At 45.6% G+C, this 72,089-nt stretch overlaps 2 long non-coding RNA genes across 6 annotated transcripts; one reads left to right on the top strand and one right to left on the bottom strand.

Moving 5' to 3' along the window:
* The first annotated feature begins 25,370 nt into the window (after positions 1-25,370).
* LOC116271868 lies at positions 25,371-38,805 on the top strand. Of its 5 annotated transcripts, XR_004180628.1 has the most exons (5): positions 25,371-25,771; positions 26,043-26,573; positions 32,611-32,726; positions 35,225-35,257; positions 37,581-38,805. It is a non-coding gene; the product is annotated as an uncharacterized LOC116271868 (long non-coding RNA). The 5 variants fall into 5 exon arrangements; XR_004180629.1 differs by lacking the exon at positions 25,371-25,771 and having other exon boundaries at positions 25,778-26,573; positions 38,259-38,805; XR_004180627.1 differs by lacking the exon at positions 25,371-25,771 and having other exon boundaries at positions 25,778-26,573; positions 37,612-38,805.
* LOC110742189 lies at positions 37,107-42,739 on the bottom strand. The gene is made up of 2 exons (XR_004180631.1): positions 42,690-42,739; positions 37,107-39,181 (listed from the first exon to the last, which is right to left on the bottom strand). It is a non-coding gene; the product is annotated as an uncharacterized LOC110742189 (long non-coding RNA).
* Positions 42,740-72,089: the final 29,350 nt, after the last annotated feature.

Below are 72,089 nucleotides of genomic sequence, written 5' to 3'. Positions count from 1 at the left end.
GCTGATAAAGACGTACCTGAGACTGGGTAATTTATAAAGAAAAAGAGGTTAATGGACTCACAGTTCTACATGTCTGGGGCAGCCTCACAATCACGGTGGAAGATGAAAGGCATATTTTACATGGTGGCAGGCAAAAGAGAATGAGAGCCAAGCAAAAGGGTAAATCCCTTATAGAACCATCAGGTCTCATTAGACTTATTCACTTCCACAAGAACAGTATGGGGAAACTGCTCCCATAATTCAGTGATCTCTCACTGGGTCACTCCCACAACGCATGGGAATTATGGGAGCTACAATTCAAAATTCAAGATGAGATTTGGGTAGGGACACAGCAAAACCATACCAAATACTCTTCACTAAATTACATTATTTTATTTCCATGGGTTTTATGTGAAATGTGTGTGCATGTGTAGTGCTGTGAAATTTTATTCCCTGTATAGATTCCTATCACTATCACTATAGCCAAGCATACACCTCTGCACATGCCTGGCTACAGTGATGGTTATAGGAATAGGAAAAGCCAATTTGTGAAAGAATATCTCAAAGGGAAAATGTAATGTTTCCTAATGTACAAGTTGTTGTCTCCAGAGCAGTTAAGGGGAACTATAACCTAACATCTATGTGCTTCTAGGACAAGAGGCACCAAACAACCATGAGGTTGCAGGGCAGAGAGTAGGCTGAACTCAGGATGAATGCTGCATGGGCTGCAAGCTTGCTTTATTTTCATTTCTCCACTCTCTTCCTCTATGATTAATTTCATGAAGATTACAGGGACTGTTTCAGAGCTGGTAATGAAAGTATCTGCATTGAGCTATCAAGACTCTAAACTCCAGTCTCAACAGACAGCACAAGTGGCTGGCTGTGGGCTTTAGTCTCTGGATTCTCCCTACTGCTGCTTTAAAGAGAAAAAAGCCACTCATAGCTTCCTGGAGAGCCTCGTTCCACCTCATCATGGTCCCTGGGGACACTGACTATAGGCTCCAATGGGTAGAAACAGCATCTGTTTTGGACATTTCTGCATCCTACTGTGCAGTAGGGCTCCTGGTTTCCAAGTAGCATTCCAGCCATGCCTGCTAGCTTTGTAGTGCTCTGCTGCTCCACTCTTTGTGCTATCAGGACATTTATGGAAACTCCAATGCAGCTACAGCATCAGGCATCCTTTTTCCACCCACACACTATTTCTTTCCCCTGGGTCCAGGAACAGGGAAAGCAAAAACCAGAGAGGGCTCAGAGCAAGACCAAAGTACTACCTTTCTAGAAGCAAGGGGCCCCAGAGGCCTGGATATTAGTTGGTACTGTTACCAGAAAAGGGTCCTTATCCACACCCTAAGAGAGGATTCTTGAACCTCACGCAAGAAAGAATTCAGGGCAAGTTCATAAAGTGAAAGCAAGTTTATTAAGAAAGTAAATGAATAAAAGAATAGCTACTCCATAGGTAGAGCAGCAGTGTGGGCTGCTCAGCTGATTATACTTATAGATACTTCTGGATTGATATCGTTTGGCTCTGTGTCTCCACTCAAATCTCATCTTGAATTGTAGTTTCCATAATCCCTATGCATTGAGGGAGGGACCTGGTGGGAGGTGATTGAATCATGGGGGCGGTCTCACCCATGCTGTTGCCATGATAGTGAGTGAGTTCTCAAGAGATCTGATGCTTTTATAAGGCAGTTTTCCCTGCTTTCTCTTGCACCTGCTCTCTTGCCTGCCACCATGTAAGACATGCCTGCCTCCTTTTAAGCCATGATTATAAGTTTCCTGAGGCCTCCCCAGCCTCGCGGAACTTTGAGTCAATTAAACCTATTTCCTTTATAAATTGCCCAGTCTTGGGAAATTCTTCATAGCAATGTGAGAATAGTCTAATACATTGATTATATACTAAACAAGGGGTGGATTATTCATGAGTTTTTTGGGAAAGGGGTAGGCAACTCACAGAACTAAGGGCTCCTCCTTTTTTTAGATCACATAGGGTAACTTCCTGACATTGCCATGGCATTTGTAAACTGTCATAGCACTGGTGGGAGTGTCTTATAGCATGCCAATGCATAATAATTAGCATATAATGAGCAGTGAGGAAGACCAGAGGTCACCTTCATCACCATCTTGGTTTTGCCAGGTCTTGGCCAGCTTCTTACTCGATCCTGTTTTATCATCTGGGTCCTTGTGATCTGTATCCTGTGTTGACCTCTCATCTCATCCTATAACTTAGAATGCTTAACTTCCTAGAAATGCAGCCCAGTAGGTCTCAGCCTCATTTTACGCAGCCCCTATTCAAGATGGAGTCACTCTGGTTCAAATGCCTCTGACAGTGTTTTCATAAAGGAGAGGTCATTCCTGGATCTTTCCATGCAAGGAGGACCAGAAAGATCCATTATAATTTATTACATAATACCTTTGGGTGTGTGTATTAGTCCATTTTCATACCGCTAAGAAGAAAATACCTGAGACTGGGTAGTTTATAAAGAAAAAGAGGTCTAATGAACTCACAGTTCTGCATGGCTGGGAAGGCCTCACAGTCATGGCAGAAGATGAAGGAGGAGCAAAGGCATGTCTTACATGGTGGCAGGCAAGAGAGCATGTCCAGGGGGACTGCCCTTTATAACACCATCATGGTTTTATAATGAGGGGATGGCACATTTTCACTTTTTTTTTTTCTTTTCTTTTCTTTTTTTTTTTTTGAGACAGGGTCTGTCTGTCACCCAGGTTAGAGTACAGTGGTGCCATCTCTGCTCACTGTAACCTTCGCCTCCTAGACTCAAACCATCCCCCCACCTCAGTCTCTGGAATGGCTGGGACTACAGGCACATGCCACTATACCTGACATATTTTTAGTATTTTTGGTAGAGAAGGGATTTTGCCATGTTGCTCAGGCTAGTCTTCAACTCCTGGGCTCAAGCAATCTGCCCGCCTCGGCCTCCCAAAGTGCTAGGATTACAGGCACTGTAATCCAGTGCCGCTGGACTCAGCTTTCTATCGTTTTGACTGTGTTAAAATACACATAGCAGTTGCATAGTGTCCTCATCTTTTCGTTTCCTCCTCCCCCAAGCCCTGGCATCATTGTTCTATTTTCTGTTTTGATGATTTTGACTATTCCAAGTATTTTCACGAAAGAGAAGTACTTTTATCTGAGGAATTTGAGCACTTTCAAATTATTAGGCCCAGAAATGCATTAAAACAAGATGGCAACCGTGTCCTAGTCCCCGCTTTGAGCTATGCATACATCTATTGAAATTGCTTGCCATTGTCACACATAACTAAGTTAACCTAATAATGCCACACTGGACACCACAACCCACACCCTATGGCTTAACGAGAGACAGCCAATCACGAATCAGTATTATTTCTGTAAACAGCAAGAATTTCTGACAAACAATTTTATATCAATCCACTCCCCGTGAAACTGCTTCTCTATAAAAAGTGTAAAAATTAGCTGGGCGTGGTAGTGTGCACCTGTAGTCCCAGCTACTTGGGGAGCTGAGGCAAGAGGATCGCATGAGCCTAGGAGGTCAAGGCTGGAGTGAGCCGTGTTCACGCCACTGCACTCCAGCCTGGGCGACAAAGTGAGACCCTGTCTTAAACAAACACATCCACTTGCAACAGCTGCTAATCAGAGCGTCTAAGTGTATATTCAGGGCAACTTGAATCTATTCTTCCAGGTTGCAAGCCTCAAGCTTGGCTCAAATAAACTCTCTATTTATATTAATTTTGCCTCAGCTTCTTCCTTTTAGGTTGACCACCTCAAATAAGCAGAACCACACTCTAGTTGTCCTTTTGTGCCTGGCTTATTTCACTTAGCATCACAGCCTCAAGTTTCATCTGCATTGTAGCCTGTGTTAGAATTTCCTTCCCTTTGAAGGCTGAATGATTCAATCAATAACAATTTGAAACAAAAGCTTTCAGGCAGGGCTTAATATTCCAAGAAGAAGACAATTTTAAATACGTGGGCAATTTGAAAGACACTCTAAAACTGGCAAGGAAGCACTTTCTGGTAACCGCAATTGCCAATTAACTTGATGTTGAAATCACATAGACAAAGAAAAAGGTGAGTGAAGAGAGGGCCAGAATGCTTTTGTTCCTCTTAATTGTCTTATTGTACACTGGAAAAGTTGCTTGGTTTGCAAAGACGGGTGTTTGGAGGAATCTACAGCGCTTAGAATTACCCCTGGGTGAGCTAGCTGTTTCACGGGAGGATCTTCTGACTCAGCTTGGCCACTTTTCAAATGTGGAAAATAATCAGCTCTCAGAAAGGCAGTTTACAGCAGTGAGTGCTATGGTTTGGCTGTTGGGGAAGCCAGGATCCTCTTCTGTCTGCCTCCTGGGTTTCTGATGTTTCCTTGGAGTATCTTCCTGCTTCCCCAGGATCTAAGGAACAGAAACATCAGTCACAGCTCTCATTTCACTGCAAATGTTTTTCTCTGCATGCGTCTCTACTGGAATACTTAAAACCTGGCAGATAGGTTTTTTTAGAGGTTATCTTGTTGGATACAGAAAGACTTGAATGCATCTAGCTCAGAGACCTCTCAAAAAAAAAAAAAAAGAAAGAAAGAAAGAAAGAAAATAAAAAGGGAAAAAGAAAAAAAAAGAGAGAGAGAAAGAAAAGAAAAGATTGGGCGTGGGGCTTTAGGGAGGCAACCGGCTCTGCAGAGCTACCTGGGGAGTTTTCAGAACAAAGCAGATGCAATGTCAATGGAATCCAATCTCCCCATCCTTTCCCTTGCAGGTCCCCAGGGGAGGAGGCTTTGGGAAAAGGCAGACCTCACGACTCCTCTTTCAAACTGTCCCTTTGAAGACCTGCCCTGGATCTGTCTACAGAAGCCTCACCCCAAGCAGAAGGAGAGCCTGGTTAAATTTTTGTTTTGTTTGCTTTTTGCAGACAGGTGGGTCCTACCTGAGGTTACCAACAATGAGATCCTTCGGGTGATAGGGTATGGGGCCGGGTCTCCCACCCTCAGCAAGGCAGGTCACTGCAAGGCTTGGGAGGTCCCCTAAGGGGATTTAAACAAACTTGGAATCTTGTGCCTCCTACTGTTAAGGACAGGGATCCCGAGACCGAGACCGTATAGGGTAACTTCCTGACGTTGCATGACATTTGTAAACTGTCATGGCACTGGTAGGAGTGTAGCAGTGAGGACGACCAGAGGTCCCTCTTATGGCCATCTTGGTTTTGGTGGGTTTTGGCTGGCTTCTTTACTGCAACCTGTTTTATCAGCAAGGTCTTTATGACCTGCATTTTTTGCTGACCTGCTATCTCATCCTGTGACTTAGAATCCCTCAGTCATCTGGAAATGCAGCCCAGTAGGTTTTAGCCTCATTTTACCCAGCTCCTATTTAAGATGGAGTTGTTCTGGTTCACACACCTCTTATACTACTGTTAGGGTAGGTAGCGTGCAGGTATGAACAGGGTAGGAGACGGGCTCCCCCTGCTCCCCGCCCCACACACACCAGAAATGTCAGAAGGCCATCAGGTGATGGTCAGGCGGTTGATAAACCGTCTCTCTAAAATAATAATTGGTCACAGTCAGCACCAGGGAAAGGCCGTCTCCCAGTAAATAGAAAACACCTAAAACTGGTGGTCAGCAGCTTCCCAATACGATCTCAGCAGGTGAGTGAGTGGGCTCAAGCATGCGCACTAAGAGGCAAAACGGCGGAGTTTAACTGGTCTACAACCTTCTAGGAATACGCGACTGGTAAGGGCAGAACGCCTCAAGTGAGCACGCGTACAACGCCAGTAAACACACTGCGCATGCTCCCCTCCCGAGCGCCGGCAGGCCCCTGTGCCTGCGGACAGCCGACACCAAAGGAAGACTCAGGGGAGAAGGGACACAAGACTCCAGTCTAAAGGTCAACGCATAAAACCCCACGTCTAAAGGTCAAACCATGCACTTGACTCTGAACTTGCCCACTTGACCGTCTTCCAAGTATACTTTCCTTTCTTTCGATCGTTCTAAAGCTTTCTAACAAACTTTCACTCCTGCTCTCAAACTTGCCTCAGTCTCTCCTTCTGCCTTATGCCCCTCAGTCAAATTGTTTCTCCTGAGGAGGCAGGAATTGAGGTTGCTGCAGCCCGGTGTGGCTTCACCGCCGGTAACACCACTACTCCAGTGCTTCCCAGGTGCCTGCTCTCCACAACTCTCCAGATGGCTGGGAAATGGGGCACCCAGGAAAGCAAGCAGTTCCCAGAGGAGGAAGGGTCTCTGCTGGGCAGGTGTGCACAGGCGGGCTCCTGGCGCCCACCTGCTGCCTGAGTCTCAGCCTCAGAGGAGCTCAGAGGATAGATGAGATGCAGCCACTGCTGGGAACTGGGAGAAACGCAGTCCCAGACAGGAGCAGCAGACGGTATCCCATGTCCTTCAGGGTTTGACCTGGATACCACAAAGCCCTCCAAAAAATGGCATGGTGAATAAAGGGTGTCCATAGAAAACTGCCAGTGAAGACACTCGGAAACCACTGCCCGTCCTGGGCCTTCTTCCTGGCTCCAGGTCCCAGCAGGATGCCGGCCAGCGGCCATGGAGGGATGGGTGTGGTATCTCTGAGACTGTGTGGTTTTAGTTTTCTGTTTCAATTGTTGCAAGATGCACATAACATACAGTTTACCATTTTAGCCACTTTGTACAATTTGATGGCATTTAGTGCATTCGCAACATTGAATTCGTGTTTAGTGCACAATGGTGTTGTGCAATGATCATGCCAATCAATGATCAAACACTTGTTTGTTTGTCTTTTTTGAGACAGAGTCTCACTCTATCACCCAGGCTGGAGTGCAGTGGCACCACCTCGTTTCACTGCAACCTCCGCCTCCCAGGTTCAAGTGATTCTCGTGCCTCAGCCTCCCAAGTAGCTGGGATTACAGGCGCCCGTCACCAAGTTCGGCTAATTTTTGTATTTTTAGTAGAGACGGGATTTCACCATGTTGACCAGGCTGGTCTTGAACTCCTGGCCTCAAGTGATCCACCCGCCTTGGCCTCCCAAAGTGCTGGGATGACAGGCACGAGTCACCATGCCTAATGAAACACTTTTATTACCTGCAAAGAAATTACACCCAATAGTTATCAGCCCCTCACCCTGCAATCCTCTCCCCACCTGAAGCTTCCAGCAAATACCACTCTGCTATCTGTCTCTCTGCCTATTCTGGACCTTTCATATAAATCGAATCATACAATATGAGACCTTTGTGTCTGTCTTTTTAAACTTAGCATCATGTTTCCAAGTTCATTCAGTTGCAGCATGTATGAGAGCTCCAGTCTTTTTTATTGTGCAATCATAGTCTGTCGTATGTGTGAGCTACATTTATGTAAATGCATTCATGCTCCAGTGAATGTTTAAGTTGTTTCTACTTTTTGGCTCTTGTGCATGAAGCTGCTCTTCATTTATTTATTTGTTCATTTGTTTTGAGACGGGGTCTTGCTCTGTCACACAGGCTGGAGTGCAGTGGCATGATCTCAGCTCACTGCAACCTCTGCCTCCCTGGCTCAAGCAGTTCTTTCATCTCAGCCTCCTGAGTAGCTGTGACTACAGGTGTGCACCACCCTTGGCTAATTTTTGTATTTTTTGTACAGACTGAGTTTCACCATGTTGCCCAGGCTAGTCTCAAATTCCTAGGCTCAAGTGATCTCCTCACCTTGGCCTCCCAAAGTGCTGGGATTACAGGCATGAGCCACACTGCCCGACCCATGGTGCTGCTATGAATATGATGTGTACATATCTGTTAGAGTCTCAATTCTTTTTAAAATTGTTTTTATTTTTAGTGATGGGGGTCTTAGTGTGTTGACCAGGCAGGCTGGTCTCAAACTCCTGGTCTCAAGTGACCCTCCCATCTTGGCCTCCCAAAGTGTTAAGATTACAGGTGTGAGCCATTATGCCCAGCCCCTATTTTTTTTTTTTTTTTTTTGAGATGGAGTCTCACTCTGTTGCCCAGGCTAGAGTGCAGTGGCACGGTCTCAGCTCACTGCAACCTCTGCCTCCCAGATTCAAGTGATTCTCATGCCTCAGTCTCCTGAGTAGCTGGGATTACACGTTTAGTTTTAGTAGAGACAGGGTTTCACCATGTTGGCCAGGCTGGTCTTGAACTCTTGACCTCAGGTGATCCACGCGTCTCAGCCTGCCAAAATGCTGGGATTACAGATGTGAGCCACTGTGCCTGGCCTCCAATTATTTTCTGTATTTACCCAGGAGTGGAATTGCTGGTCATGCGGTTGAGACTGTTTTATGTTGGCTGTGCATCAGCTTTCAACCTCCATCCCATCCCGGAATAGAGGTCCTGGTGGTTTCATAATTATATCTGACCTTATCAGACCCACTTTTGTTCTTTTGGCTGATTGGTACTTTTTTTTTTTTTTTGAGACGGAGTCTCGCTCTGTCGCCCAGGTGGGAGTGCAGTGGCCGGATCTCAGCTCACTGCAAGCTCCGCCTCCCGGGTTTACGCCATTCTCCTGCCTCAGCCTCCCGAGTAGCTGGGACTACAGGCGCCGCCACCTCGCCCGGCTAGTTTTTTGTATTTTTTAGTAGAGACGGGGTTTCACCGTGTTCGCCAGGATGGTCTCGATCTCCTGACCTCGTGATCCGCCCGTCTCGGCCTCCCAAAGTGCTGGGATTACAGGCTTGAGCCACCGCGCCCGGCCGGTACTCTTTTTTATATGTCTTTCGTCACATTTTCTTGACACATATCTGGGAATGCTTGACTGTGTGGGGTTGGTTGTGTGGAGTGCTCAAAGTGAGAAGAAAGAAGGAAGGAATGAACGGAAGATGGGAGGGAGGAAAGATAGAAGGAAGCAAGAGAAAGGAAGAGGGGAAGGAGAAGGAGGAGAAGAGGAAGAGGAAGATGAGGAGGGAGAAGGAGATGAAGGAGGAGGAGAAAAAGGAGGAGGAAAAATAGGAGGAGAAGGAGGAGAAAAAGAAAAAAATGGAAGGAGAAGGAGGAGAAAGAGAAGGAACAATAGGAGGAGAAGGAGGAGGAGGAATAGAAAGAGGAGGAGAAAAAGAAAGAAAACTTGGAGGGAGGAGGAGAAAAAGGAGGGAGGAAGAAGGAGCTGGAGGAGGAGGAAGGAAGGGTATTCACACCCTGAGAACTCTTTTACATTATCCACACAGATTTCTGTGCAGTTATATGATTAATTCAAGGCTCTAATATAATGTAGCAAAAAAAAAAAAAAAAAATTCAACAAAATAGAGGGCACTCCTGGACACATTTAAGTTTCACAGGTTGGTGTGGGTTTGTGTCTTTTCAGCAGCATGTGAAGGTGTTAGATGGTTTTTTTAAAAGGAGGAAGAGAGTGGGAAGGAGAGTGGGGAGATCTTGCAGCCCAAGAGATGTCTGACATGACCTGGAAGTTACCACTGCACCTGCACCATGGGGAGACTGTTCCGGGTCATTGTTTACCCGTTGTTTAGTCTTTGATGGCTGTCTATGGAGGCGTTCCCAAGTTCGGGCAGGGGGCCCGGCTGTCAGGTCAGGAGGACTCTGAACTAAGTCTTGAATGTTTCCAGGTGCACCCCATGAAAAGGGTCTGTCTCAGGACTCCTACAGCTGAGGGAATTTACAAATTCTGCTTCCCATCTTGGTCTGCTAGGTCCAGTCCCCTCACCTGGATGCATTCCTATACCCATACTTGGTGGCTGTGGTCCAATTTTATTCTAAAAGTTTTCACTAGGAACACATGCTCCAACCCTCATCCAAGACTAGAACCTTCCCAGCATGTTCCCAGGGCATCTGCTCAGAGATTTTACCTCTTGGGGAGAGAAAGGATGAGATTCTAGAGTGTGTGCTTTATTTATTTAATTTTTTTCTCTAAAGTGAATTGGAAAACGAAAGAATGAATCTCCTCAAACTTCAGTATGGCATGGAATTGGACTATGACAAGAGAATCCGGTGGAATTATAGAGACGTTTTGGCGTTAAGAAATGCTGTGTACCTATGGTTTGACAGAGAGTAGTGGATTCCCTGATATTAGCCTGTGTGACCTGAAATAAAGCTACAGGTGTCCCATAGCTGAGTAGGATGCGGGATGTCTTAGTGGGGACCACTGAAGGAAATTCTTAGGTGGCAGAGAGTCAGATAGTGGCAGATCAGAAGATTTGGATAGAACCAGGAAACAGACACATTTAAAAAAATTGCAGTAAGAATACCTAACATGAGATCCTCTCAAGTTTTTAAGTAAGGAATACAGTATTATTATTACTTGTTAACTCTTTAAAACATTCAAATAGTTTTTGGTGAGCAGGTGGTATTTGGTTACATGGATAAGTTGTTTAATGGAGATTTCTGAGGTTTTGGTGCACCTGTCATCCGAGCAGTGTACACTGTACCCAATGTGTCCTCTTTGATCCCTCACCCCCCTCCCACCCTTCCCCCTGAGTCCCCAGAGTCCATTATGCCATTCCTGTGCCTTTGCATCCTCATAGCTTAGCTTCTGTTTATAAGTGAGAGCATACGATGTTTGGTTTTCCATTCCTGAATGATTTCACTTAGAATAATAGTCTCCAATTCCATCCAGGTTGCTGCAATTGCCATTATTTCATTCCTTTTTATGGATGAGTAGTACAGAATACAGTATTATTAACTACAGGCACAGTGTTGTAGACAGCAGATCAGAGCTTATTCGTCATGTGTAACTGAAGCTTTATATCCACAGAACAACTCCCTACTACCCCTCCTTGGAGCACCTGGCAACCACCATTCATCCTCTGCTTCTATGAGTTTGATGAGTTTAGACTCTGCGTATAAGTGAGACATGACAGTATTTGTCTTTCTGTGCCTGACTGATTCTGCTTAGCATAATGTGCTCCAGGTTCATCTGTGTTGTTGCCAATGATTGGTTCCCTTTCTTTCTTAAAGCTGAATAGTATTCCACTGTATATATACCTGACATTTTCTTTACCCATTCTTCCACCCACGGACACTTGGTCTCCATGCCCAGGCTATAGTGAATGATGCTGCAGTGAACATGGAGGTGCAGATGCCTGTTTGAGATCTTGATTTTATTTCATTTGGACCAATACAAGTAGGGTTGCTGGGTCACATGGTAGATTTATTTTTAATTTTTTGAGGAACAGGAAATGGGCATTTTTTAAAACCACATCTGGAAGAGGGGAGGAGCCTTGAGTTAATTTCCAGCACCTTCCTGTATGTTCTTTTCTGGTAGTTGTGCATAGTGTATCATACGTAAGTTAACTGCTTTGCACACTGTATAGTTGAATCTTCCCTTACCTTTGGAAACAACTTGGTCTCAAAAAGCTTATCTGTGTTGTCTTTGAAATAAGATTTGGGTACAGTCTGTACAGTTAAACCATGTGAATTCAGTGACTTGCAGCTAATGCTTTTGGTGTCCTTATAAAAGGAGGAAACAGAGGCTTGATCCTGACCTAGCTCTTGATATGGTTTCACTCTGTGTTCCCACCCAAATCTCATGTTGAATTGTAATTCACAATGGTGGGAGGTAATTGGATCATGGGGGTGGATTTCTTCCTTGGTGTTCTCGTAGTGAGTGAGTTCTCACAAGATCTGGTTGTTTAAAAATGCGTGACACTTCCTGCTTTGTGCACTCTCGCTCTCTCCTGCTGGGCATGTGAAGATTGTGCCTGCTTCCTCTTCGCCTTCCACCATGATTGTGAGTTGTCTGAGGCCTCCCCACCCATGCCTCCCGTACAGCCTGTGAAACTGTGAGCCAATTAAACCTCTTTTCTCCAGAAATTACTCCGTCTCAGGTATGTCTTCATAGCAGTGTGAGAATGGACACATACAGCTCTATCAAGTCAGAGAGTCCCAACTTCAGGCATTCCTGTCTGGGGACAAACCCTGACCATATTAGTCTGCTAGGTCCCACAGTGCTCAGAAATTTATTTCCTCACAGTTCTGCAGGCTGGAAGTCCAAGAACAGGATGCTGTTAAGATTGGGGTCTGGTGAGGACTCTTTTCCTGGCTGGCAGACGACCACCTTCTTGCTGTATCCTCACATGGCCTTTCCTTTGTCCTAAAGCAGAAAGGCAGCGGTGGAGACAGAAAGAGAGAGAAGGAGAGAAAGAGAGAGAATGAAGGAACTGTGGTTGTCCAGGGTTGGCAGGAGAAGGAATGGGGAATTGTTTAGCGGGTGTAGAGTTTCAGTTATGCAAGACATATAAGCTCTGATCTACTGTACAGAATCATGCCTATAGTTAACAATACCGTATTGTGTACTTAAGTATTTAAGAGAGTAAATCTCATATTAAGGGCTCTTATCACAATGAGAGAGAGAGAGAGAGAGAGAGAGAGAGAGAGATCTGTCTTCATCTTCTTATGAGGACACCAGTCCTATAGGATGAGGGCACCACTCTTACGAGCTCATTGGGTCTTTATTATATGCCAATAGACTCTATCTCCAAATACAGCCACATTAGGGTTAGGGTTTCCCCATGTGAATTTTGAAGGAACATGGTTCAGTCCATAACACCTGCTTCAGCCTGGAACAATGTGTTCTCTTTCCTTTGGCTGATGGTCTTGATGGAGTAGGAAGAACTTCATCGTCATCCTGTACAGCACCTGCAGACGCTGGGACTTCTCTAGTGGGATGCAGCTTGTTTCCAAAGTAAGTAAGTGAAAGTCGGGGCACAGTGGCTCATGCCCATAACCTTAGCTCTCTGGGAGGCTGAGGACAGAGGATTCCTTGAGCCTAGGAGTTTAAGACCAGTTTGGACAATATAGTGAGACCCTGTCTTTACCAAAAATTTGAAACTAGCCAGGTACAGGGGTGCATGCCTGTGGTCCCAGCTACTTGGGAAGCTGGGAGGTGGGAGGATTACTTGAGACTGGGTGTTTGAGGTTACAGTGAGTTATGATCGTGCCACTACACTGCAGCCTGAGCAACAGACGGAGACCCTGTCCCCCAATCCCCCCCCAAAAAAAGTAAGTGGAAACTGGCCGGGTGCGTGGCTCACGCCTGTAATCCCAGCACTTTGGGAGGCCGAAACGGGTGGATCACAAGGTCAGGAGATGGAGACCATTCTGGCTAACATGGTGAAACCCCATCTCTACTAATTAGCCGGGCGTGGTGGCGGGTGCCTGTAGTCCCAGCTACTCGGGAGGCTGAGGCAGGAGAATGGCATGAACCCTGGAGGCAGAGCTTGCAGTGAGCCGAGATCACGCCACTGCACTCCAGCGTGGGTGACAGAGCGAGACTCCGTCTTAAAAAAAAAAAAAAAAGTAAGTGAAAACTTCAGGGACATGCTGGGACAGGTTTGAAAACTCATGGTTTTCTCCCCTGGTCACCCAGCACTGGAAGCTCTATATGCTTGAGGTACTTTCAGGTGTTTCTGACCATATGATAAGTAGAGCTATCTTTTCACCCCATTGATTGTTTGCTACTTCTAGCTGGGATATAATTGGTGTGCCACTTACCTGCACTTTTTTCATGATGAGGCCAATGTTATTATCTTATAAATAAGTATGAATCTTAATTTATAAACTTTCTGCTAATTCTATATTACCCTTCCCTTCTACGTCCATCGGGTTTCTGCGTCATCTTCTAGGAAACACAGGAAAGATTGTAAAGTCAATAAGATTTAAACATCTTTCAAATTCCCAATAGCTTCACAGAAATATTTGTTTGCAAAAATTTCCCCAAAGAGGTGCACAGATAAATCTTTTAAGATGAAGCCATGTGAAAATATAAAGGAAGGGCTGAGTGCAGTGGCTCACGCCTGTAATCCCAGAACTTTGAGAGGCCAAAGTGGGCGCATCACTTGAGATCAGGAGCTTGAGACCAGCCTAGCCAACATGGTGAAACCCCATCTCTACTAAAAATACAAAAATTAGCCAGGTGTGGTGGCACATGCCTGTAATCCCATCTACTCGGGAGGTTGAAGCAGAATTGCTTGAACTCAGGAGGCAGAGGATGCAGTGAGCTGAGATTGCACCACTGTACTCCAGCCTGGGAAAGAGAGTGAGACTCTGTCTCAAAAAAGAAACAAATATATAAAGGAAGACTGCTATCTGTTTGTCTGTGGAGTATTGGACGATGCAGGGATGGGGAGGATAGGATTGTCTCTGCTCTCAACTTTCTTTATAAATTAAACTTTTTTTGGAGATGAGGTAGCCTTGACTTCCTGGGCTGAAGCAATCCTCCCAGCTTAGCCTCCTGAGTTCCTGGGACCACAGGTGTGCTCCACCATGCCCAGTTTTTTAATTTTTGTAAGGATGGGGTGGTGCTGTGTTGCCCCAGTGGTCTTGAACTCCTGGGCTCTAGTGATCCTTTTCCCTTGGCCTCCCAAAATGCTGGGATTACATGCATGAGCTACTGTGCCTGGCCCTGGCTCTTAACTTTTGGGGTACCTGAAGTGATGCCTACCGTAGGCTTTGAGAGTTAGGAGAAGACTAACTTTTTCTCTATGGAGAGAAAATTTATAGAACTTGAAACTCACCATTTTGTTATTTTTATTATTTATGTATTTATTTTTGAGACAGAGTCTCACTCCATCGCCCAAGCTGAGTGCAGTGGTGCAATCTTGGCTCACTGCAACCTCTGCCTCCTGGGTTCAAGCAATTCTCCTGCCTCAGCCTCCTGAGTACCTGGAATTACAGGCGCCCACCACCATGCCCGGCTAGTTTTTGTATTTTTAGTAGATACGGGGTTTCACGATGTTGGTCAGGCTGGTCTCGAACTCCTGACCTCAGGTGATCCACCCACCTTGGACTCCCAAAGTGCTGGGATTACAGGTGTGAGCCACAGCGCCCAGCGAAATTCACCATTTCAAAATGTACAACTCAGTGAGATTTAGTATGTTCACAACCACATCTCTATCTAGTTCCGGAACATCTTCATTGTTCCAGAACGAGACCCTGTACGCACTAGCAGTCACTTCCCATTCTGCCTCCCCAGCCTCTAATGACCATGTATTTTCTGTCTCTGTGGATTTGCCTATTTTGGACACTTGATAGAAATGGCATGATTTAGCACATGGTCTTTTGTGTGTGGCTTGTTTCGCTGAGCGTGGCGTTACTCAGGTGCACCTACACTGGAACCTGTGTGCGAGCCACATTCCTCCCTAGGGCTGCATCATGTTCCCTTGTGTGGATGGACCACGTTGTGTTTGTCTTCATCTACTCATGGTCATTTGGGTTGATTCGACTTGAGATGTTTTTTAACCTATGACTCGGGACACCTGGACTAGGTTATTCATGATTGCTTCCAGATCTGCGATCTTAGATTTAAATAAATAGCAGTGTGCCATTTGGATCATATGTGCTAGTACTGTGTGAAGCATATCAATAGATAGGAAGAAGAAGTTTAAAGAAGAGAAGATACAGACGGGCTGTGAAAAGTACCTGGGAAGAAATTGAAACTGCAACAGGGAAATAATGACAAAGTTTTTGGTGTGCAATGGATTATAAAAGGCGCTATACAACGGAGAGAATGTGTCCTAATTGTGTTCAGAGGATGAGAAGGTACCCAGGTGTGAGTCTGGCGTTAAATCTTCAACCCACTACTTCATCATTATTTTATTAAAACAAAACTTCAATGCATTTCAAATCATTGTCTTTTCCACATTAGGTAAAATTACATGCTATTTTTCATTTGAAGTATTTTTGGTTTCTGGTGGAGTTAATGCTCTTATGGGTATTTCTAACTTTGTTTATTTATTTATTTATTTGAGACAGGGTCTTTCTGTGTCACCCAGGCTGGAGTGCAGTGGCGTGGTCTCAAGTAGCTGGGATGAAAAGCACACACCACCATGTCCAGCTAATTTTTTATTTTTATTTTTATTTTTTGAGATAAGAGTCTTACTCTGTTGCCCAGGCTGGAGTGCAGTGCTGCAATCTTGGCTCACTGCAACCTCCACTTCTCGGGGTCAAGAAATTCTCCTCCTTCAGCTACCTGAGTAGCTGGGATTACAAGCATCTACCACCAAGTTCGGCTAATTTTTGTATTTTTCATAGAGACAGGGTTTTACCATGTTAGCCAGGTTGGTCTCGAACTCCTGGCTTCAAGTGATCTGCCCACCTCGGCCTCCCAAAGTGCTGGGAATACAGGCATGAGCCACTGTGCCTGACCAATTTTTTAAAAATTTAAGTTAAATTAAAATGATTTAATTTTTAATTTTTTAAACGTTTATTTTAGACTCAGGGGTGCATGTGCAGGCTTCTGACCTGGGCATATCGCATGATGCTGAGGTTTGGGCTCCTAATGGACCTGTCACCCAGGTAGTGAGCCTAGTACCTGATAAGTACCTTCCAGCCCTTGTCACCTTCCCTTCCTCTCCCCTATAGCAGTCCCCAGAGTCTATTGTTCCCATCTTTATGTCCATGGGTACCCAATGTTTAGCTCCCACTTGTAAATGAGAAGATGTGTTATTTGACTTTCTGTTCCTGCCTTAATTTCCTTAGGATGATGGCCTCCAACTCCATCCATGTTACTGCAAAGGACATGATTTTGTTCTTTTTATGGCTGTGTAGTATTCCTTGGTGTAGATGTACCATATTTTCTTTATCCAGTCTGCCACGGATGGGCACCTGGATTGATTCCATGTCTTTGCTATTGTGAATAGTGCTGTGATGAACATATATGTCCATGTGTGTTTTTGGTAGAATGATTTATTTTCCTTTGGGTAGAAACTATTGTTCATTTTTAACAACTTTATTGAGATATAGCTTACATACGATATCATTTACCCATTTAATGCATGCAATTCAGTGTTTTGCAGTATATTCAGAGTTGTGCAACCATCACCACTATCAGTTTTAGAGCATTTGATTTCTTTTTTTTTTTTTTTTTTTTTTTTTTTGGAGATAGAGTCTTGCTCCGTCGCCAGGCCGGACTGCAGTGGCACGATATCAGCTCACTGCAGTCTCCACCTCCCGGGTTCCAGCAATTCTCCTGCCTCAGCCTCCTGGGTAGCTGAGATTAAGGCATGCATCACCACGCCCAGCTAATTTTTGTATTTTTAGTAGAGATGGGATTTCACCATGTAGCCCATACTGGTCTCGAACTCCTGACCTCAGGTGATCGCCTGCCTAGGCCTCCCAAAGTACTGGGATTACAGGCGTGAGCCACTGCGCCCCGCAGAGCACTTGATTTCTTCAGTAAGACACTTTGTACCCTTTAGCTATAACCACCTTAACACCCCCTGCCCCCATCCCTAAGCAACCACGAATCTACTTTCCATCTTTATAGACTTCCTTGTTTTGAATTATCCTATACATGGGATCACACAGAACACAGCGTTTTATGACTGACTTCCGTCACTTAGCAAATGCCTTCAAGGTTCACTCATGTGGCAGCCTGTGTCAGAGTTTCAGTCCTTTTTAGGGCTGAAGAATATTCCATGATATGGATGGACCACATTAAGTTTACACATTCATTTGCTGACAGGCCATTTGAGGTTGTTACCACCTTTAGGCTACTATGAACAATGCTGCTGTGAATGTGTGTTTCAGAGTTTACGTGAACACGTTTTCATTTCTCTTGGAAATATACTTCGGAGTGGAAACCCACCATGTTTTAGCTGTAAAATATCAGACTTGTCTTAATGTCTCCAAACTTTTGTGTCCATATTTATAAAATGCAGTAGTACTTTCCTGGTAGGATTTGGGTGACAATTATATGATTGTCGTTTGCAAAGAAGTTAAGAAGTGGATGGCACATCACGAGTGCTTCAACAGTCACAGCTATGGCTATTATTTGTAAAAATAAATTTGCAGAAAGGGAAAGCCCGTATAATGAAGGGGATAGAGAAATGCTTGAAAGCACAGAAGAGTTTACCATGGATTCACATTCCTTTGTTGAGGGTTGAATTGTATGCTCAACTAAGATATGTTGAAACCTGAAGCCCCAGTACCTGTAAATGGGGCCTTATTTGGAAATCGGGTCTTCACAGATGTACTGAAGGATGTGTGTGATGTAGGTAATGCAGATGTAGGTTAAGGATCTGAAGATGAGCTCATCCTGGATTAGGATGGGCCCTGAGTCCCCTGACAAGTATCCTTTTAAGAGACAGAAGAGGAGACAGGCACAGAGAAGGAGGCTGCATGGGAAGGCAGGGACTGGAGTGATGTGGCCACAAGCCCAGGGACACCGGGAGCCCCCAGGAGCTGGAGAGGCAGGAAGGATCCTCCACTTGAGCCTCTCAAAGGAACCAAACACAATTGCAATTGATTGAATAGTGATCCCCCCAAAATACGTTCAATTCCTAACCCCTTTAAATTTACAGAACCTGTGAATGGGATCTCATTTGGAAATAGAGTCTTTGCAGTTATTAGTTAAGGATTCCAAAATGAGCTCATCCTGGGTTAGGGAGGGTCCTGCATCCAATGACAGGTATCCTTCTAAGAGACAAAAGAGGAGACACAGACATAGAGGAGAAGGCTGAGTGGAGATGGAGGCAGAGACTGGAGCGATGCGGCCAGAAGCCCAGGGATGCCTGGAGTCCCCAGAGGCTGGGAAAGGCAGGAAGGAGCCTCCCCTGGAGCCTCCGGAGGGAGCGCAGCCCCGACATTCCTTGATTTCAGACTCCTGGCCTCCAGGACCAGGAGACGATAAACTCTGGTTGTTTTAAGCTGCTCAGGTTGTGATACTGTATTACGGCAGCCTCGGGAAAGTCACTTGGGGTAAACACATTTGACACCTAAGAAGTGCTTCTTGCTGGGCGCAGTGGCTCACACCTATAATTCCAGCACTTTGGGAAGTTGAAGTGGGAGGATTTCTTTAGCCCAGGAGTTTGAGACCATCCTGGGCAAGACAGCGAGATCCCGTCTCTACAAAAAATAAAACAATTAGCTGGGGCTGGGCACAGTGGCATACACCTGTAATCCCAGCACTTTGGGAGACCGAAGTGGGCGGATCACCTGAGGTCAGGAGTTCAAGACCAGCCTGGACAACATGGTGAAACCCCGTCTCTACTAAAAATACTAAAATTAGCCGGGTGTGTTGGTACACGCCTGTAATCCCAGCTACTTGGAAGGCTGAGGTGGGAGAATCGCTTCAACCCAGGAGATGAAGTTTGCAGTGAGCCGAGATCACGCCACTGCACTCCACATTCCAGCCTGGGCGACAGAAAGAGACTCTGTCTCAAATAAATAAATAAATGAATAAATAAATAATAAAAATTATCTGGGGCTGGGCGCAGTGTCTCACACCTGTAATCCCAGCACTTTGGGAGGCCGAGGTGGATGGATCACTTGAGGCCAGGAGTTCGAGACCAGCCTGGCCAATATGGCGAACCCCCCCCCACCCCCACCATCTCTACTAATAATACAAAAATTAGCTGGGTGTGGTAGTGCACACCTGTAATCCGAGCTACTTGGGAGACTGAGGCATGAGAATCTCTTGAGCCCTGGAGGCGGAGGTTGCAATGAGCCAAGATTGTACCACTGCACTCCAGCCTGGGCGACGAGAGCAAAACTCCACCTTAAAAAAAAATAAAATAAAAAAGATAAAAGGTCTGGCCCAGATAGAATTCATGGGGTGTTTCCTTCCTTCTTCCTTTACAAAAAGAACATCAAAACAGTAGCAAGATGCCACCAGTGTTTCCTATCGTCTGGGGTACCCCATTGGAGCTCTGACTTAGTTTATTTGGACTGCTATGACAAAATACTATACAATGAATGACTTTTAACCCATTTCCTGTTTAGAAAAAAAAAGGTACAGCTTGCTGCCTGCACTCATTTAATTTCACATAAACACGCTCGCTCCTTGAGGCTGAAGGAAATCTAATTGATTTTCAACGTGAAAATAAAATACAAAACTTGTTCTTGGAGTTATTTCTAAACAGAACTTGTGTCTCATCCTAATGTAAAATCATATACATTTCTGTTACATTGGGTTTAGAGACAAGAGTATTCTCGGGGCAAACGGGAAAGGGGTTAAACAAAAGACATGTATTGCTCACAGCTCTGGAGTCCAGAATCAAGGTGTGGCACACTCAGTGTCTGATGAAGGCTTCCTGGTTCACAGACTTGGCACCTTCTCGCCGTGTCCTCACATGGTGGAAAAGGCGAAGGAGCTCTCTGAGGTCCCTTTTATAAGGGCACTAGTGCCATTCATGAGGCTCCTGACTTCATCACATTCCAAAGGCCTCACCTCCTAACACCATCACCTTGGGGGTTCAATTTTGATTTGGGGGTAACATAAATCTTGTCTTTAGCAAGCTCTATCAATGCAAGTCATTGTTTGACTACGTATTTCATCAAAATCACTTTGCCCCAATGTTGTACAACTAAGGTCATTTTCTTCTTCTCAAAAAAGGTTTTTTAATTTTTTTTCTTTTTGGTCTCCCTAAAATGGTAACTACTGGTGTAGTTGCGGATCATGAGTTTTTGGGAAGTGGGCAAGCTACAAAATACAAATCACTAAGTACCAGAAGCAAAGCCTGAACTTTATCATTTTTAGTTGCCTTTTCACATGGGAGACTGTTGTACATCATTTGCAGGCATGAGTTTTGCGTGAAACTGTGAACCCAACTGCCTACTTAAAAGTAAGAATTGTTAAAGGATACTAAGTTACAGTTAGAGAGTGGGAATAAGTTCTAGTGTTCTATAGCACTGTAGGATGACTCTAGGCAACAATAATATGCAGTTTCAAGTAGCCGAGAGGATATTAAATGTTGCCAACACAAAGAAATGGTACATGTGTGAGATGATGAATATGCCAATTACCCTGCTGTGACCACTATACATTATATATATATTGAAATATCACTGTGTATCCCAGGAATGTGGGGAATGTGGACAGTTATTATATATCAATGGAAACAACAAAATTCTTTAAAAAGGATTTGGCAGGATGGATTTTTATTTATTTATTTATTGAGATGGAGTTTCTGTTGCCAAGGCTGGAGTGCAGTGGCACCATCTCGGCTCACTGCAACCTCCACCTCCCAGGTTCAAGCAATTCTCCTGCCTCAGCTCCCGAGTAGCTGGGATTACAGGCACAGGCCACCACACCTGGCTGATTTTTGTATTTTTAGTACAGATGGGGTTTCACCATGTTGGCCAGACTGGTCTCAAACCCCTGACCTCAGATGATCCATCCACCTCGGCCTCCCAAAGTGCTGGGATTACAGGCATGAGCCACCATGCCCAGCCTCTTTTTTTATTTTTAAAAATTGACAAATAAAAATTGCATATATTTATGGTGTACAATATGATGTTTTGAAATACGTGCACATTGCAGAGTGGCTAAATTGAACTCATTAACATATGTATCACCTTATATATTTATCTTTTATGTGTGTGATGAGAATATTTAAAATCTGCTCTCAGTGATTTTCAAGTATGCAATACATTGTTGTGAACTATAGTCCCCATATTATACAATGGATCCCTTGAACTTATTCCTCCTAACTCAAATTTTATTTGTTTTTGAAACAAAAGTGTTGGCTGGGTGTGGTGGCTCATGCCTATAAACCCAACACTTTGGGAGGCCTAGGCAGGCGGATCACCTGAGGTCAGGGGTTCGAGATCAGTCAACATGGTGAAACCCCATCTCTACTAAAAATACAAAAATTAGCTGGGCGTGATGGCACGCGCCTGTAATCCCAGCTACTCGGGAGGCTTGGGCAGGAGAATCGCTTGGACCTGGGAGATGGAGGTTACAGTGAGCCAAGATCACACCACTGCACTCCAGCCTGGATGACAGAGTGAGACTCCGTCTCAAAAAAAAGAAAAAGAAAGTGTCTCCCCTGTGTTAAACATGGATCAGGTTTCCTTGGCTCTTTTTCTAACATAATTCTAATTGTCTAAGGTCAAGAGTTCGAGACCAGCCTGGCCAACATGGCAAAACTGCGTCTCTACTAAAAATGCAAAAATTAGCTGGGCATTGTGGTGGACGCCTGTAATCCCAGCTACTGGGGAGGCTGAGGCAGGGAGAATGGCTTGAACCCAGGAGGCGGAGGTTGGGTGACAGAGCCAGACTGTCTCAGGAAGGGAGAGGGGAGAGGGGAGAGGGGAGATGGGAGATGGGAGGGGAGTTCTAGCATCCCCAAGTCTGTCCCTGAGAATGTGGCTTGAGAAGGAAGGTGGATTCTTTCAGTGGTGTTCACAGACAGAACAACTTAAACTTTAGATTTCTCAGAATGAGATAGTTCACTAAAGCCTACCTATCTGAAAACATAAACATTTATTCATCAAGGGTACCCTTTAAGCCATAAACAAACTCAACCACCAATCACCAAACCCACAAACAAAAGACAAAACCAAACCAAACCAAAAATCCAACAAATAAACAAACAACTTTCCCTGAGACAAGCCACAGAACTTTATTTTGGGAAAAGAAAACATTTTTTTGTTGGTCAAACTATCAGCTGCTATGAAATACTCTTAGAGATGTTTATCCTGAGCTAGTTTTTTTTGTGGGGAGATGCTGTTTACATGCTATGTTAAAAATAACATGCAAAAATTAACAGACATTAATGATGATGATGATGATGATGATGATGATGGATATACAAACAACGAGAATAATGATATTGGTATACATCATATGAGTGAAAAAAAAAAGTTGATGGTGGTGATGACAATACAATCGAAACTGCTTTTGCTCCGTGGAAAGCCCTTTGAGATGGGGATCCCCGGCTGTGCAGTTTGCGGTGTATTTGCCTAAAACGCCATCTGGCTGCTACATAGAGGAAGAACACTTTGCTTTTCTGGCCTTTGTTTCCATAATTCTTCAATTTCTCTTTATGCTCCTAAAAATTCTACATAATCCCATTTTGAACACTGCATTCATTCTTTTTTTTCTCTTAGAAAACAATAAGGGTTTTCATTAAGAAGTAAGTCATAAGACTCAAGAGAACAAATAAAACTCTTAATAGGTCTCCCTCCCTCCCTCTCTGCAGGCTGGGGGTGGATTCAAATGAAATTTTGCTTGAGAAAGCAGCCTGTTCGCTTCAGAAAATTGAATACTTTATTCAAAAAAAGTTAATTTTGCAGAATCAATTTGTCACACCTTTACATCATTCACACTACCTTCCCTGCCCCGTTATTTAGAGAACTCTAAGAAACATAATCTATATATGGACATAAGGTTGGGAACAGTAGATACTGGGTAATACTACAGGATGGAGAGATGGAGGCGCCAGGCCGAAACACTACCTGTTGGGTGCTATGCTCAGTACCTGGGTGATGGGATCATCTGTATTCCAAACCTCAGTGTCACACGATATACCCATGAAACAAACCTGCACCTGTACCACCCAAACAATATGATCCACAGAATATATCAGACAAAAGATGTCTGTTATGGTGGCTAATACACCTGGGGTTCAGAAAGTCAGTGGCAGCCACGCACGGTGGCTCATGGCTGTAATACCAGTGCTTTGGGAGGCTGAGGCGGGAGGATCATGTGAAGTCAGGAAATCGAGACCTCACCGATACAAAAAGTAAACAAACAAAAAAATTGGCTGGGTGTGGTTATGCACACTCATGGTCCCAGCTACTTGGGAAGTTGAGGTAGGAGGATCACCTGAGACCAGGAGGTCAAGGCTGCAGTCAGCTATGATTGCACCACCGCACTCCAGCCCAGGCAACAGAGTAAGACCGTGTCTCTTAAAAAATTCTTTTAAAGAAAAAAAGAAAGTTGGTGGGGATGTGAATTCTAGAACTTTCTCTCATCAAATATTTAGAACAGGTTGACATAGTACACTACCTTCTTAAAAGACGGAGGCTCAGCATTTGAAGGAAGCTGAGTGAGACAGATAAAGTCAAGTCACCAATTAAGAATTGGTCCAGGCATAGTGGCTCATGCCTATAATACCAGCACTTTGGGAGGCCACGGTGGGAGGATCACTGGAGCTCAGGAGTTTAAAACCAGCCTGAGAAACATAGCAAGACTTCATTTCTACAAATAATTAGCCGGGAATGGTGGCACACACCTGTGGTCCTGCCTACTCGGGAGGATCGCTTCCGCCTGGGAAGTGCAGTGGCATGATCACAGCTCAGTGCGGCCTCCATTTCTCAGACTCAAGCGATCCTCCCTGTGTCCTCACATGGTCATCCCTCTGTGCGTGTCTGTGTCCTTTTATTTTTTTGGAGACAGGGGTCTCTGGCCCAGGAAAGAGTGCAGTGGTACAATCATAGTTCACTGCAGCCTTGACCTCCTGGGCTCAAGCGATTCTTCCACCTCAGCCTCCTGAGCGGCTGGGATCACAGGCGTACACCACTACACCCAACTAATATATATATATATATTTATTTTTTCTAGATATGGAGTCTCCTTATGACGCCCAGGCAGGTCTCAAATTCCTGGCCTCAAGCAACCCTCCCGTCTCAGTCTCCCCAGTAGTTGGGTCTACCAGCACGCACCACCATGCCAGGGCCATTTTAAAACTTTGTGGCTGGGCGCGGTGGCTCACGCCTGTAATCCCAGCACTTCTGGAGGCCGGGGCAGGCGGATCACATGAGGTCAGGAGTTCAAGACCAGCCTGGCCAACATGGTGAAACCCCGTCTCTGGTAAATACGCAAAAATTAACCAGGCGTGGTGGAGGGCGCCTGTAATCCCAGCTACTCGGGAAGCTGAGGCAGAACTGCTTGAACCCGGGAGGCGGAGGTTGCAGTGAGCTGAGATTGTGCCACCGCACTCCTGCCTCGGCGACAGAGGGACACTCTGTCTCAAAAAATCCAAAAACCAAAAACTTTTTGTAGAGACAGTCTTGCTATGTTGCCCAGGCTGGTCTCGAACTCTTGGCTTCAATATACCCTCACCTGGGCCTCCCAAAGTGCTGGGATTACAGCACTTGGCTCCAGCTTGACCTTTGTTGGTAGAACTACTCAGAAAATATGGCTAATTTAGAAATTGGGTGGTGTCAAGTGAACCCTACCCAAATCTTCTATCCCCACACCAGTTCTCATCCACCTTTTTCGCGTGTTGGAGAACTAGCAAGGCAGGGGCTGCGGCTCGCCCTCCCTCACGCGGCTCAGGCTCTGAGGGCGCGAGGCCCCGGTCCCCTCCTCTCGCCGCCGCACCAGGGTAGCGCTGCCACGAGCCGGGCTTTCCGGGGGCCAGGGCGAACGAGGACCGAGATGCTCCATGGCAGGGACGGCAGGCAACAGACCACGGGTAAGTGGCGGTTACGGGACTCTCCGGCCCGCGAACGGACGTTTTAGCTCTCAGGTATTCGATACCACAGGTTGTTTCCAGACCATATGCCGGTCGCTTCCGGCAATTGGAAAGACCAATCGTCAGGCCCGACAATGCAAGACCTGCCCACTTTGCGACGGAGGCAGCCACTCCAGTTCCTCCTTACTTCTATTGTCGGGGGCGCCCTTACGAAAGGTCCTGTCCAATCGTTACCGGGAACGCCCTCCTAGTCCCGCCTCAGGGCCATCGCAGAGCCTGTAAATTCAGCTTGACCCCTTCACCCCATTGGCGTATTTCCTTCCGACGCCATGACGTGCACAGCGGCCGGCCGGAGCGGGCCAATGGGCGGGAACGTGGTGTGCGGCTGGAGTCCGCCGCAGTCGCTCCTGGGTCCTAGGGTCCGGAGCCGCCCTGAACGCAGTGTATCGAGGGCTCTTGCCGAAGAGGCGCCGCCGCGGATCCCGCAGTCAGACGCCCCCTCAGTGGCGCCCGCCTAAGCCGTGGGCGCACCCGAGGGGCAGACTCGCCTTCCGTCGGCCCTCGCAGCTCGGCTGGGCTCGGAGTCCGCGCCGCCGTCGCCTTCCCGCTCGGGCCGAGAACCGCAGTCGCGGAGCCGCGCAGCCCTCGAAGCCCAGTGAGAGGCGCCGCTGGTCTGAGGACGGTGGACGGAGGGCGCGGGGCATTCGCGCAGCTTTGCGGCATGCAGGCCCTCCCCGCCGGCGGAGCTGCGCCGCAGGTCTCGGGACGAGCCTGGGGGGCCGGAGGGCTTCGGGAGCCCGGGGCGGGACTGGAGGCCTGAGGCCACTGGGGGTCCCTGGGTGAGTGCTGGGTGCTGCGGAGCAGGGGCGCCGACCTCTGACCCACGAGAGGAGCGCCTTCGCGGTGCTGGTCCTAGTTGTTATTCTCAGCGTCCCTATTATCCGATTGGAAATGAGAGCAGGCGGTTCTCGGGCTCCGAGCCGCAGGGGGCGGGCGAACTGGGAGAAATGTGTACTTTCCACGCCTAGGACCTGCCGCTGGGCAAACGGAGGCCAGTGTCCCTGCGGTCGCTGCCAGGGAGGGCGCACGAGGTTCCCCAGGCGAGGTGACCCGCAGGAGGTTTTGTGACGTCGGACCCGGGGATGGAGGGCGGTCTCCTAGAGGAGCCGTCGGCTTTCCAGGGAAGGCATCCGGCAGGTCGGGGAGACTCGCCGGGGCTGCGGGGTAAGCTCCACCTCTCCGAGCGCCCCCGCGGGGAGACCCAGGGCGCAGGGGTAGCCTCGCGGGGGACCCCGAACCGCAGCGGGGCACGGCCCTCCCCAGGAAGTCGGCACCCAGGGCCCTCTGTCCTATGACAGCGTCGGTGCCTGGAACCACCAAGAGCTGGAAGAGGCAGGAAGGATCCTCCCCTAGAGCCTCCAGGGGGAGTCCAGCCCTGCCCACAACTTGATCTCAGATTCCTGGTCTCCAACACTGGAAAAGAATAAACTTCCATTGCTTTCAGTCACCCAAATTGTGGTTATTTGCTACAGCATCCATAAGAATTTAAAAACTAAGAGGTATGAATTTTATGTTGCTGTCAAAAGGCTTTTTCTAGGATAAGTAGATATTTCACGTCGATAGAGCTTTTTCTTCTTTTCATTGGGATCGGAACTCAGTTAATGTCCTCCGTCCTCCTATCTCAGTGCTGATTTTACTTTCTCTTTAATCCTCTGTTCTAAAACAGTGACCCTTTTTATATTGCTTAAGTAAATATCAATGTTTTTTGGTCAGTGTGAGACCAAAAACCTTTTTACCTTGGGTCTGAGAAGGAGCAGTATTTTCCCTCCTCTTTTTAGAGATGGCGTCTCTCTGCTGCCCAGGCTAGAGTGCAGTGGCATAATCCTAGCTCACTGCAGCCCCAAACTCCTGGGCTCAAGTCATCTTCCGGCCTCAGCTTGCTGAGAAGCTGAGAACACAGGTGTGTGCCACTATGCCATATATATATATATATATATATATATTTTTTTTAACTTGTTTGTAGAGATGAGGTCTCACTATGTTGCCCAGGCTGGTCTCAGACCTCTGATCTCAAACCTCTGATCTCAAGTGTTCCTCCTCTTTGGCCTCCCAAAGCACCAGGATTACAGGTGTGAGCCACCATTCTTTGGCATGGTGGGGTATGTGCAGTAGGAGAGCAGCGGTGGTGAGTAGTGTCCTAGGACTCTACAAAAAAGTGGTGTGGTGAGATATTGGATGCCTACTTATTTAGGGGCATCTAAATTCTGTCTAAATTAGAAAGTGATGGCAGCTCTGCTTGAAAGGGTGATGGTGAAGGGAGAATACTGGACCAACCATCACACAACCCTTATAGTGATACCCTTGGTTTTGGTACCCACGTCCTCTTCCATAGTTGTTGGTTGAAATGACCACGTATTCAGTGAGCTTTTCCAGATAAGTGCCCTAAGACTTTAGAACTTTGGTGAATGATGTGGAATTTGTAAGATGGGCATGTGTCAATATTCAGCTCAGTGTGGGGGCCAATTGTGACCAGGGCTGGTTGCAAGCTATTGCAGGGAACAATTCACCTGAGAAACAAAAAGACATGCAAATCCTGGTTGATGAGGAGTTCACAAATAGTGACCATTAGGCAGTCAATGTTGGCTGACAGTTAAGGCAGGGTGCAGGTTTGTTACGGATATATTGCCCAGTGGTGGGATTGTGCCAGTGGGCTGTATATAATACCAGATGGAGTAATTTCTCAACCCTACGTCCTCCCTTCCCCTTTTCTAAAGGTGTCAGTGTCTGTTATTCCATTCATAAGGTCCATGTGCCCATTTCTTTTAGCTCCACTTACAGAGAGTGAGAAACATGTGGTATTTGATTTTTGTTTCTGAGTTATTTCATAGGATATTGACCCTCTCAGCTCCATTTATGTTGCTGCAAGAAAAGATATAGTTTCATTCTTTTTTATATAGATGCATAATAGTCTTGGTGTGTGTATGCCATTTCTTCATCAATGAACACTTAGGTTCATTCCATGATTTTGATATTGTGAATTGTGCTGCAGTAAAAATGTAAGTGTAGGTGTCTTTTCTGATAATTTCTTTCCTTTGGGTAGATAACCATTACTGGAGTTGCTGGGTCAAAGGGTAGATCTATTTTTAGTTCTCTGAGAAATCTACTACTGTTTTCCATAGAAGTTGTACAATTTTACATTCTCACCAACAGTGTATAAGCATTCCCTTATGTGCATTCTCACCAAGAGGTCAGTGTTTTTCTACAAGACAAAATGTAGATTGACAATAGATCAATGATAGGTAGATGGAATACAGATGACAGATAATAATAATAGGTAGGTAGATGATAAATGGAATAGATAGAATAAACAGACAGATAGAATATAGTAATAAAATGCATCTACCTGAAAATAGAGAAGAAAAAGATTGTGGGACTTTCCACTCTGTAACCCTGGGGCAAAAGTAGCATTAATGAGAAAAAACAGGCAGTGATGTCAAGCCATAATCCCAGCTGGGAGGCGGCCGGTGAGATCCGCGAGGTCAGGATCGAGACCATCCTGTTAACATGGTGAAACCCGTCTCTACTAAAAATACAAAAACCTTAGCCAAGCGTGGTGGCCGAGCCTGTAGTCCCAATACTTTTCGAATGAGGCAGGAGAATAGCCTGAACCTGGGAGGCGGGCTTACGAGTGAGCCGGGGTCGGCGCCACTGTACTCCAGCCTGGGTGACTGGCTGATGAACTCCGTCTCAAAAAAAAAAAAGAAGTGGGAAAATAAAATTTTTATTCAGGGCTGCCTTCCAGCAGAAAAGAATAGCACAAGCAAAATATTAAGCATTTTGTATGCATTTGTGTAGGTCGTGGGAACTATTACAAAAAGGTGGATGTCGCATGTTTCAGTGCTTTTTCTTTTTTCTTTTTTTTGAGACAGGCTCTCGCTCTGTTGCCCAGGCTGGAGTGCGGTGGCATGATCTTGGCTCATGGCAACCTCCGCTTTCTGGGTTCAAGGGATTCTCCAGTCTCAGCCTCCTGAATAACTGGGATTACAGGCTCCTGCCACCATGCCCGGCTATTTTTTTTTTTATTTTTAGTAGAGATGGGGTTTCACCATGTTGTCCAGGCTGGTCTTGAACTCCTGACCTCAAGTGATCACCTGCCTTGGCCTCCCAAAGTGCAGGGATTACAGGCGTGAGCCACCATGCCTGGACTCAATACATTTTTAATATACACAGAGCTTTGCCAATTTTGGAGGGTTGTCTAGTATTGGAATTTCTGGGTTTTAAATTTTTTTTTTATGTTTGTGTTTCTCCCTTTTAGTTTGATATAATGCAACTCTTATTTTCTTATTGAAATAAAATCTCAGGCTCTCTCCATTGCATAGGCTGAAGCAGGTATGATGTAGGACGCTGGCTAGATTCAGACCCTTGAAGGAGGTTGGGCACGGTGACTCATGCCTGTAATCTCAGCACTTTAGGAGGCTGAGGTGGGCAGATCACTTGAGGTCAGGTGAAACCAGCCTGGCCAACATGGTGAAACCCCGTCTACCCAAAAAAACCCCAAAAAACAAAAATTAACCGAATGGTGGTGCGTGCCTGTAGTCCCAGCTACTTGGAAGGCTGAGGTGGGAGAATTGCTTGAACCCAGTAGGTGGTGGTTGCAGTGAGCCGAAATCGCACCACTGCACTCCAGCCTGGGCAACAGAGTGAGACCCTGTCTCAAAAAACAAAAACAAAACAAAATCAGACCCTTGAAGCGTGAGCATTTTGCTGTGTTTCATTTGGGAGCTGGCTGTTCTGCTTCCTCCTAACATCTCAAAAGACACTGGATGGCCTGAGCTCCCGGGTACTCTGGGCTGCCTAGTTAGCGTTCTGTGGGTGGTGAGAAAAACGCAAATTGTCTCTGCAGGGCAGCAGACCCTGGAGTTTAAAGACCTCTTCTTTTATCAAATTGTGTATTTGCAAGGCGGGAGTTGAGCCCAGGAGACTAGCCTGGGCAACCTAGTGAGATTCTGTCCCTACAAAAACTACACAAATCAGCCTGGCATAGTGGCACACACCTGTAGTCCCAGCTACTAGGGAGGATGAGGTGGTAGGATCACTTGAGTCCAGGATTTCGAGGTTACTGTGAGCTATGATCGCACCAGATTGCTGCATGGGGATGAGAGGAAATAGAGGGTGAACAGATCTCCTGCTACTGCACAGGCCACTTTTGATTTCCCAGCTGGTGTTTGAAGGCTGTGCAAGGTGTTGGGTTGCAGGATGATGGAGATCCATATCATTGTGAATCCATGACTGTGTGGCCGTTTGCATCAACTCAGCCTTACTGCAGATACTAACCTTCATTCCCCTCTCCAGCTATGCATTGGTTTTCTGCATACCACTTGGAATTTATGTTGGCTCTGAGTCATCCGATTCTCACATGATAAAGAACCAAATAATGACATATTATTTTAAAAGAATGTGTCTGCATATGGCTTCTTATCTGCCAAGTGTTGCACTTTAGGCATTTATATTGAGTTTCAAGATCTTGCCACTGCACTCCAGCCTGGGTGACAGAGCAATACCTTGTCTCAAAAAAAAAAAAAAAAAAAAACCAAGATAGAGCAGACATTTCCAAACAATTAAAATGTCCTCAAAGGGAGTTGTTGATATATTAGTCTGTTCTCAATGCTGCTAATAAAGACATACCTAATACTGGGTAATTTATAAAGGAAAGAGGTTTAATGGATCCACAGTTCCACATGGCTGCGGAGGCCTCACAATCATGGCGGAAGGCAAAGGAGGAGCAAAGTCACATCTTACATGGTGGTAGGCAGGAGACTGTGTGCAGGAGAACTGCCCTTTATAAAATCATCAGATCTTCTGAGACTCATTCACTATCACGAGAACAGCATGGGAAAAACCCACACCCATAATTCAATTAGCTCCCACCAGTTCCCTTCCACCACATGTGAGGATTATTACAATTCAAGGTGAGATCTGGGTTGAGACAGAGCCAAACCATATCAATTGATAATTAGCAGATTAAAGGGAAAAGGGCTAATCTGTTGACTAAGACAGCCTTCATGTTTCCCTCGACTTGAGTGTTACAGTTTTCCTCCCGACCTCCTTGTCTTTCTATTTTTCAGTTTTAATTTTTTTGATACATAATAGATGCACATATGTTGGGGGTACATGTGATTACTAAGTACACTCATAACTTGTAAAGATCACATCATTGTGATCAAGATATTCATCACTCTGCATATTTGCCTTTTTGTTTAGCTAGAAACATTTAAATTCTTATCTTTAGCTATTCTGAAATGTACAATAGATTACTGTAAACCACAGTCACTTACCCTGCTGATTTATTGAACGGTGAGTCTTATTTCTTTTATGAAAAATTCTATTTGCAAGGCAGGAAGATTGCTTGAGCCCAGGAGTTCGAGAATCAGCCTGGGCAACCTAGTGAGACCCTGTCTCTACAAAAAATACAAAAATTGGCCTGGCATGGTGGCACGCACCTGAAGTCCCAGCTACTGGGGAGGCTGAGGTAGGAGGATCACTTGAACTCAGGAGTTCCAGGTTACTGTGAGCTACGATCATACCTATCACTGTACTACAGTCTGGGCAACAGAACAGAATCCTGTCTCCAAAAAAACAAAACAACTCCTACTTATTTGTACCCATTAATCAAACTATTTTTATCTCTCTTCTCTGCCCCCTTCCCAGCCTCTGGTAGCCACCAATCTACTCTCTGTCTCCATGAGATCCAGGTTTTAAGCTCCCACCTGTGAGTGAGAACACGCAGTATTTTTCTTCTGTGCCTGGCTTATTTCACTTAACATAATGACCTCCAGCTCCATCCATCAGGCCTCCTTTGTCACGGAGGATTTATTTTAGGAAACTTGCAATTGTGAGTTCTTTCTCTACCTCTTTGAGATGCAAATCTTCTCCCAAATTTTCTTCTAGTCTCTTGCTAGTTTTGCAACCCAGGAATGTCTTTCTCAAGACCTCAGAGCCATCCCTTTAAAATGTAATTATTGAAGATGATACATCTGTCTCTCAGTCTTTGCAGAAGGGCAGGTTCCTAGTTTTGAAAAATTCCAATAAGCCAACACATAGCTTTACTGCATTTCCTAACCTCTTCCTTATGTCTCCAGTTCCTTCTCAGCATCTCACCCCAGCACTTAAAAACTCTCCAGCCTTTTGTTTCAACGAAGTTAAGCTCCTTCTCTCTTCCGTATTGCAGTAGTCCTGACTGAGGCCTTCCTTGAAGGGTTAACTTGTCTGGTGCAATGTTTTCTTTGACAATGTCCAGATCAAAGGATCCCACAGAAACACTGAGTATGATTTTCGCCTGAGAAAGGGGAGGGTGAGAAGATAGATTGGGAGGCAGCTGTGTAGGCAGGGGACTTGGCCACTCCCTAAAGCTCTCCCAGTCTCACCTGTGAGTGGAGTGCACAGGCAGCAGTTCTTCTCCCCCGAGGCTGGGGGATGGAATCAGTTAGACTATTGAGGGCATCTGGAAGGGCAGCTGCCTCAGGGTTAGTCCTCAGGGTACGGTGGCCAATGGGTTTCTTTTGATTGACTGTTGACAATGTGTTTGTTGAATGGCAGCCTGCACTAGGCGAAGCTGAAGCCACAGAAGACACCGCAGTGGGAAAACCAGCATGAGCCGCTGCCCCAAGGAACCTCAAAGCGCAGGCAGAGGACCAGCCATCCCAGCCGCACAGGTAAAGTGTGTCACCTGTCAGGTGGGCTTGGGGTGAGCGGGGGGTGTGTGTGTGTGCGCCAAGGGGTGTGTGTATGCGTGTGAGCACATGTGTGACGGCTAGTGTGACTGCATGTGAGGGAGTGTGAACAAGCGTGCAAAAGTGTGTGCAAGTGTGTATGCATATGAGAATATGTGTGGATAAGTGCATTTGAAAGCCCGTGTGTGTGTGTGGTCATGAGGGTTAGTGACCAAATGCGCAGGATATGTGTGTGTGCATGGAACACTGTCAGTGTGTGTGTGGCAAGTGTGTAGGCATGTGAGGACAGGCAGAAGTGTGTCAGTGTTGTGATGGGAGTGTGGATGTGTGCACAAGGGTGTGGAGTCAATGAGTGTATAGGAATGTGGTGGAGTCAATGAGTGTATAGGAATGTGTGTTACCTATGAAGGCATGTAATGTGTCAGTGTGTGTGCGTGTGGGAATGAGTGCTTGTGGGTGTGTCCATGTGTGTGCCGGTGGGTATATGTGAAAGCATGTAAGAGTGTGTCATGTGATGGTGTGTGTGGATGTGTGTGTATAAATGTGAGAGCATGTAAATGAGTGTTGAATGAGTGTATGAGTGTGCATATGTGAGGCTGTGCGTGTGTGTGAATGTAAGTGTATGTGCATGTGACAGTGGAAGTGTAGGGGTGTGATGCATGTGTGGGTGTGAGTGCCAGTGTATGAGTGTACGTGGTGTGGATCTGAGTGTGCACAGTGTAAAGGGCATGTGTGTACAAGTGTGCAAGGGCAAGTGTAAAGGGCATGAGTGCAAGTGTGTGTGAGGGTATGTGAATGAGTGGTCATGTGCATGCATGTGTGAGTGCACGCTCAAAAGCATGGATGGGTGCAAGCCTCCCCTACTAACTCCTGTGGTCAAAAAAGGATGTGTTTTCTGTGTTTCAACAATGTTTTAAGATTATGTACTGTATTTAATACGTCTTAAATATTAATACGTCTTAATACTGCAGTGTTTTTCTCTGTTTAAAGCGCAGCAGGGGGCTGGGCGCAGTGGCTCACATCCGTAATCCCAGCACTTAGGGAGGCCGAGGCAAGTGGATCACTTGAGATCAGGAGTTCAAGACCAGCCTGGACAACATGGTGAAACCCCATCTCTACTAAAAATACAAAAACTAGCTGGGCATGGTAGTGGGTGTTTGTAAATCCCAGCTAATGGGGAGGCTGAGGCTGGATAATCACTTGAACTCAGGAGGCGGAGGTTGCAGTGAGCCAAGATTGCACCACTGCACTCCAGCCTGGGCAACAGAGCGAGACTCTATGCAAAAAACCCCAAAAAATCCAATGTACTAAAGGCAATTTGATAATAACAATGGCATCGAAATGAGAATTGTGTCAGAAAAACCAAAAACAATAATGAAATGGCTCCTCTATAACCCATCCCCCAAAACCCATGTAGAGAAGAAGACAGGGCTGGGCGTGGTGGTTCATGCCTGTAATTCCCGCACTTTGAGAGGCCCAGAAGGAAGGATTGCTTGAGCCTGGGAAATCAAGGTACAGTGAGCTGTATTTGCCCCACTGTACTTCAGCCTGGGAGTCAGAGTGAAACCTTGTCTCAAAAACAAAAAGAAGAAAAGGATACCTGAGTTACTAACTCTGATCATCACTGAGTGCAAAGATTCTGGTATTCTGGTGTTTTCCATTTTCTTTTAGCTTATCTTCATTTTGAGTTTTCTGGAAGAGCATTTATTGCTTTTTTTTTGAGATGGAGTCTCACTGTGTTGCCCAGGCTGGAGTGCAGTGGCGTGATCTCGGCTCACTGCAGCCTCCACCTCCCGGGTTCAACCAATTTTCCTGCCTCAGCCTCCCGAGTAGTTGGGACTACAGACGCATGCCACTTCGCCTGGCTAATTTTTTGTATCATTTTTAGTAGAGACAGAGTTTCATACTGTGTTAGCCAGGATGGTCTTGATCTCCTGACCTCGTGATCCACATGCCTTGGCCTCCCAAAGTGCTGGGATTATAGGCATGAACCACTGTGCCCGGCCACATTTGTTGCTTTAAGAAAAAAAAATTTCACTTGCTGGAAAAAAGCTAAAATGAGGTTGCCTAGAAAAGTATCATTACTAAAAACATTCTTCTTCTTTCATGGAGTTTTTTTTTTTTTCTTTTTTTTTGAGACAGAGTCTCGTTCTGTTGCATACGCTGGAGTACAGTGGTACAATCTCAGCTCACTGCAACCTTCGCCTCCCAGGTTCAAATGAATTCTTGTGCCTCAGCCTCCTGTATAACTGGGATTAGAGGCATGCACCACCACGCCTGGCTAATTTTTGTATTAGGGTTTTGTCATGTTGGCCAGGCTGGTCTCGAACTCCTGACCTCGAGTGATCCACCAGCCTCAGCCTCTCAGAGTGCTGGGATTACAAGTGTAAGCCCCTGCACCTGGCCCTTGTTTTGGCTAACTCTGTGAGTGAAACTCTTTCTGCCATGGGAGATTGTACCTTACCATTGTTTATTTCCAGGGTCTCCTGAGAACACAGACCAGAATTACTGAGGTAATCTTGGCACATTTTCTTAACCATTTTATGTGACTTTCAAATTCCTTGTATGTAGCTGGGAAAAAAGGCTTTGCTAGATGATCTTTTTCAGCCTTTGTGAAGATAAAGATTAAGAAAAAAGTTTAAACCCGAGGCACTGATAAGGAAAATAAAGAAAACCTAAACAAAGTTTCAGTTCTCAGCCCCTGAGCAGCCACTTGGTGGGCGTTTCCTTCAGTCCCCAGTGAGCACCTACTGTGTGCTCTGTATGGCGCAGGGCAGGGAGGAGCAGGCCAAGAAACAAGCCTTGGGTCAGGGCCACAGAGGGCACAGTGAGCTCTCAGGACAGGGCGGGAAGGGAAGGCAGAAAGGCCCTGGGCACGGGCTGGGCTGTCAGCTCCCGAGGGGCGCACTGAGCCTGCATCCATGGGAAGTGTGAGGCACAGGCAGCCTAGACTGCAGCCTCAGAGCGGAGCAGAACCTGGGGTGGAAGAGGCCAGCTGGGGCGAGTGGGCACCAGGAGAGCTCAGGCTGGCCATTATTTGTGGCTGCCATTTCCATTTCCAAAAAAGTATGATTATTTCAGTTAACGGAGAAAAAGCACTGACAAAATTCAACACCCTTTCATGATTAAAAACACTCAACAAAGAATAGAGAAAACTACCTCAACATAATGAAAGTATATATGAAAAACCCACATCACACTCAATGGTGAAAAACTGAAAGCTTTTCCTCTAAAATCAGGAACAAGACAAGGATGCCTGCACTCATTACTTCTATTCAACACAATGCTGGAAGTTCTAGCCGGCACACTTAGTCAAGAAAAAGAAATAAAAGGCATCAAAATTGAAAAGAAGTAAAATTATCTCTATTTGCAGATAGGATTTTATAAGTAGAAATGCCTGAAGAGTGCGTGCATGCACACACACAGACACTCACACTCAGGAACTAATAAACGAGGCCAGGCACGGTGGCTCATGCCTATAATCCTAGCACTTTGTGAGGCAGAGGTGGGCGGATCACTTGAGGTCAGGAGTTCGAGACCAGCCTGGTCAACATGGCAAAACCCCATCTCTATAAAAAATACAAAAATTAGCCAGGCATGGTGGTGGGAGCCTGTGGTCCCAGCTACTTGGGAGGCTGAGGCACAAGAATCACTTGAACCCTGGAGGCAGAGGTTGCAGTGAGCCAAGATTGTGCCACTGCCCTCCAGCCTGGGTGACACAGCAAGAGAGTGAGACTCTGTCTCTTTTAAAAAAGAAAAAATAATAATAATTTTAAAAAAAACTAATAAATGAAATCAGCAATGTAGTAGCATACAAAGTAAATACACAGGTCAGGTGTGGTGGCTCACACCTGTAATCCCAGTACTTTGGGAGGCCGAGGTGAACGGATCACTTGAGGTCAGGAGTTCAAGACCAGCCTGGCCAACATGGTGAAATTCTGTTTCTACTAAAAATATAAAAAGTTACTGATGGTGTGTGACTGTAGTCCTAGCTACTCGGGAGGCTGAGGCAGGAGAATCACTTGAACCTGGGAGGCGGAGGTTGCAGTGAACTCAGACTGTGCCACTATACTCCAGCCTGGGCGACAGAGTGAGACTGGAAAAAAAAAAAAAATCAATACACAAAAATCAGCTGCATCTCTAAATGCTAACAATGAATAGTCTGAAAAGGAACTAAAGAAAATGAAAATTCCACTTAAAATCTAGCAATTACACTTCTGGATATATACTCCCAAAAACTGAAAGGAGGGTTTCAGGGAGGTAGTTGAACACCCGTGTTCATAGCAGCATTATTCCGAATAGCCAAAAGGTGGAAGAACCTAAGTGTCCATTGATAGATGAATGAATACGCAAAATGTGGTATATGCACAACAGCGAGATTTTACTCAGCCTTGCAGAGGAAGGACATGCAGACACTTCCTGCAACATGAACCTTGAGGATATTGTGCTAAGTGAAATAAGCCAGTCACAGAAAGACAAATATGCTGTGATTCCACTTCCGTGAGGAAAGTAGCATAGTGAAAATCATAGAGACAGAAAGTAGAATAGTGGCTGCCGGGGTTGCGGAAAAAGGGAATGGAGAGTTGGTGTTTATGGGGACAGTTTTAGTTTTCTTTTGTTTGTTTTTTCCCCCCTTACCCCAACTTGAAGCTCAGAGTTTTAGCTGTAGATGAAAAGAGTTCTGGAAATGTGTGGGGGTGATGGCTGTACAACATTGTGAATGTATTTAATACCCCTGAACCACACACTTCAATATGGCTAAGATGGTAAATGTTATGTGTATTTTATTACAATATTTTGGGAAAAAAATTTTGATGTGATAATGCAAACTTACAGCGACTCCTACCTGCTTTATTGGGAGTTTCAGAAGGGGCAGGAGGGAGAGGACACGCTAAGCAGCCAGGGGCTACTGACACTCCAGAAGCACCCCCAGGGACTGCCTTTCTCAACATCACCCTCTGGAATGGCAGCGCCAGCCAAGAGCGCACTGCCATTGGTTTTCCTGACCAAACCTCAAGAAACAGCTGCGTTCCCATCAGATGTGCTCACTAAATCATGCCGACACACAGATACGCAGCTTCCAGCCTGTTCGGCAGCAATGCAAACATGGGGGGGTCTCAGATCCTCCACTAGAATGATTCTGGTCCTGCTTGAGCCTTCGCCTGAGTCCCCATCACACATTGTAAAGGTCAACCTTAAGGATGATGGGCAGGCAGAGGCAGGAATAAGGACTGATACGGTTTGAATCCATCCCCACCCAATCTCACATTGGTTTAGCACCATCCCCTTGGTGCTGTTCTCATGAGAGCTGGTGGTTTAAAAGTGTGTGGTACCTACCCCAACCCCTTGTCCCTGCTGTGGCCATGTGATGTGCCTGCTCCCACTCTGCCTTCACCGTGACTGTTTGTGAAGCATCCCCAGAAGCTGAGCAGATGCCAGCACCATGCTTCCTGTACAGCCTGTGCAACTGTGAGCCAACTAAACCTCTTTTCTTTATAAAATACCCGGTCTCAGGTATTTATAACAGTGTGAGAATGGCCGGAAACACCACTCAGACGCAAACAGTACCTGCAGGCCACCGCATGCTGACTGTCACCATGGGGAGCCGCTGGCATGGACAGCCCCGGGGAGCTCAGGCCGAGCGTCCTTTCCACCGTGCACCCCCGGACGGTGCTCTCATTGGCTTTCTCAGACAGCACCATCTCAGGGTCCAGCTGGCCACGGCCCGGATTAAGTTTAAAATGCTGCGCCAGTCCCCACCTCCCTACATACGACTTTTTACAAGTCTGACACTTAAAGCTTTGGGACCTCAGGGAGCAGCTTGATAAGTCAAAGAGCGCCTGCCTCTCCCTCTGATCTTCTTCCACGCTGAGTTCTGAATCATCATCAGAATCTGACAGATGACCGTCCGCCAAATCATCCCTTTTTATGAACTTACCTTTAGCTTTATACTTGGTAGGTCGAGATACCCGTCTCAATGTGTCTTCACTTTTAACCATGGTTTTAGTTTCTCAGTATGTTTTATATGCAAGTTGGAAATAAATAAATGTGCTGAACTGGATTAAACATGTTACAGCCGGCCGATTGGAGGCCGACAAAGGGGTCAACATGGAGCCCTGTCCATTTGGAGCCTTGAGGGCTGGGACTCTCTTTGCAGGGACCACCTGGAGGGCTGGCAGTGGTCTCTATACAAACCCCTGAGCAGGAGGCTGATGTAGGTCACTTAGGAAACATGACTGTAGCTCGGTTCTCACGAGGGGCTGTACCCTGAGCAGCTGAAGGCTGGTGATGTGGAGCCCCACCAGGTGGGAATTCCCCCAGGGCGGCTGGCTGTCTTGCAGATTGGGGCTGGATTGTGGCCAGTAGGGACGTTGGCCGTTCCTGACCTTTTGTTTCTCCAGACGTTACCTTGACACAAATGGCGTCTAGTTGCTTTCCTACAGAAAGACAAGTAAGGGAAAAGAAGCATTGTGCTTATCAACATGTCTGCAATTTTGCTCTCATAGTCAATCCATTATTGACATTTTTTTCTAAATTATATCTTAACATATACAATTTATGTAACGTGTTTGTATTAAGTGTTTTTCAGACCTTTCTGACCAGAAACCACAGTGATACAGGCTGGGTGCAGTGGCTCATGCCTGTAATCCCAGCACTTCGGGAGGCCAAGGTGGGCAGATCACTTGAGGTCAGGAGTTTGAGGCCAACGTGGTGAAACCCTTTCTCTATTAAGGATACAAAAATTAGCCAAGTGTGGTGGTGCACGCCTGTAATCCCAGCTACTTTGGAGGCTGAGGCATGAGAATCGCTTGAACCTCGAGGCGGAGGTTGCAGTGAGCCGAGATCGCGCCATTGCTCTCCAGCCTGGATGGAAGAGCAAGACTCCATCTCAGAAAACAAATAAAAAGTCCAGGCATGGTGGCTCACGCCCGTTATCCCAACACTTTGGGAGGCCGAGGAGGGTGGATCCCTTGAGGCCAGGAGTTCGAGACCAGCCTGGCCAACATGGTGAAACCCCCATCTCTACTAAAAACACAAAAGTTAGCCAGGTGTGGTGGCATATTCCTGTACTCCCAGCTACTTGGGAGGCTAAGGCAGGATAATTGCTTGAGCCTGGGAGGCGGAGAGGCTGCAGTGAGCTGAGATCGTGCCACTGCACTCCAGCCTGGGCGATAGAGCTAAGCTCAGTCTCAAAAACAAAAAACCGAAAACAGACCACAGTGACACATTTTACATTACGACCTAGTACACATGAATATAAATATTTGCATACATAAACGAAGTGAGAAGTTGATGGAACTACTTAGCATTCCTATGTAAATGCCTGCTGATTGTATCTATTCTACATCACTTTTTTCTTTTCTTTTTTTTTGGAGATAGGGTCTCATACTCTGTCGCCCAGACTGGAGTGCAGTGGTGTGATCTCAGCTCATGGCAACCTCCGCCTCCCAGGTTCAAGTGATTCTCCTGCCTCTGCCTCCTGAGTAGCTGGGATTACAAGTACACGCCACTGTGCCTGGCTAATTTTTATATTCTTAGTAGAGATAGGGGTTTCATCATGTTGGACGGGCTGGTGTCAAACTTCTGACCTCAAGTGATCCACCCGCCTCGGCCTCCCAAAGTGCTGGGATTACAGGTGTGAGCCACTGCACTTGGCCCTAATCTACATCACTTTTAAAAAAATGTTAGTCATAATCCACTAAGTTGGTTTCATGATGAATTAAGAGATAATAAAAGCCTTCTTAACAGTTTTACCCATGTGTTTTTGCTTGGAGTTTTCAGTACTCTAAAATCAGATGTAATTCATAATGTGGGCCCATGTTTTTAAAAAAGTTTCTAATGAAATTCTAGAAGCCACAAGAAAGCCATAAAGAACAATGTTACCCAGGATCCTCCTGCCCAACGTGCATGCCCGATTCTTCACCCTGTCCTGAACGTGCTGTTCAGCATTCTTACACTTTTTAAATATTTACATGGCATATGCAGATATTTCTAAAAATATATAGTTCAGTTCTGAAATGCTTTAAAACTTTATAGAAATGATATCTTCTGCAACTTGATAGGGCTTTTTCAGGTTTCTTTACTCCATTTTGCTTTGTGAATTTTATCCTCATTGACATGTGTAGCTCTTGGGTTGATTTTCTCTGCAGTATGAGTACACCAGTCTCCTATTGATGGACAGGTACTTTCCAACATTCTGCTCTCAAGTCTGCTCTGAATCTCCATGGATGTATGTGTGGACATGTGTCAGTTTCTCCAGGGGCACGTATCTAGGAGTAGGGCTGAATATCTTTTCTTTTTTTGAGAGAGGGTCTTCCTCTGTTGTCCAGGCTGGAGTGCAATGGCATGATCTCAGCTCACTGCAACCTCCGCCTCCCAGGTACAAGTGATTCTCCTTCCGCAGCCTCCTGGGTAGCTGGGATTACAGACACATGCTACTACGCCTGGCTAATTTTTGTATTTTTAGTAGAGATGGGGTTTCACTATGTTGTCCAGGCTGGTCTCAAACTCCTGACCTCAACTGATTTGCCCCACTCAGCCTCCCAAAGTGTTGGAATTACAGGCATGAGCCACCGTGCCTGGCCGGGCTGAATATCTTCAACAACTTTTTACAAATATATCTTAACAAAATTTCAAATACATGTGCTTTTTGACCCAGTAATTCCACTTCCTGGATTCCAAAATTTTAAAAAACTCAGCCATAAAGATGTTACGTTCTACGAGGATCAAGGCAGCACTGTCTGTAATAGCAAAACATCTACCAAAGGGGAGAGCTACCTTCAACAACATCCCACAAGTATTTATTGAGTACTGACCATGTGCATGAGACACTGCTACAGGTGTCAGGGAAACAGCTCTCATACAGCTCAGGGGAGAAGGTCGGGAAGCAAAAGAAAGAAGCCTCCCGCCCTCACAGAGCAGAAATAATGAGCATTTTCCTCCACAGAGAAAAAGAGGCAAACCTCATCATCCAGAGCACGATTTCCCAACCAACATTTCAGAACATAATCCTTTGACATGAGTGGCTGGAGGATGCCCAGCAGCATCTCTGCCTCTACCCACTAGATGCCAGTAGTGATCCCAAGTCCTGACAAGATATTGCCAAGTGTCCTTTGTGGGGCAAAACTGCCCTCGGTTGAGAACCACTTATTTGGGACCACCAACTGGCCCTCTTTGGACTCAGCCTTCTGGTGTGACCCTAAAACAGTAGAAAGTCAATAAAAATGTCAAACAGGACAGAATAAAGACCCTCGCTGACATCAGGCTGGAGTGTGTCTCTCGTCTGTCTCTTGTTATACACTAGTACAAATAACAGAGGTCAAGTGTACCGAGCTGGCACCACAGCCCTGGGAGTCCCCATTTCTGGGCTACTTGTGAATCAAATGACAACTAGATTGTACATAATGTCTGTTTGATTTTACTAAGTCACATAGAATCTCTCTCTCTGGGCCAAACACATATCACACCTGTAATAGCAGTGCTTTGGGATGCTGAGGCGGGAGGATTGCTTGAGGCCAGGAGTTCAGGGCCAGCCTGGGCAACAGAGCAAGACCCTGTCCCTACAAAACATTAAAAACCAAAACCAAAAAAAAAAAAAAAAAACCCGCAAAAAACAAACTCTCACTCTGTTGCCTCGGCTGGACTGCAGTGGCACGAAATTCTTGGCTCACTGAAACCTCCACCTCCCGAGTTCCAGTGATTTTCCTGACTTGGCCTTGCTGGTAGCTAGGCTTGCAGACATGCGCCACCACGACTGGCTAATTTTTGTATTTTTAAGTAGAGACAGGGTTTCACCATGTTGGCCAGACTGGCCTCAAATTCCTGATCTCAGGTGATGCACGCGCCTCAGCCTCCCAAAGTGCTGGGATTACAGCTGGGATTACAGGCGTCAGCCACCGTGCCCCACCTACAAAACATTTTAAAATTAGTCTTCATGGTACATACCTGTAGCCCCGGCTGCTCCGGAGGCTGAGGGGGAAGGATCGTTTCAGTCTGGGAGTTTGAGGCTGTGCCGTAGTGAGGTATGATCAGTCCAGCCTGGGTGAGAAGGCAAGACTTTGTCTCAACAAAACTACAAAACAACAAAATACATATACACACAGACAACCTAAACCCTATTGTTTTAGGATAACCACAGCAGCAAAGCTGGCCTAATAGTCATCCTCTATCCTGACTGGCTTACCCTGTGGGTATTATGCTTCGTGCTTGCTTGTGTGTTTATTTCATTCAGCGAACGTTTACTAAATATTTCTGGATAAATACATATACACCAGCCAAGACCTAGCCTCACCCTTGAGATGGTGGGAAGTTTCCCTGCCATGCCTTAGTCCTCGCAGACCTGCTGAATCAGATCTCCCGGGGTGGAGACCCCATCTGCCTTTCAAAAGCTCCACTGATTCTGAAGGCAGACAAGGTTCCGTATGGAATGCAGACAGGTGAGGCAGCCAGGAAAAATGTCATCGTGGCACAACAGGTGCAATAAAGAGGCAGAGTGGCCCAGAGGTGGTGCACTGCCCAGAAGCAGTGATCTCTGAGAGGCATTTTGAAGGCTGGGAATTGTTGCCAGGTAGGGCATTCTGAGTATAAAGAAAAACATGTAAATGCATGGATGCATGAAAAGGGGCAGGTATGTTGGATGGAACTGGACATTTCTAGGGGGTGGGAAGAGGGAGGATGGGGAGAGACACGGGCCTCCATCTGACCCAAGTGTGTACACTGGTCCGTGCTTCTGATCCACAGCAGGCCACTGGGCCTTCTGCTGTGGTTGTTGAAATGCACCCCACCACCTGCCCCAGAACCTGTCTCTCCTCTTCTGCATTTTCAACTCAGACTCACCCTTTCAAATCTAGTTCCAATACCACTTCTTCAACAAAGCTGCTTCTGATCGCCTCAGCCAGAAACAATCTCCCTCCCTCTAACTACATTTAGTTCTTCATCACTATCTTTAGCTTTCTGGCCTTGATTAGAAGGTATCTGGGTCGTGTTTTATCTCCTGTTAGTTCATAAGCTACTGAGGGGCAAAGTACACATCCAGTTTGCCTTCGTGGCCTCCATGACACAGCTGGGGCTGAAAAAGTATTAGCAGAATGTGCTACAAAGGTACATTATTGGAGGTAGAACTGATATCATCTCCATCAGATTAGCTACAGAATAAGTCCCATCGTGCTGCCTAACCTTGACTAAGTTTGCTTTTACTTTATGAAAAATATGTCATTTTTTGACTCCATTCCAAACCCAAAAAGCTGTGGTCACATTCAGCAGGGTGTGCTGGGGAGAACAAGGGCTCTGGAGAGTAGCCACACCTGAGGGACCTTGGGCAAAGCCACTCAACCTCCCTGAGCTTGTTTCCCACCTGCAAAATGCTGGCACGGAAACACTGCGGCGAGCTAAGCAACGCAGCACGGTGCCCGGCACAGAGCAGAGGCTCTGCAGATGGCTGTCCCGGGATGGCATCTTGCAGCCTTCTGACCCAGACCAAAGTCCAAGAAGGTCGAGTTACCCAAGGTCACACCTCTAGAGAGTGTGGCATTTGGGCAGAATCATACGCGTCTTCCTAAACCTTAGCAAGACAACTCTCCACTCTTGATGATCAACTGGATACAACCACCCCAGGCAGCTAAAAGCATGAGTGAAGTCAAAAAAACTCAGGAGTGAAGATGGCCGATTCTCTTCTCTAATGCATCGCTTCTAGTGGAAAAAGCTCTCTTCTTTTGGCAGTTTTGGGATGAGACTAATTTTATTTACAACCCCAGCACTGAAATGAGACGGAATTTTACAGATGCCATGTAGGACCTGTGGCTTCAGGTGCTATGCTACACCCTCTGGACTTGGGAGACCATGCTGTAGTTCCAAGTCCCCCAGCAGCTGAAAGCTGTGTGGCCCAGGAAGTAAACCTACTGAGAAAGGATGTATTGTGTGTACACAGGGTGCTTTCACATATCCCAAACATTCAGTGTGTATTCAGGCACTGTGCTGGCCATTGTGGTTACAAATCAGTCATCACCACTCAGGGTGGTAAGTCCTGCGGTGAACTAGTATATTGTGCTTAACCATGTTCTTAGCCTGGGCTGCAGGCGCATTTTTACAAATAGTTGCATAAAGAGCTCATGGAATTAAAAAAAAAAAAAAAAAGGCTATGTGTGTGGCTGATGCGGGAACCGAGTCCACCACGCCACATTAGCAACCACCTTAGGACCAGCGCGGTGGCTCACGCCTGAAATCCCAGCAGTTTTGGAGGCTGAGGTCGACAGATCACAAGGTCAAAAGCCAATATGGTGAAACCCCGTCTCTAGTAAAAATACAAAAAAAATTAGCTGCCTGGTGGCAGGCGCCTGTATTCCCAGCTACTTGGGAGGCTGGGGCAGGAGAATTGCATGAGAATTGCTTGAATATGGGAGGCAGAGGATGCAGTGAGCCAAGATCACGCCACTGCACTCCAGCCTGGGCAACAGAGCCAGACACCGTTTCAAAAACAAAACAGGAAGAAATAGAGACCGGGGAGGCTGGACACGGTGGCTAACACCTGTAATCCCAGCACTTTGGGAGGCCTAGGCAGGCGGATCATCTGAGGTCAGGAGTTGAAGACCAGCCTGGACAACATGGCGAAAGCCTACTGAAAGTCCAAAAATTAAATGGGCATGCTGGCAGGCGCCTGTAATCCCAGCAACTCAGGAGGCTGAGGTGGAAGAACTGCTTGAACTCGGGAGGCAGAGGTTGCAGTGAGCCGAGATCGCGCATTGCACTCCAGCCTGGGCAACAAGAGCAAGACTCCGTATCAAAAAAATAAATAAAGAAAGAAAGAAAAGAAAAAAAAAATAGAGACAAGGAAAGACAGAAATAGAGAAACAGAAAATGATTATGGTTTGGCCATGTCCCCACTGAAATCTCAACTTGAATTGTATCTCCCAGAATCCCTCGTGCTGTGAGAGGGGTCCAGGATAGGTAATTGAATCATGGTGGCCAGTCTTTCATGTGCTATTCTGGTGATAGTAAGTCTTACGAGATCTGATGGGTTTATCAGGGGTTTCCGCTTTTGCTTTCTCCTCATTCTCTCATGCTGTCACCATGTAAGAAGCGCCTTTCACCCGCTGCCATGATTACGAGACTTCCTCAGCCAAGTGGAACTGTAAGTCAAATTAAACCTCCTTTTCTTCCCAGTCTTTTTTGTATCAGCAGCGTAAAAACAGACTAATACAGTTAATTGGTACCGGGAGTGGGGCATCGCTGAAAAGATACCCAACAATGTGGCAGCAACTTTGGAAACGGGTAATAGGCAGAGGTTGGAACAGTTTGGAGGGCTTAGAATAAGGCAGGAAAATGTGGGAATGTTTGGAACTTCCTAGAGACTTACTGAATGGCTTTGGCCAAAACGCTGATAGCGATATGACAATAAGGTCCAGGCTGAGGTGGTCTCAGATAGAGATGAGCAACTTCTTGGGAACTAGAGCAAAGGTGACTCTTGTTGTGTTTTAGCGAAGAGACTGGCGGCATTTTGCCTCTGCCCTAGAGATTTGTGGAACTTTGAACTTGAGAGAGATGACTTAGGATATCCAGCGGAAGAAATTTCTAAGCAGCAAAGTATTCAAAATGTGCCTTGGGTGCTGTTGAAAGCATTCTGTTTTAAAAGGGATACAAGCATAAAAGTTCAGAAAATGTACAGCCTGATGATGCAGTAGAAAAGAAAAATCCATTTTCTGGGGAGAAATTCAAGCCAGCTGCAGAAATTTGCATAAGTAGCAAAGAGCCTAATGTCACTCCCCAAGACCATGGGGTAAATATCTCCAGGCCCTGTCACAGACCTTCACAGCAGCCCCTCCCATCACAGGCCCAGGGGTCCAGGAGGAAAAAGTGGTTTTGTGGGCTAGGCCCAGGGTCTCTACGCTGTGTGCAGCCTAGGAACTTGGCGCCCTGTGTCCCAGCTGCTCCATCTGTGACTGAAAGGAGCCAATGTAGAGCTCGGGCTGTGGCTTCAGAGGGTGGAAGCCCCAAGTCTGGGCAGCTTCCATGTGGTGTTGAGCCTGCAGATGCACAGAAGTCAAGAACTGAGGTTTGAGAACCTCTGTCTAGATTTCAGAAGATGTATGGAAATGCCTGGATGTCCAGGCAAAAGTCTGTGGCGGGGCGAGGCCCTCATGGAGAACCTCTGCTAGCGCAGTGCAGAAGGGAAATGTGGGGTCGGAGGCCCCACACAGAGTCCCTACTGGGGCACTGCCTAATAGAGCTGTGAGAAGAGGACCACTGTCTTCCAAATCCCAGAAAAGTAGATCCACCAACAGCTTGCACCTTAGGGCTGGAAACACAACAGACACTCAATGTCAGCCCATGAAAGCAGCTGGGAGGGAGGTTGTAACCTGCAAAACCACAGGGGCGGAGCTGCCCAAGACCATAGGAATCCACCTCTTGCACCTGATTTGAGACCTGGAGTCAAAGGAGATCATGTTGGAGCTTTAAGATCTGACTGCCCTGCTGGACTTTGCACTTGCACGGGCCCTGTAACCCCTTTGTTTTGGCCTATTTCTCCCATTTGGAATGGCTGTATTGACCCAATACCTGTATCCCTATTGTATCTAAGAAGTAACTGGCTTGCTTTTGATTTTACAGGCTCATAGGTGGAAGGGACTTGCCTTGTCTGACTGTGGACTTTTGGGTTAATGCTGAAATGAGTTAAGTCTTTGGCGGGACTGTTGGGAAGGCACAATTGGTTTTGAAATGTGAGGACATGAGATTTGGAGGGGCCGGGGTGGAATTATATGGTTTGGCTGTGTCCCCACCGAAATGTCAACTTGAGTTGTATTTCCCAGAATACCCACGTGTTGCGGGAGGGACTCAGGGGGAGGTAATTGAATCATAGGGGCCAGTCTTTCCCATGTTATTCTCATGATAGTAAGTCTCACGAGATCTGATGGGTTTTCAGGGGTTTCCGCTGTTACTTTCTCCTCATTCTCTCTTGCTGCTGCCATGTAAGAAGTACCCTTCGCCCTCCGTCATGATTATGGGACTTACCCAGCCATGTGGAACTGTAAGTCAAATTAAACCTCCTGGCCCAGCATGGTGGCTTATGCCTGTAATCTCAACACTTTGGGAGGATGAGGCGGGTGAATCACCTGAGGTCAGGAGTTCCAGACCAGCCTGGCCAACATGGTGAAACCCCGTCTCTACCAACAGTACAAAAATTAGCCAGGCGTTGGGGCACGCACCTGTAATCCCAGCTACTCAGGAGGCTGAGGCAGGAGAATTGCTTGAACCCGGGAGGTGGAGGTTGCAGTGAGCCTAGATCATGCCACTGCACTTCAGCCTGCGTGACAGGAGCAAGATTCCGTCTCAAAAAAAAAAAAAAAAAAAAAAAAAAAGAAATTCAACCTCCTTTTCTTCCAAGTCTAGGGTATATCTTTGTCAGCAGCATAAAAACGACTAATACAGAGAGTAATGCACAGAGACACAGAAAGAGGGAGAGAAAGACAAAAAGAGAAACACAGAGAGGGAGACAGAGAGAATGAGACAGAAGGAGGGAGGGAGAGGAGAAAAAGAGAGGGCACTCTTCCCACTATCCTTCCAAAATCAGGGTTTCCTCGCGACCCCTTCCTCAAGGCCTAGGTGCCAAAGAGGTCACTGAAGGAAGCAGAGTCTCCTCTTCCTCAGCAGGCCTGAAGGTTCCTGGGCTATGCCCGCTGGTCTTCCTAAGCCAGAAGCTATGACCCTGAGCCATTGGGCTTCCCAGCCCAGCTTCCTCTTGTCCAGAACGAGAGGACAAACAGGAGTTAGAGGGTCTCAGAAGTCCTGTTCCAGCAACACCGCCCCCGCCCTAAGAGGCACAGGCGGGCCGGTGACAACTGTTTAAATCCAGCGCCCATGTCCGGTTGGGATATTCCGACCCACTCAGGGCTGCCCCATAAGCCAGCGCGTGTCCGGATCCCAGCGCACCCAGAACTCGAAACCTGTCAAGCTGCCCATTCGGAATTAAGTTCAAAGGCAGAGGACAAAGGACACGGATAAAGCGTCCGATACAAGAATTACCCATTTCAGACGCACAAGACGAAGAGCACAGGCGGTGTCAGGACATGTTAGGATGTGTACCCAACTCCGCCGTCTTCATCCCCACAAAGCCACGGAACACCTATCCCCCCGAGCCCAGCTGCTCCTGCAGCCCCTGGAGGAATCTGTACATTTCCCGCCGAGGACCCTGCCGCTGGGCACTCGGGGAGGCTGGCCTGGGGGAGGCCCGCAGGGATCTTCGGATCCCGCGCCGGTGTCCCTGGGGCCGCTGCCTGGGAGGGCGCACGAGGTAGCCCAGGCGAGGTGACCCACAGGAAATCTGGTGACGTCGGACGGCCCAGGTCCCAGAGTGCTGTGTGTGCTGGGGGTGGAGGGTGGTCTGCGAGAGGAGCCGTCGGCGTTCCAGGGAAGGCACCCGGTCGGTCAGGGGTACTCGCCGGGGCTGGGGGGTGCGCTCCACTTCCCCGAGCGCCCCCCAGGGAGACCCAGGGCACAGGAGCAGCCCCGCGCTGGGATCCCGAGCCGGAGCGGCGGGGCAGGGCCCTACCCAGGAGGCCGGCACCCGGGGCCCTTTGTCCTACAACAGCGTCCCGGCCGCGCCGCGCACCCCTATGGGCCGAGTCCCCGCCCGCACTTACTCACCTACGGTGAACAGCGTGTAAAGTCCTGCAGGCGGTAGGCAGGCGGCTCCGGCGACCGCGCCTCGGGGCTGGGGCAGAGCGCAGGCGCCCAGTCGGGGGTCTCCTCCGCCACCGCCGCCTGGGCCAGCCCGGGCGCCTCCATGGGGACGCACTCAGGTTCATGGCACCGAGCCGGGCCGGAGGGCTCGGAGAGCCGGGCTTCTGGGGACGCAGCCTAGGAGGGCGGCGCGGCGGCATCAACTGAGGCTCCCTATGCGCGCCATGCGGCTTGTGGAGGCCAGGACTCGGCCCACGCGGCCCGGAGCCCCCAAGACGCCGAGGCGCCTTCCGTTACGCCTGCGGCCCGGCGAGGCTGACGGCGCGGCCGGGACAATGGCGGTGCCGCGCTCAGGGCACGAGCAGCAACGGTCCCACGTGGGAGCAGCCGCAGGCCTCGGGGGGCGGGCACGGAGCGCTAGCTGGCGGCGGGGAAGGCGGAGGCCGCGGCCCGGGGTTGTAGAGCGAGGCGGGGGCCCTGCGCATTCCCAGTCTCGCGCCCGCTGCTTCCTCCAGCTCGGTAGCCGCGGGCGCGTTGAAGAGGCGAGCGGAAGCCGCCTGGGAGAGGCCTAGGGGCTGGGGGCGTCGCCTTCGCACCCGCTCCGCCCCTGCCGCGACCCAGCCCAGGAGCCGGAGACCTGGGCGTGCCCCGCCATCGTGGGCAGGCGCGGCGCTGGGGAGGTGCTCACGCCCCCTCCGCGCCCGAGGCGCCCCTCGGGTGGTACCCAGGACGACCTCTGACCGCGACCGACCGCCCCGACCCTCTTAGGCGCAGAGGCGCACAGGTCCACACCCAGCTACTCAGGAGGGAGAAAACATTTTACAACCTATTCTCTCTTGTCTTTGAAGCCTGCTAGCTAAAAGCTTCATCTGCATGGTAAAACTTTGGTCTCCACCACCTCTTATCACAACCCAGACATTCCTTTCTGTTATCCCAGATCTTTAGATAAACTCAACCAATTGTCAACCAGAAAATGTTTAAATTCACCCACAGCCTGGAACCCCCCCTTCACCCACATCCCTCCCCCCTGCCCCCGGCCCGGCGCACCACTGCTACTTGTCTCCTTTCTGGACCAAACCAATGTATTTCTCAAATGTATTTGATTGCTGTCTCATGCCTCCCTAAAATGTATAAAACCAAGCTGCACCCCAACCACCTTGGACACATGTTCTCAGGACCTCCTGAGGGCTGTGTCATGGGCCATGGTCACTCGTATTTGGCTCAGAATAAATTTCTTCAAATATTTTACAGAGTTTGACTCTTTTTGTTAACACCTTTTCTTAGACAGCTACTACAATATGTTCTTCAGAAAAAGGATGGCACAAACTGAGAACAAGTAAGACGTGGATGCAGAAAATTAGGAGATCCAGTGGAGGAGAGAAGTGCAGTTGGTGGCCAGGGTGACAGCCACTCACCAGGTTCTGTGGGCAAACAGTTCATGTTGGAGATGGGGTTCAAAAGATGCTAGGGGGAGCCATCCAGGAAGAAAGAGCAGGAATGAATGGACAAAAAGTGTGCGAGTTAGAAAAACTGATGAATTGAGGGGCACATGGCAGGCCTTTTGGAGCACTGGGATAAAATAATTTCAGGCACTAAGTAATTTGTATATAAAAAGAAGGCAGCCCAGTGCAGTGGCTAATGCCTGTAATCTCAGCAACTCCAGAGGCTGAGTTGGGAGGATCACTTGAGCTCAGCAGTTTGAGGCTGCAGTGAGCTATAATTGCACCACTGCATTCCAGCCTTCTAGCTTGGGTGACAGACCCTGTATCAAAAAAAAAAAAAAAATCACTAACTCCAGGAAAAAGGAAAGAAAGAAGACATAATCATTATAGTCACTGGTTCATCTTTGAATATCATTGCAGTTGTCATGCGCGTCCGTTGAAGAGACCACCAAACAGGCTTCGTGTGAGCAACATGGCTGTTTATTTCACCTGGGTGCAGGCGGGCTGAGTCGGAAAAGAGTCAGCGAAGGGAAATAAGGGTGGGGCCGTTTTATAGGATTTGGGTAGGTAAAGGAAAACTACAGTCAAAGGGGGGTTGTTCTCTGGCGGCAGGAGTGGGGGTTACAAGGTGCTCAGTAGGGGGCTTTTTGAGCCAGGATGAGCCAGGAAGAGGAATTTCACAAGATAATATCATTGCTTAAGGCAAGGACCGGCCATTTTCACTTCTTTTGTGGTGGAATGTCATCAGTTAAGGCAGGCAGGGCATTTGCACTTCTTTTGTGATTCTTCAGTTACTTCAGGCCATCTGGGCGTATAAGTGCAAGTCACAGGGGAAGCGATGGCTTGGCTTGGGCTCAGAGGCCTGACAGCAATGGTCATTATAATGGAAACACTGATGATTTCTTAAACCAAATATTGTGACCTAAATGTTTAAGGAATGTGGTAGGAGGGAAAGGACATTTGTGATTGGATGGAAAGGCAGGCAGGAGAGTGTCACAGTCTGAGGGGTTCTACTTTCCTGCAGCCCCCCAAAAACCCAATGCACTGAGAACAGCAGATGTTGCAGCAAAGAGGGAGGTTAGTAATTGCAAGGACAGCTAATTGAGGAGAATAGGAGAGATTTCTCAAATCTGTCTCCCTGAAAAGTTGGAAACTATGGTTTTTCAAGGTACTTTTGTGGGCAGAAGGCTGGGGAACTGCAACAATTGATTGGCTAGGGATGAAATCTCAGGGGTGTCTAAAACTGTCTTTGTGCAGGTGAGTTAGTTCCCAGGAGAGGGTATCTCAGGACCAGGTGGCATCTCTTGGTCTGCCAAAATGCTAAATCTGAAAAATATTTCAAAGACCATTGTTTAGGCTTTACAATAGTAATGTTATCTACAGGAGTAGTTTGGGAAGTTATACATCTTGTGATCACTGGTTACATGACTCTGGTGCAGTGGAAAACTTACAGGAAAACACACTAAGTGATGGCAGGCCATTGATTATGCCTATTCTTTAGCAAAGTTCAAGACCCTACAGTAATTCTAACCTTGTTTTCTGAATGTGGCTTTAATCTGCAGTCAAGGAGTGGGGTCAGTTTCCTTGCCTCAAAGTTTAACTCTCTCTCTCTCTCTCTCTCTCTGTGTGTGTATATAAATATATACACTTTTATTTATTTATTTATTATTATTTTTTGAGACATGATCTTGCTCTGTTGTCCAGGTTGGAGTGCAGTGGTGTGATCTCGGTTCACTGCAGCCTCAACTTCCTGGGCTCAAGTGATCCTCTCACCTCAGCCTCCTGAGTAACTGGGACTACAGGTACACACCACCATGCCTGGCTAATTTTTGTAAATTTTTTGTTGAGAAGGGGTTTCACTATGTTCCTGAGGCTGGTCTCCAACTCCTGGGCTCAAGCAATCCTCTCCTACCTCGGTCTCCCAAGGTGCTGGGTGGCACCACACCTGGCTTCAAAGTTTAACTATAAACTAACTTCCTTACACAGTTATCTTGGCTGCCACACTAGAATAAGCAAAAACAAAACAAAACAATGTAGCATGTGAGGTTTGAAGGAAAACAGAGTCAGTCACGTTAGATTTCTCACATTTCTTTTTTTTTTTTTTTTTAGATGGAGTTTTGCTATTGTTGCCCAGACTGGAGTGCAATGGCGTGATCTCAGTTCATTGCAACCTCCGCCTCCTGGGTTTAAGTGATACTCCTGCCTCAGCCTCCCGAGTAGCTGGGATTACAGGCACCTGCCACCATGCCCGGCTAATTATTTTTTTCTTTTTTTTTTAATAGAGACAGGGTTGCACCATGTTGGCCAGCTGGTTTTGAACTCTGACCTCAAGTGATCTGCCCGCCTCAGCCTCCCAAAGTGCTAGGATTACAGGCGTGAGCCACCGCGCCTGGCCAAGATTTCTCACATTTCTTATAATTCTGCAATCTCAGTGTCAAGACCAAATCCTCGATAACCATAAGACATAAAATTGACAAATCTTGAAACTGTAGTATAAGAATATTACATAGGACCATGACTGGAAATATGAAAACAAACATTTAAAGGATTGAAATTGAATAGAGGCTGGGAATGGGACATTTTGATACAAGGAGGTTTTTTTTAAGTACTAACTTCTTCATATTTCCTTTACAATAATCTGCTGAAACTTTAAGAACATTTGGAAAAGAAGGTGTCACAGATGTTCCCTTCCAGGCAGACACATCTTCCCTTCTTTGGTTTTACTCCTCTTCTCTGGAGAGCTCATGGCAGAGCTTGGCACCATATGTATACTCATGGGGCACTGATGGCAGTGGACATTTGAGTGAGGCAGTTTTTGTTTTTTGCTTTTGGAGGGTGATTGTGAAGATAAAATGAAATAACCCACAAGGCAATGCCCATAATTCACAAGGTGCATAAACAGGGTGTCAGGAAATATTAGCTCAGTGGAGATTCTACATTCATCTTTTCCCTGAGAATGATAATGAGGAATGTCTAGTACTAAACTCAGAAAGAATCAAAACACAGGTGTATCTACCTATTCTTAGATACAGCAGAAGGGTGTTAATTTTTCTCTGTCCTGGAACAGAAGCAGATGCAGAGATGCAAGTGTTAAAAACTGCATGGTAAAATAAATACTCCATGCACTTGGAGTGGCCACATTTAGCAAATAAAAATTGTAATCAATTTAAATTTCAGATAAATAACACATTTTTAAAAGTTTTGAATTTTTATTCTATTTATTCTACTTTTTTATTTTTATTTTTTGAGACAGGGTCTCACTCTGTTGCCCAGGCTGGAGTACGGTGGGTGTGATCACAGCTCACTGCAGCCTCTACCTCTTCGGGTTCAGACGATCCCCACACCTCAGCCTCCTGAGTAGTTGGACTACAGGTGTGCACCATTTCACTCAGCTAATTTTTGTATTTTTGTAAAGACAGAGTTTCACCATGTTGCCTAGGCTGGTCTTGTACTCCTGGGATCAACAATCCCCCAACCTCAGCCTCCCAAAGTCCTAGGATTCCAGGTGTGAGCCACTGCACTTGGCCAAGTAACACATTTTTAAGTATCAGTATGCCCCATGTCATACTGGGGGCATATGGATACTAAAAAATTATTCAGTATTTATCTGAAATTCACATTTAATTGGTATTGTGTCTTTTATCTGGAAACCTTATAGATTGCTGAATTCGCAGCTGTCATGTCACTGTTTGTGGCTTAATGAAGGAATTCATTTGCCATTTACAAAAATTCGGTACCCAGAAGGAGAAAGGGGATGCTGTTTGGAAGAACATGATGTCACTGCCAATGCTGAATTAACTTGGTGGTCTGAAATACATAATCTGTGAGTGTCAGTGTCTGGTTTTTTTTTTTGTTTTTTTTTTGTTTTTTGTTTTTTGTTTTGAGACAGAGTCTTGCTCAGTCATCCAGGCTGGAATGCAGTGGCACAATCTCTGTTCACTGCAACCTCTGCCTCCTGGGTTCAAGCGATCCTCCTGTCTCAGCCTCCCAAGTAGCTTGGACTACAGGTGTGCACCACCATGCCCAGATAAATTTTGTATGTTTAGTAGAGATGGGGTTTCACCATGTTGGCCAGGCTGAGCCTTCAGAGGGAGTGTGTCTCAGCCCGCACATTGATTTCAGACTTCTGGTCTCTAGAAATGTGAGAACACACATTTATTGAGACCCATTCAGCATCTCGATTTATGGTACTTTGTTAAAACAGACCTAGGAAAATAATACTCCCAATCAGAAGGACAGAACAAACAAGTGAATTTTCAACACAACACAAAATTGGAGGTATGTACCTTCTTTAGCAGTAATTGTATATTAACTTGCTCTTCCAAAGTAGTGGTTTGGAGAATGGATAAGCCCAAGTGTCAAGGATGAAAATAATGGTCAATTGAACTTTAAATGGAATATAAACCAATTTCTGCCTGTCAATATAAAGGGTAATTATTTACTCTTCATGTTGATTTAATATTTGCTTTTATAAAACGAAAAAACATAGGTACACTCACGACTAGGGGCCCTAATCAATGATCATTTATCATGAGCATCTGATTTTCAACACATTATGAATCACATGGTGGTATAGTCAATGCGGCTCACAATAGTGGCTTTGAATCTGCATTGCCCCTGGCCATATGACCTCCAACATGTATTTTGAGGTTGGGGGAACAGGAGGAATATTTTTTACGGATTTTGTGTTTGATCCAATATGGCTGTTTTTGAAAGGGCTATGTGACCCTCTGTGGAAATAAAGTTGATTTATAGCTGAACTGGACAAGCTCTATCTATCTCTTGGAAATGCTAGAGGTATGGTCTTTGACCCCTGGTCAGTGGGTTTTATGAGATGTTGCTTAAAGTCTCATACTGGGCTTGGTAATTGTAGAATAGAGTGGTTCCATGCTTTGCATGGTGGGATAAGATTTCTTTCTCTAAATTTTTAATTTAAATTTTTAATCTTTGCAGATACATAGTAGGTGTATATATTTATGGGGTACATGAGTTGTTTTTGTTTTGTTTTTTGGTTTTTTTTTGAAACAGAGTCTGGCTCCGTCACCCAGGCTGGAGTGCAATAATGTGGCCTTAGCTCACTACAACCACTGACTCCTGGGTTCCAGCGATTCTCCTACCGCCTCCTGAGTAGCTGGGACTACAGGTGTGCACCATCATGCCAGGCTAATTCTTGTATTTTTAGTAGAAATGAGGTTTCGCCATGTTGGCCAGGCTGGTCTCGAACTCCTGGCCTCAAGTGATCCGCTGGCTTTGGCCTCCCAAAGTGCTGGAATTACATGCATGGGTCACCGTGCGCAGTCTTACATGAGATGTTTCGATACAGGCATGCAATGTGAAAGAAGCACATCATGGGGAATGGGGTATCCATCCCCTGAAGCATTTATCCTTTGAGCTACAAACAATTCAGTGACCTTCTTTAAGTTCTTTTAAAATGTACAATTAAGAAATCCCTTGGTCAGCCTGGGTGGCTCAGGTCTGTAATACCAGCACTTTGGGAGGCCAAGGCTAGCAGATCACCTGAGGTCAGGATATCAAGACCAGCCTGGCCAACATGGTGAAACTCCATCTCTACTAAAAATACAAAAAATTAGTCGGACGTTGTTGCATGCACCTGTTGTCCCAGCTACTCAGTAGGAGGCTGAGGCAGGAGAATTGCTTGAGCCCAGGAGGCAGAGGTTACAGTGAGCCGAGATCATGCCACAGCACTACAGCCTGGGAAACTCCATCTCAAAAAAGAAAAAAAAAAAAAGAAATCCTTTGAGGGTCAATTTCTTTACTTACGGCTTGCAACTGGCCTAACCACTTGTGAAGTCAGTATGGTTTCACTATTTGTCCAACAATCTGGAAAGGTCTGCTTTTGAGCCCTCCTGAAGAAGCCAAGATTCCGCATACAGATCTAGGTGGTTCAATTCATGCATCAATACGAACCCTGGGAGCATGCACAAGGGTGTCTCTGTACCCCAATGCTGGCCTGCACACACACTTTTTCTCTCTCTTGCTGTGCTGTGTCCTTCAGTGTTAAATAAAAGCTCTACCACTTCATACCCACTAGGATGGCTACGATTCACAAAATCCAGAAAATAGCAGGTGTCAGCCAGGATGTAGAGAAATGGGAATCTCTGTGCACTGTTGGTGAAAATGCCCAATGGTGCAGCCCCTGTGCAAAACAGTGTGGTGGTTTCTCCAATAATTAAACACAGAGTTAGCATAGGATCCAGCAATTCTACTTCTGGGTATATACTCAAAAGAATTGAAAGCAGGGTCTCAAAGAGATACTTGTAAACCTATGTCCGTAACAGCATTATTCACTGTAGCCAGGAGGTGGGAGCAACCCAAGTGTCTGTCAGCAGAGGAACGGATAAACGAAGTGTGGTCCATCCACACAGTGAGACACTGTTCAACCTTAAAAAAGGAGGAAATTCTGACACATGCTACAACATAGATCAACCTTGAGGACATTATGCTAAGCAAAATAAGCCAGGCTCAAAAAGGCTAATACTGTATGAGTCCATTCATATGAGGTCCCTAGAGTCATCCAATACATAGAGACAGAAAGCAGAATGGTGGGTACTGGGCACTGGGGGAAAGGAACATGAGGAGTTAGTGTTTAATGGAGACAGAATTTCACTGAAGATATTTAAAAAGTTCCGGAGATAGGTGGTGGTGATGGTTGCATAACAGTGTGAATCCACTTAATGCCATTGAACCGTGCACTTAAAAATGGTTAAAATGGGGCCGGGCGCGGTGGCTCAAGCCTGTAATCCCAGCACTTTGGGAGGCCGAGATGGGCGGATCACGAGGTCAGGAGATCGAGACCATGCTGGCTGACACGGTGAAACCCCGTCTCTACTAAAAAATACAAAAAAAAAATTAGCCGGGCGAAGTGGCGGGCGCCTGTGGTCCCAGCTACTCGGGAGGCTGAGGCGGGAGAATGGCGTGAACCCGGGAGGCGGAGCTTGCAGTGAGCTGAGACCCGGCCACCGCACTCCAGCCTGGGCGACAGAGCGAGACTCCGTCTCAAATAAAAAAAAAAAAAAAAAAATGGTTAAAATGGTGAGTTTTATATTATGTATATTTGACCAAGATAACAGACAGATAGGTAGATACACAGATGATAGATACATCATAGATGATAGATAGGTCATAGATAGGTGATGACGATACAAAAATACATAGATAAATGATAGGTGAGACAGATAGATGATAGATAGGTGATAGATGATAGGTAGATAGATAGATGACAGATGATAGATGGCTAGATGATAGGTAGATAGATAGATACATAGATGGTAGATAGATGACAGATAAATAGAAAGATGATAGGTAGATGACAAGTAGATAGATGGATGATAGGTAGATTATACATAGATGATAGATAGATGGGTAGATAGATGATACATAGGTAGGTAGATAGCCTCCAGGACAGTGGGAGAATAAATGTCTGTTGTTTAAGCCCCCTAGCCTATGGTATTCTGTTATAGCAGCTTGAAATGGACTAAGACACCTCATAAGAAGAGATGAGGACACAGACACACACAGAGAGACAACTGTGTAAGGACAAAGGGAGAACACCGAGTCTACAAGCCAAGGAGAGTGGCCTCAGGAGGAACTAGCCCTGCCCACACCTTGATCTCAGACTTCCAACCTCCAGGATTGTAAGGAAATAAATTTCTGTTGTTTAAGCCCCTCAGTCTATGGTTCTTTGTTATGGCAACTCTAGCAAATGTATATACCTTCTCCATCCCCTCTCCTCTGATAAATACCAATATCTCAAGAGAACTGGGAGGCAGCTGTTGAAGAGAGCTGAGCCACAATGTTGAAAGTTACTGGGTCCCTAATTCAGGACTTGAAAGAGCATCACCAGCCAACCAGAAACACACACTTTGGGCTTAACACCAGCTATTTGTTAAACAAAACAAAACAAAACAAAAACTGAGATTTGGTGTTCATTCATCAGTTTAAGCAGCTTAGCATGGCCCTAACTAACAAAGCGTGTTTTACATAACAGGTACTTTGCCCACAGTCAAGTGTATCAAGATCAAATGATGATGTGCTACACCTTTGCTGTACATTTCTTATCAACACACTCTTTCCTTGTGTCCTCTGAGAGTCAACTTCACTGCAGGGCTGCTGCTACCAGCTGCTGTGGTCATAGCCTTGGTGCTCTTGTCTAATAAATGAGGATTCCCATTAAACTAGACTCCGGCTGTCTTTGACTTCCAGAATTGCTTTAGGAGAGTCTCTGTGGTCATTAATAAAGTGAGACCTTTTGGTTCCCAATGCAAAGAGGGAAGATAATTTATTTTCTACAGCATTTTTTCCCATAAAGCTCTATATTCCATTACATTTTAAAGGGCATTTCAACAAATGATGTATGAAATGGAGAGCAAAATCTGTATGGTTCTGCAATAAAGGGCATGCATAACTAGAGAACAACTCTGAAATGATGTGGAAAAACAACAATCTACTTTCTCTTTTGAAGAGACAATACTGACTGATTGAGACGGGAGGATCATTTAGATCATCTCTGAGGCGAAGAGTTCTGTTTCATTGTACAACCAGTGAGTGGAGCTGTAGTCCTGGCTGAGGTGAGTGAACCCGGGAGGCTGAGCTTGCAGAGCCAGACCAGAATTTAATCTGTGCCTGGTGGACAGGCCAGCCGAGATTCTGCCTCAAAAAAAAAAAAAAAAAAAAAATTAAAGGCTTATGCTTCACATAAATTCATGTCGATTTTCCAGGCATTATGTGGTTATAATGTCTGAGGCACTGCATGGATTTACTGGTACCTAAAGTGTAGATTTATTCTTTTTTTTTGTTTTATTTTATTTTATTTTTTTGAGATGGAGTCTCGCTTTGAGGCTGGAGTGCAGTGGCGAGATCTCGGCTCACTGCAAACTCCGCCTCCCAGGTTCATGCCATTCTCCTGCCTCAGCCTCCCCAGTAGCTGGGACTACAGGCGCCCGCCAATACACCCGGCTAATTTTTTGTATTTTTAGTAGAGACGGGGTTTCACCGTGTCAGCCAGGATGGTCTCGATCTCTTGACCTCATGATCCGCCCGCCTCAGCCTCCCAGAGTGCTGGAATTACAGGCGTGAACCACCTCGCCCGGCCGGATTTATTCTTAAGAAGGATGTAGCTCTACAATCTAGTCCAGTGAAAAGTCGGGCACTCACAAAGTTATGCAAGACAGGTTATGATGTGGGCTTAAGAAAGGTGTTGAGAGCTATGAGTAGAGATCTAGAAGAAAAAAAGTGTAATATTTTCAAGAAAGAGTAATTAGTTTTTTTTATTGCTTTTTTATTTTGATGTTTTAGTCTTGTTTTTTTTTGAGACAGAGTCCAGCTCTGTTGCCCAGGATGGAGTGTAGTGGTGTGAGCATAGCTCACTGCCATCTTGAACCCCCAGGATCAAGTGATCCTCTCACCTCAGTTTCCTGAATAGCTAGGACCACAGGCATGCACCATCATGCCTGGCTAATTTTTAAATATTCTGTAGAAACTGGGTCTCCCTATGTTACCCAGGCTGGTCTCCAACTCCTGGGCTCAAGTGATCCTCCTGCCTTGGCTTCCCAAAATGTTGAGATTACAGGCATGAGCCACTGTGTCAGGCCAACACTGTGGGTTTTTTTTTTTTTTTTGAGACGGAGTCTCGCTCTGTCACCCAGGCTGGAGTAGTGCAGTGGCCAGATCTCAGCTCACTGCAAGCTCTGCCTCCTGGGTTTATGCCATTCTCCTGCCTCAGCCTCCCGAGTAGCTGGGACCACAGACGCCCACCACCTTGCCCGGCTAGTTTTTTTGTATTTTTTAGTAGAGACAGGGTTTCACCGTGTTAGCCAGGATGGTCTCGATCTCCTGACCTCGTGATCCGTCCGTCTCGGCCTCCCAAAGTGCTGGGATTACAGGCTTGAGCCACCGCACCTGGCCACTAATACTATTTTTAATATATGACTTGTAAGGCAAGTTGGGGAGCATTCGTTCCTTATTAAGATATACTGAGTTGAATAAAAGCCCCTCCAACCACCAACCCCCGAAAATATATGCCCAAGTACTAAGCTCCAGAATTTGTGAATGCACACTAATTTGGATAAAGAGTATTTGCATGTAATTAAGGTAAGATTATTGAGATTAGATCACTCTAAATTACCCAGGTGGCCTTTAAATCCAATGACCAGTGAGTGTCCTTCTAAGAGACAGAAGAGGAGATACAGACACAGAGGAAAAGGTCACGTGGAGACAGAGGCAGAGATTGTAGTGATGTGGCCACAAGCCCAGGGACACCTGGAGCCACCAGGAGCTGAAAGAGGCAGGAAGGATCCTCTTTTAGAGCCTCCAGGGGGAGCAAACCCATGCCCACACCTTGATCTCAGATTCCTGGTCTCCAATACTGGAAAAAAATAAACATCTGTTACTTTAAGCCATCCAAATTGTTGTTATTTGCTACAGCATCCGTAAGAATTAAAACCTATAGATATGAATTTTATGTTGCTGTCAAAAGGCTTCTTCTAGGATAAGTAGATATTTCACCTAGATAGCTGTAGCTTTTTCTCCTCTTCATTGGGATTGGAACTCAGTTGATGTCCTCCATCCTCCTATCTCAATATTGATTTTACTTACTCCTTAATCCTAACAATGAGCCTTTTTATATTGCTTAATTAAATATCAGTGTCTTTCTGGTCAACATGAGACCAAAAACCTTTTTACCTTGGGTCTGAGAAAGAGCAGTATTTCCCCTCCTCTTCCTCTTCCTCTTCTTCCTCCTCCTTCCTTCTTCTCCCTCTTTTTAGAGATGGAGTCTCTCTCTGTTGCCCAGGCTAGAGTGCAGTGGCATAATCCTAGCTCACTGCAACCTCAAACTCCTGGGCTCAAGTGATCTTCCGGCCTCAACCTGCTAAGTAAATGGGACCACACACGTGTGCCATTATGCCCTATTTTTTTTTTTTTTTTTTACTTATTTGTAGAAATGAGGTCTCGCTATGTTGCCCAGGCTGGTCTCATACTTCTGGCCTCAAGTGTTCCTTCTCTTTGGCCTCCCAAAGCACTGGGATTACAGGTGTGAGCCACCATTCTTTGGCATGGTGGGGTATGCAGTAGGAGAGCAGCGGTGGTGGTAGTGTCTCCATACGGACTCTCACAAAAAGTGGTGTGGGTGGATATTGGATGCCTACTTATTTAGGGGCATCTAAATTCCTGTGCTAAATTAGAAAATAGTGGCAGCTCTTGAAAGGAGTGATGGCGTGAAGGAGAGATACCTGGACCAACCATCACACAACCCTTATAAATAATTGATACCCTTGGTTTTGATGCCACGTCCTCTTCCATAGTTGTTGGTTGAAATGACACGTGATTCCCGGTGAGCTTTTCCAGATAAATTGCCCTGGAACTTCAGACTTTGTCGGGTGAATCGATGTGGAATTTCAGAATGGGCTGGAATGTCTAAGATGGGCATGTCCAATATTCAGCTCAGTGTGGGGAAACTGGTGGTGGCCAGGGCCGGTTGCAAGCTGAGTTGCAGGGGTGACAATTCACCTGAGAAACAAAAAGACATGCAAATCCTGGTTGATGAGGAGTGATTTCACAAATAGTGACCGTGGAAGTCAATGTTGAAAAAACAAATAGATTCAGGGCATAAGGGTGCAGGTTTGTTACACGGATATATTGCCCAGTGGTGGGGATTGGCCTTCTATCCCCCAAACAGTGAACATAATACCAGATAGGTAATTTCTCAACCCTCGTCCACTCCCACCTTCCCCCTTTTAAAGGTGTCCAGTGTCTGTTATTCCATTCTATAGGTCCATGTGTACCCATTTCTTTTAGCTCCCACTTACAAGTGAGAACATGTGGTATTTGATTTTGTTTCTGAGTTATTTCACTTAGGATATTGACCCTCAGCTCCATTTATGTTGCTGCAAAAGATATAGTTTCATTCTTTTTTATAGATGCATAATAGTCTTGGTGTGTGTATACCACATTTTCTTCATCCAATGAACACTTAGGTTCATTCCATGATTTTGCTATTGTGAACTGAGGTGCAATAAACATGTAAGTATAGGCATCTTTTTTGATAACTTATTTTCCTTTGCATAGATAATCATTAGTGGAGTTGCTGGGTCAAAGGAGTAGATCTATTTTTAGTTCTTTGGGAAATCTACATACTGTTTCCTACAGAGGTTGTACAATTTACTTCTTAGCAACAGTGTATAAGCGTTCCCTTCTCTCTGCACTCTTGCTATAACATTCATCTGTTGTTTTTGGAAGTCAATGTTTTTCTTTTTTTTTTTTTTTTTTTTTTTTTTTGCGAGACGGAGTCTCGCTCTGTAGCCCAGGCTGGAGTGCAGTGGCCGGATCTCAGCTCACTGCAAGCTCCGCCTCCCGGGTTCAAGCCATTCTCCGGCCTCAGCCTCCAGAGGAGCTGGGACTACAGGCGCCCGCCACCTCGCCCGGCTAGTTTTTTGTATTTCTTAGTAGAGACGGGGTTTCACCGTGTTAGCCAGGATGGTCTCGATCTCCTGACCTCGTGATCCGCCCGTCTCGGCCTCCCAAAGTGCTGGGATTACAGGCTTGAGCCACCGCGCCCGGCCGGAAGTCAATGTTTTTCTACAAGACCTTCATATTGGCAATAAATAAAAGTGATACCTTGGAAGAGAGTCTATTTCTGGACAGCCAGAGAGGGAAATGGGAATGGTCAGCAAACATACTGGGATTATAAGAGAGCTTTGTTATTTTGGTCTGGCTTGAGTCCATAAATGGAGTAGCCTTTTAGTGGAACAAAATTTCCTCCATTATAATGGCAGTTGCCAGAGGCAATAACAGTGAAAGAACCATTTAAAAAGTCAAAAACAGAGGAATCAGTTGACTAGAACCTTCAATGGCTTTGAGTCACTATGCCAGACAGCTCAATTATCTTATCTCTGCCGTGAAAAGCTGTCTTTTTCTTGTACTTACATCTCTTGAACAGAATCTCACATAAAACATGCCCTAATTACACAGTCCCTATTAGACACTACACCAGGGACTGCTTGGCTTTGATGGTGCCCAGATTCTCTGAAGTCTGCAGAAATCCACTGCAGGCAGAGGCATTTGGGTGGACCATGTTCCCAAGATTATCACTTTGTAAAATACGGCTCTTGGGAGAGCAAATTTGCATGTAGGATGTTCTGAGGAACCAGTGTCGTACTGCCATCCTAAGGCTCCCTTATGGCAATGCCCGAGTTATGCGTAATTACAGCAGCCATGGGTCTAGAGCTTAAGCCTCCTGCTTCCATGGAACCAATGCATTCAAAGGTTGTAAGGCACTTTTGAGATTTTCTAGGCTGGCGACCTAGTCCTATGTAGGAGAAAGATGAAGTCTAACAAAGCCAAGTGATTTTCAGCCACACAATGTGTACCTTGATCTGGGGTCAGGTTATTCAGCCTTTTACTACACCAAGTTTTAGAATACAGTTTTTATTAGGTGGGATTTAATTAATGTCACTGTTGTATAAAAGTAAAAAAAAAATGTTACAGATGTAAAATATATAGATTATATATGTATCTATACACATAAGAGAAATAGATGGACAGATGGATAGATAGACAGATGGATAACTAGAAGATAGAAAATTACACACATACATTCATAAATACATATATACATAGATAGATGATTGACAGAGAGAACAATATAGGTAAATGTAGATAGATGATAGATGATAGAAAGATAGATAATAGGTAGATAGATGTTAGATGGAATAGATGACAGAGTAATGATAGGTAGATAGAATAGATAGATAATGAATAGATGATAGAAAGATAGATAGACAATAATAGGTAGGCAGATAGATGATAGGTGGAATAGATAGATGATGGATAGATGTATGGAATAGATGATAGATTATAGATGGAATGAATGGATAGATAGAATATAGTAATAGAATGCATCTACCTGAAAATACACGAGAGAAGAAAAAGAGATTGAGAGTTTTTCCACTCTATAACTTTGCGGCAAAGAAAATAGCATTAATGAAAAAGCAAAGAATGGGAAAATAAAAAATTTTTATTCAGAACCATCCTTCCAGCAAAAGAGAATGTAGGGCAAGCAAAATATTAAGCATTTTATACTCATTTGTGTAGGCCGTGGGAACTACTACGAAAAGGTGGATGTTGCATGTTTCACTACTTTTGTTTGTTTGTTTTTGAGACAGACTCTCGCTCTGTTGCCTAGGTTGGAGTGCAATGGCGCTATCTCTGCTCACTACAACCTCCGCCTCCTGGGTTCAAGCGATTCTCCTGTCTCAGCCTCCTGAGTAGCTGAGATTACAGGTGCACGCTGCCACGCCCAGCTAATTTTTTGTACTTCAGTTAAAGATGGGGTTTCACCGTGTTGCCCAGGCTAGTCTTGAACCCCTGAGCTCAGGCAATCCACCTGCCTCGGCCTCCCAAAGTGCTGAGATTGTAGGTGTGAGCCACCATGCCTGACCTCAGTACATTTTTAATATACACAGAGCTTTGCCACATTTTGGAGGGCTGCTTGCTATTGCAATTTCTGGATTTTTATTTTACTTTTTATGTTTGCGTCTCTCCCTTTTAGTTTGATGTAATGCAATTCAATATATTTTCCTACTAAAATAAAATCTCAGCCTCTCTCCATTGCATAGGATGAAGCAGGCATCACGCAGGACAAGCTCACTGGCTGGATTCAGACGCTTGAAGGAGGCCGGGCGTGGTGGCCCATGCCTGTAATCCCAGCACTTTGGGAGGCTGAGGTGGGCAGATCACTTGAGGTCAGGAGTTTGAGACCAGCCTGGCTAACATGGTAAAACTCTGTCTCTACCAAAAAAAGCCCCAAAAAACAAAATACAAAAATTAACTGAGTGTGATGGTGCGTGCCTGTAGTCCCAGCTACTCAGGAGGTTGAAGTGGGAGAATCCCTTGAACCTGGGAGGTGGAGGTTACAGTGAGCCGAGATCACGCCACTGCACTCCAGACTGTGTGACAGAGACCCTGTCTCAAAAAACAAAACAAAACAAACAAAAAACAAAAACAAAAACAAAACAGAAAAACAAACCCAAAACAGACCCTTGAGAAGTGAGCATTCTGCGGTGTTCCATTTGGGAGCTGGCTGTTCTGCTTCCTCCTAACATCCCAAAGGACAAAGGATGGCCTGAGCTCCCGGGTACCCTGGGTTTCCCAGTGAGAATTCCAGGGGTGGTGAGAGAAATGCAAATTGTCTCTGTAGAGCAGCAGATCCCGGAGCTTTTTTTTTTTTTTTTTTTTTTGAGACGAAGTCTCGCTCTGTCACCCAGGCTGGACTGCAGTGGCCGGATCTCAGCTCACTGCAAGCTCCGCCTCCCGGGTTTACGCCATTCTCCCGCCTCAGCCTCCCGAGTAGCTGGGACTACAGGCGCCCGCCACCGCGCCCGGCTAGTTTTTTGTATTTTTTAGTAGAGACGGGGTTTCACCGTGTCAGCCAGGATGGTCTCGATCTCCTGACCTTGTGATCCGCCTGTCTCAGCCTCCCAAAGTGCTGGGATTACAGGCTTGAGCCACCGCACCCGGCCAAGATCCCAGAGCTTAAAGGCTTCTCTCTGTTCACAGATTGCTGCATGGGGATGGGAGGAAATAGAGGGTGAACAGATCTCCTGCTACTGCACAGGCCACTTTTGATTTCCCAGCTGGTGTTTGAAGGCTGTGCAAGGTGTTGGGTTGCAGCATGATGGAGACTCAGATCATTGTGAATCCATGACTGTGTGGCCGTTTGCATCACCTCAGCCTTACTGCAGATACTAACCTTCATTTCCCTCTCCAGCTATGCATTGGTTTTCTGCATACCACTTGGAATTTATGTTGACTCTGAGTCATCCGACTCTCACATGAGAAAGAACCAAATAATGACCTGTTATTTTAAAAGAATGTATCTGCATATGGCTTCTTGTCTGCTGAATGTTACATTAGGCCTTTATATTGAGTTTCAAATAAACCCCTGAATTAATTCTGCAGGCAAAGGCATTGATGTTAGCACCGTTTCATCACTTGAATGCATGTCATAACAGCATTTTAATGTGCTTACAGCAAGGAGGATGAGACCATATCAAGGATGCACTTGGTCGTTATTAAGGTTAAAAACACCAAGATAGCTGGGTGCGGTGGCTCACACCTGTAATCCCAGCACTTTGGGAGGCCGAGATGTGTGGATCACTTGAGTCCAGGAGTTTGAGACTAGCCTGGCCAACATGGCGAAACACTGTCTCTACAAAAAATACAAAAATTAGCCAGGTGTGGTGGTGCATGCCTGTGGTCCCATACTCAAGAGACTAAGGTGGGTGGATCTCTGGAGCCGGGGAAGTCAAGGCTGCAGTAAGTGGAGATCGTGCCACTGCACTCCAGCCTGGTTGACTGAGCGAGACTCTGTCTCAAAAAAAAAAAAAAAAAAAAAAAGAAAGAAAGAAAAGAAAAAAAGAAATGCACAATAGATTATTGTAAACTACAGTCACTTGCTGATCTATTGAACACTATGTCTTTTTTCTTTTATCGAAGTGTATATTTGCAAAGTGGGAGGATTTTTTGAGCCCAGGAGCTCGAGACCAGCCTGGGCAACCTAGTGAGACCCTGTCTCTACAAAAAAAAGAAAAGCCAGCCTGGTATGGTGGCACACACCTGTAGTCCTAGCTACTGGGGAGGCTGAGGTAGGAGGATCACTTGAGCTCAGGAGTTCCAGGTTACTGTGAGCTACGATCATACCTATCACTGTACTACAGTCTGCACACCCGTTCCGTACAAGAAGGATGTACCTCTTCTCTGCATCCGTGGGTCCTGCACTCCAGGGGTAGCTCCCCACAGCTGGTCCACAGACCAATTGTCGCCCGGAGAGATGAGAGGGCTTACAACAGTGGGGACAGCTGGTGCCAGCCCCTAACCCTACTAAACTTCCATCGAGACCCTTACAGGGCTTTCCACTGGGAAACGTTGGGGAAAACCCAGGAACATTCAGAAGTGCAGCGACACCATGTCTTGGATGGCTTAGGAAGGATGCCGTTTATCCCGGGAGGCAGGATTGGGTGCTACAAGTCTGGGCAGGGGGCTGTTTGAATAGCTGAGGTGAGAAAGTGGGGGGAAAAGTGACATAGCAGGTAAAATACAAGGTAAAATAAAGCATAGCCATCTGAAGAAACAATGTTGGACTATACTGGGCAGATTTAAAGACTATTCTGTGTGGGCAGTCATGTTATCTACCATGCCTCCCATTTTAAATTCATATTTTCTTAGAATGTTATTATTCTAACGTACATTTAACTATTTCCAAGCACAGAATTCGGTGGCATTTAGTACACAGCATGCATAATATTGTACAACCATCATGTCCATCTAGTCCCTGAACGTTTTTATCACCCTCAAAAAAGAATATCACCCCCATATTCATCAAGCAAAAGTTAATTACTAAAAAAAAAGACAGGCATCAGAATTTTGAGCCCTAGTCCACACTTTTTGTTTTGTTTGTTTTTTGTTTTTTATTTTTTGAGACAGAGTGTCGCTCTCTCATCCAGGCTGGGGTGCAGTGGCGCGATCTTGGCTCACTCCAACCTCCACCTCCCGGGTTCAAGCGATTCTTGTGCCTCAGCCTCCTGAGTAGCTGGGACTACAGGTGCCCACCACCATCCCGGCTAATTTTTGTATTTTCAGTGGATATGGGGTTTTATCATGTTAACTAGGCTGTTCTTGAACTCCTGATCTGAGGTGATCCACCCGCCTCAGCCTCCCAAAGTGCTAAGATTACAGGCATGAGCTACCACACCCAGCCCACTCTTATTTTTGAAAAGCAATTCTTTATTTCATTTATTTTAAAAGGATCCTTTCTCTTCCCTCTGTTATGGTGATTTTTTTGTGTGGCTTAAATAGTAAATTGAACCCACTAGATGGCACTAAACACTAGTATTAAAAAAAAAAACAACTCAGAAATCAGTGATTTTTGACACATTCTAGTGTTCTTTCTTAGACCTTCGTGTGAGGTTTAGCTGGGGGGTGAAAATGCATGAATGGCAATGTTTTTGCAATGGAAGGAGCTATCTGGTGCAGAGAACTCATCTATGTAATTATTATTGCATCATAGGTCAACCAGGTATTCTTAGAATGTGAGAAAAATACAATTTCCCCATCATTTCCAGGTGAAGTCAACCAAAGGTGAGTGAAACTGGCTCAGTCACCTGCTTGGGGCACTTCCAAGGTAAATGCTGCAGGCTCCCAGAGAAGAAAATCAAATACACAGGGATAATGAGACTGTGCAAATTAAAAAATAATTCATAATCATAGTGGAATAGCTTAATTTTTTTTTACAATGGAGGTATCCCTGTCTGAGCTATTATGAATAAAAATGCATGGTATCAGTGAACACATCTTTGTCTACAGGCTATTTCTATTTTTTTTTTCTGGTTACACGTTTAGGTTCATATGCTGCACTGTTTTTCAAAAGTTGTTTCACTTTGCACCTGAGAATGTAGGAGGGTTGTAGCTGCTTTATATTCATTGCTTGTTATTGTCAAGCTTGAAAATGTTATTTGTGCTCGTGGTCATGCGTCTTTAATTTGCATTGCTCTGATCACTGATAATGGTGGGGATCTTTGTTTATATACCTATTGGCTTCGTGTGTGTGTGTGTGTGTGTGTGTGTGTGTGTGTGTGTGTATTATTGTTCTGTGAAGTATTTGTTCATATACTTTGTATATTTTGTCAGTAGTCTATTGGGTTGCTTGTCTTTTGTAATCGAGTTGTTTATATATTCTGAATATATAATAAATATATTTTATGTAATATTTTCTCCCAGTGTGTGGCTTATCTTTTCTTTTATTAATGATGTTGTTTGAAGAGAATTTTGAATTTTGATAAAGTCCACTTCATCAATTTTTAGAAATATTATGGTTCATGCTTTTTGTGTCCTATCTAAACAATCTTTTCTTTTCTTTTTTTTTTTGGCAACCTCCACCTCCCGGGTTCAAGCAATTCTCCTGCCACAGCCTCCCGAGGAGCTGGGATTAGGCTAAATTTTTTTTTTTTTTTGCATTATTTTTGTAGAGACGGGGTTTCATCATTGTTTGCCAGGCTATTCTCAAACTCCTGACCTCAAGTAATCTGCCCGCCTCAGCCTCCCAAATTGCTGGGATTACAGGCATGAGCCACCACTGAGCCCTAAACAATCTTTTCTATACCAAATTCAAGAAGAGTTGTTCATGTGTTTTCAGCTAGATGCTTAATAGTTCGGCTTTTTCATTTAGGCCTATGATACATTTTGATACAACCTTCTAAATAATGTGAAAAAAGGGTATTTTTTTTAACTCCTAAAAGAATACTCAGTTATCCTTACACCATTTCTTGAAAAGCTTATTCTTTCCACATTGAGTCAATTGACCATGGATGTGTGGTTCTATTTTATACCATTGTTTTCCCTGTCTGTCCTACTGCCTGTGACACATGATATTGATACTGTTGCCTTCTAGTAAGTCTTGAACTTAAGAAGCATATGTGCTCTAATTTTGTTGTTCTTTATCTAAATTACTTTGCTATTCTCGGTTCTTGGCATTTGCAGGTAAATTTTGGAGTTAGCTTGTCAATATAAAAAAAATCCTAATGAAACACTGATTGGCATTTTGTTGAATCAGTAGATCAAGTAAGAGGAAATTATCACCTTAACAATGCCAATACTTTCAAATAATAAAGATGATATATCTGTCTATGTATTGGTCTTTATAAATTTCTCTCATCAACATATATATTTAAAAAATTTCAGTGTTCAGGTGTTGCATAGATTTGCTAAATCTGTCTCTCAGTACTACTTGCTATTGTAAATGACATTTAACATAATTTGTTTTCCAACTTTTTGTTACTAGTATAATTTAACTTTTTTTTTTTTTTGAGATGGAGTCTTGCTCAACATGTTGCCCAGACTGCAGTGCAGTGGTGCGATCTCGGCTCACTGCAAGTTCCGCCTCCCAGGTTCACGCCATTCTCCTGCCTCAGCCTCCCAAGTAGCTGGGATTACAGGCGCCTGCCACCATGCCCGGCTAATTTTTTGTAGTTTTAGTAGAGACGGAGTTTTTTCACCATGTTAGCCAGAATGGTCTCCATCTCCTGACCTCGTGATCTGCCTGCCTCGGCCTCCCAAAGCACTGGGATTACAGGCGTGAGCCACCATGCCTGGCCTAATTTAATTTTTAAAATGAGCAATGTATTCTGTGACCTTCTAAATCCACTTATTATTCTGGTAGTTTTTCTGCAGATACTAGACAATTTTCTACTTGCAAGATCATGTCATTATGAATACAAATATTTTACTTCATTCCAATACATGCCCTTCCTTCCTTCCTTCCTTCCTTCCTTCCTTCCTTCCTTCCTTCCTTCCACTGAATAGGATTCCCAGTAATATCTTTAACCTTTTTGTTTTACCCAAAAAGCTAGGCAGCTGCACCCTGCATTCGTGTTTCATCCTTGGTCTGCCTCAGTGATGAATGCTTCCTACAAATATGGCTGTCTCTGTGATTTCTCATTCAACACCATTTTCTCTTAATGTTGAATTTAGACTGGTTGCAGAGGAGCTCTTACCATGAGTCCATAGAACACTTTCCTCATTATTGCCAACAAGAAATATTTGTCTTGGACTTCTGGTTCCTCCTTCCACAGATAACTGATTTTTCCTGGATATTAGAATTTGCAGCCAGGGTTATTTTCTCTGTCTTTTTTCACAGCCCTGTGTGGCTTCCACTGCTTGTGATTCTGAATATCTTCTATCTCTTATTCTCATAAAAAGGAAGTTAGTGTTTCTGTTTTTCACCTCTATTGTGTTTTTTGAAATGATTTCCAAGTAGAGGAGAGTTCAAGATGGACTTTATTACACCATTTCTAACCAGAAATATTTCTCTTAAATAAGCGTTGTAGTAACACGGTCTTGAGTCAGCTAGGAATAGTGGGTGAAGATGTAAAAAGACTTACACTGTTTGCATTTAGTAATGGGGCTGACTTGGTGACATAAGAGGATTTCTTGATGAAGAAGAAGAAAATCAGAAAGGTTATATTTGTGAATTTCATATGCTAACTAGCTCTTTGTAACTTTTAGTAATATATGTTAATGTTTAAGCATAACATGTAGCTATTTTAACCATCAGGAATTTTAGAACTAGTTTTCTTCCTGAATTGTAGTAAAAATCAACTATTTATGGAATGGGAACCTTTGTCTAAATCAAAAAAAAAAAAAAGAAAAATCAGCTATTTAA

This window comes from Papio anubis, chromosome X, assembly GCF_008728515.1.
Source record: "Papio anubis isolate 15944 chromosome X, Panubis1.0, whole genome shotgun sequence".
Classification (NCBI taxonomy): Eukaryota; Metazoa; Chordata; class Mammalia; order Primates; family Cercopithecidae; genus Papio; species Papio anubis.
This window is presented reverse-complemented; position numbering and strand designations above follow the sequence as displayed.